This window comes from Rutilus rutilus, assembly GCF_951802725.1.
Source record: "Rutilus rutilus genome assembly, chromosome: 11".
Lineage (NCBI taxonomy): Eukaryota > Metazoa > Chordata > Actinopteri > Cypriniformes > Leuciscidae > Rutilus > Rutilus rutilus.
Genome location: NC_140216.1, coordinates 29,348,675 through 29,411,178, shown reverse-complemented (window position 1 = coordinate 29,411,178; position 62,504 = coordinate 29,348,675). Strand labels below are relative to the sequence as shown.

General features: G+C 37.2%; 1 long non-coding RNA gene and 2 gene segments (V, D, J or C); all 3 read right to left on the bottom strand.

Moving 5' to 3' along the window:
• Nucleotides 1-10,861: 10,861 nt before the first annotated feature.
• On the bottom strand, nucleotides 10,862-12,351 carry LOC311299151. The gene is made up of 2 exons (XR_014629076.1): nucleotides 12,226-12,351; nucleotides 10,862-12,148 (listed from the first exon to the last, which is right to left on the bottom strand). It is a non-coding gene; the product is annotated as an uncharacterized lncRNA (long non-coding RNA).
• Nucleotides 12,352-29,039: 16,688 nt separating this feature from the next.
• LOC311299409 (Ig kappa-b4 chain C region-like) lies at nucleotides 29,040-36,771 on the bottom strand. The segment is given in 3 exons: nucleotides 36,631-36,771; nucleotides 36,184-36,279; nucleotides 29,040-29,585 (listed from the first exon to the last, which is right to left on the bottom strand).
• Nucleotides 36,772-47,073: 10,302 nt separating this feature from the next.
• Nucleotides 47,074-57,874, bottom strand: LOC311299410 (Ig kappa-b4 chain C region-like). The segment is given in 3 exons: nucleotides 57,856-57,874; nucleotides 48,954-49,049; nucleotides 47,074-47,609 (listed from the first exon to the last, which is right to left on the bottom strand).
• Between the last annotated feature and the right edge of the window lie 4,630 nt (nucleotides 57,875-62,504).

Below are 62,504 nucleotides of genomic sequence, written 5' to 3'. Positions count from 1 at the left end.
TACAGTGACCTGAATAGTGTTGCTTTCGTCAACGAAAATTATGACGAAATATTGTCGTCAACGAACCGTTATCACCTGACGAAAACGAGACGAGACTAGACGTAAATGCATGGTCATGTGACGATGACTAAAATACATGCATAATGCAATATCGTTGACGAATAAAAACGAGACTAAATGTGGTTTAAAAAATAAAAACTATGCTAAAATGTCTCTTCATTTTCGTTGACCAAAACGAGACGAGACGAAATGTTATAACGTCACGACGAATGAGAGAGTTGTGCGTGAACCCATAGCTTTGTCGGCTTTAAATTCTGGATTGCGATCTGGTCACCCGATTATCAGCGAATTTAACAATATATTACTCCATTAGTTATTCTATTAAAATGTCTCATTGATATATTTGACACATTCATAATCATTACTTTTGCCGGTTCTTTGTGAAAGCTGTAGGCCTATGTTATTGGCAGCGTCTCTGGTTACATGAACACGTCGCATCAGCGCCAGAACATGGAGATTTTATTTTAGAGAATATCGCACAACCTATTCAATATTATATAATTAAATAAACTAATCGAATATCCAAAAATCGTGACTGATCCCTGCATGGAATATCTTGTTTCTTTTCCCAAATCTTCACTCACGTCTCACTCACCCATTTTCTAAAGGGATTATAAACGTTTCTTGGTTCGCTTTTAATTAGGCCTATTATATTCGTATTCTTTGTGGTAAAGTAGAAAAACGCTGTAGGACAGATAGCCTACATTTGTACTTGCATGTCAAATTCTTTTTAACACAGTGCTTGTTATATTAGACATAGGGCGCGAGTTTAGCTGTAAAGCGCGTTTCACACGCGCGGGTGATTTTTAGTTTCACTTTCTCTGGCAGCGCAATCTCAAACATAGCCTAAATATCTCGCCCTTGTGGAGGATAAAATGCGCTCTTCAAACCAATTTACATCAAGTAGAAAACACGAAGATAAGAGATCGATATCTTCGTGTTTTCCTGCTCGTGTCCCACATTCCTCTCAAAGCGCAGAGTGTAGTCTATATCACGCGTCTTTGTGTGGAAATATAAAACAAGTTTTTTTTTTTTTTTTTTTTAAATAGCCCTAAATATAGGCCTACTAAATAGCCTAATAAGCCTTGTTTGAAATTCTATATTGACTGGGTTAAATGGAATCGCATTACTAAAAAGAGACTAAAATACAATTTTCATTGACTAAAACTAGACTAAAATGTCATCAGTTTTCGTCGACTAAAACTAGACTAAATGTCATCAGTTTTCGTCGACTAAAACTAGACTAAAATGTCATCAGTTTTCGTCGACTAAAACTTGACTAGACTAAAAAGAGTATGAATGTGACTAAAACTAATAAAAACTAAAATGACAGCCTGACACAAAGACTAGACTAAAACTAAAATTAAAACAGGCCGCCAAAAACAACACTAGACCTGAAGCAGTTTACTGGCAGGACGTAACTGAATCTTTTTCTTCTCTTTTTCAGCAGACCTCAAGAGGGTCGAATGAGACAGGGTTTTTGATAGTGCCGTACATTCGTTAGAAATGGGTGTAACCAGAGTCTGGTTACATCGATTTCCTGAGGGCTCCGTGGAGCGAAGTTTTAAAAATGTCACACGGAGGGGGACACCCTCTGAGGCCTGCGGATCCCGTCATGGCCTCTTGGCCGAAGCCTTCCTGCCCTGAATGACGGTCCTCAGATCCGTCTTCTGAGCCGGGGCTTTCGACGAGCGAGTTTCCTCCAGAGGCAGGCCTTTTGCGGGGGCGTCCGGGAGGCAACACTCTCCTTTTGCTGCTGGACATGTGAGGAGCTAGAGGCGGCACCCTCACGAGACTGCCCCCTGGCGGCAGGCTCGTGAGTCTTGGGATGATGGCGGGGAATCAGCTGTTTGAATGCGGCTGACTGCCTCCTCGTCTCCTGAAACCTCTCGACAACATTATTAACACCGTCGCCGAAGAGGCCGCGAGGAGAGAGGGGGGCATCGAGCAGACAAGCCCTGTCCTTGTCGCCGATACCCGCTAGCGTCAGCCACAGGTGCCTCTCCGTAGCCACCAGTGCTGCCATAGAGCGGCAGATAGCACGAGCCGTCTCCTTGGTGGCACGGAGAGACACGTCTACCGCACGACGAAGTTCTCGAACATCGTCGTAGGAGACTTCCCCACTGTCATCCATTTCTTTTAGCAGGTCAGCCTGGTATGCCTGAAGCAGCCCCATAGTGTGCAGGCAGCTACCAGCCTGACCCGCCGCCATATATGCCTTCCCCACCAAAGCTGATGTTGTACGGCAGGGCTTGGTGGGGAGCGCCGGAGCCTGCAGAGATGACGCCGCATCGGGAGAGAGATGAGAGGCGAAAGTCTCTTCCACCCGCGGCATCCTCCCATAACCCATCTCCCTCGCTCCCATTATCTCAGAATATATGTGTGTATTGGGACCGGAAACACGGGAGGAGAAGGATTTATTCCATGTCCTCGACACCTCGGTGTGGAGGTCATGAAAAAATGGCAGACTACGGCGTGGAGGTTGTGACTGGGTTTGCAGGAAACGTTCATCCAGCTTACTTTTAACAGCCGTTTCCTGCACCTGCGGTGGCCACTCAATATTTAATTTTGCCACCGCTCTGGTCACAACGTCCAGCAGCTCCTCAAAAGCAGGGGAATGGGATGGCGGTGTCACACATTCCTCTGCCTCGACACCCACAATATCTAACTCCTCGGAGCTAGATAAGTGAAGCATCGGGTCCGTTTCGGGGCCGGGAGAAGCCGCAGTGCGGGCTCCCGAACCCTGAGCGGGACGAACGGATTCAGCATTGGAATGTTGAGAAAGATGTCTCAACATCCATTGCTAAATCCTTTTGTGATCCCCATGAATGCAGTCGCCGCGCTGCCTCAGCAGACGCGGGTCCTGATCCACGGGAGCACGTGGTTGACCTGACTCTTTATCGAATAGAGCCAGGCGGGAACGGAGCTTTCTCAGGGGCATTTTCTCACAGTGCTCACAGGCAGCACCCTCAAGTGCTGTCTGAGCATGCTCCATTCCCAAACAAACCACACAAAGAGCATGAGTATCTCCTTCAGATAAAAAACGTGGACAAGGAGATACACATTTTTGAAAGCTCTTTTCCGCCATAATAACTCTTTCCAAAAGACAGACAACACCAAATAGAACAAACAGTAACACAGAGCGCTGCTGAAGAACAGAAGCTGTCATTTCCTTGTTCCTGTGACCCTTATATAGCGTCCGGGTCACCGTCACATGTGACGTCATGACGCACGATGGCGCGCACCAATCCAGATTGGAATAGTTGTATAGTGACTTCAGATAGCGCCTGCCGAAGGCATTCCCCGTAGCGTTTATATTAGACGCAGCGGGAGTTCCCCGTAACGAAGGGGAACACTATTCCTATGGTAAAACATGGTGCAGCCTCAGCTGGGACTGGGGCTTTACTGAAGGTGGAAGGAATCATGAATAGATCCAACTACAGTTCCAGTTGATTTTGGCACCAATTTTTAAAGTGCCCCTATTGTGACATTTTTAAGGTTCCTTTTAGAATAAAAGTCAGTGGGGTCCAAAACAACATTTTTGACATTACTGACTTCCATTTTATTGAGAGAAAAAAACAACAACATGAGACATAAAAAACTAAAAAAAAAAAAAAAGTATAATATATTAATTTATACATAAAAAATTTATTATATTAATATTTTTATATTCTAATATTTTCTTTTGTGTTTCACTGAAAAGTCTTTAGAACTACTTGAAGGTGAGAGAATTATAGATTTTTTTTTTGAGTAAACTAATTTAGGCTAACTCAAAACGTAGTTGTATTTAGGGTGCAAGGGATGACGATCAGCAACCACGATGTGTTCATTAAAATATTTTGAGAATTATCCATATCATGTTAGCTAATCTGTTTAGGAAGATACATGGCCTGTTTGATTATATGGAATTTGCTTTTTTTCTGTCAGATTTCACTCCTGGCTATGAAAATAGTTTGTAAATCATATTTGGAGCCATCAAAAACTTGACTCGGGCCTAGAGTGCCACTGAAACTTGACCCAGGCCTCGTATCCCACCCTGAGCACAATTCAAGAGGATAATTATTAGTTTCCTACACTGACTCCAGGTCGTCTTACTTCGTGAACGTACCTAGCTGTTAGTATAGCCTGAAGCTTAACAACTGCCTTTTCAAATCACTGTGCTGTTCTTGAGCCAATGTTAAACCCCTAAAAGTGACAGGCCAGGCCCGGACTGAGCGCCTGCAGGGATCGGACTTTGCGATCACGTCTCACAGGCGTGTCTGTAATCCTCCGGGGCTGTCACACTCTTTTAAGTATGTGAAGCCTATGGAGAGGTAGTAGATCTAACACTGTATTAAAACACCATCTATTACTATATAAATGTGGTGCGCTCCAAAACAGAATGAAGATGTTGTGCATAAAGTGCAAATTATGCATATTCCCTCTCGACATGTACCAGTGTGAAATATTTGTAGCTTGTATCGTGTTTTCATTTTTGTCACAAATGTCTTTTTATAAAGAGTATATATTACAGTATTAAATTAAGATTGTCTTCTGTTGTCATCTTTTCACTATTGAGAATGTCCAGAATTGTCCAGACTGCACAAATAGCTCTAGATTACATTCGATGATTCGCACATGCAAAAATTCAAGTAGGCTATAGCTACATCATTTGATAGATATGTACTCTATAATGATAGAAACATAACAGTTTTAAAAGTTTGAACACATAAAAGTATATTATTGTTTTTTTATTTTATTTATAACAGTAAGTTCAAGAGAAACCCGTTTTAGGCCTATATGCCTAATTTAACACTATAGCCTACGTCATTGCTTACAGGCTGAATGATTCTGATTGGCTAAGAAATTCATAAACATAGTAATTTTCCACACGTATACAGATAGACAGAAGCATATCTCCATAGATTATGCCGCTGACACTCGGACCCTGAAGTTAGACACGTCGTGACCTTCCAGGTCGCAAATTTGGGTTGCTGGGTGCCAGCATGTCTCGAACAACAACTCAGTCAATCTCCAACAATGCCAGTGGTTCCTTAACCTGTAAGCAAGAATACTAACACACACACACACCCGGCACACATCTTTTCCAAGGTTGGATTTGGCCAGGCTCTAACTATAAACAGGAGTCCCGTCTCAAAACATCAAGTTCTTTCTCTCAGGATAGGACACTTTATCCTAAATGGAAACTATAGGCTTTAACTGACCCCTATGTGTTTTAACATGTTGAAGACCTTTCTCAAACACAAAACCAGTCCCTATTTAATTTCTGGAAGCTGGGATAAATAGGCAAGCAATGTTACTGCATTCAAATATCAAATACTGACATTAATGAATACATGAAAAGAACATTTCAGTAATCACACTGGTAACTTCTATAACAAAGTAAAATCTCCAGAGAAGTCATTCAACTCATTTGATATTTAGAAGGGAAAATATTGATTAATACCTTATTATAATCACTCATTACATATACATTGAAGCAGCAGTGGATTCCAATCCACTCCCTTCACTATGGAAGTTTAATGTTTTGAATGGAATTATGGAAATAAATAAACTTTTCCATGATATACATTTTTTTTGGAAAGGGTCTGTATATACTGTATAATTAATCATCCAATCCAACAGTATATGTAGCCTATTTAAATTTCTATTCCATCCTCCTTCTCCTGTTACATAGTAGGCTATTTCCATAATCCAGACAGATAATTTATTATTATTTTATTTTAAATATGTTACGGAAATATCTGTTTGTTTGTTTGTTATTGTGCTCTGTACAAGCTGAAAACTAACATATCTCAGGGTTCATTATAAAATTCACAAATTCACAGACCTTCCAATAACTTGTCGATCTATATTTGTATATTAAAAAAAAAATATATATATATATATATATATACACTCACCTAAAGGATTATTAGGAACACCATATACTGTGTTTGACCCCCTTTCGCCTTCAGAACTGCCTTAATTCTACGTGGCATTGATTCAACAAGGTGCTGAAAGCATTCTTTAGAAATGTTGGCCCATATTGATAGGATAGCATCTTGCAGTTGATGGAGATTTGTGGGATGCACATCCAGGGCACGAAGCTCCCGTTCCACCACATCCCAAAGATGCTCTATTGGGTTGAGATCTGGTGACTGTGGGGGCCATTTTAGTACAGTGAACTCATTGTCATGTTCAAGAAACCAATTTGAAATGATTCGAGCTTTGTGACATGGTGCATTATCCTGCTGGAAGTAGCCATCAGAGGATGGGTACATGGTGGTCATAAAGGGATGGACATGGTCAGAAACAATGCTCAGGTAGGCCGTGGCATTTAAACGATGCCCAATTGGCACTAAGGGGCCTAAAGTGTGCCAAGAAAACATCCCCCACACCATTACACCACCACCACCAGCCTGCACAGTGGTAACAAGGCATGATGGATCCATGTTCTCATTCTGTTTACGCCAAATTCTGACTCTACCATCTGAATGTCTCAACAGAAATCGAGACTCATCGGACCAGGCAACATTTTTCCAGTCTTCAACTGTCCAATTTTGGTGAGCTCGTGCAAATTGTAGCCTCTTTTTCCTATTTGTAGTGGAGATGAGTGGTACCCGGTGGGGTCTTCTGCTGTTGTAGCCCATCCGCCTCAAGGTTGTGCGTGTTGTGGCTTCACAAATGCTTTGCTGCATACCTCGGTTGTAACGAGTGGTTATTTCAGTCAAAGTTGCTCTTCCATCAGCTTGAATCAGTCGGCCCATTCTCCTCTGACCTCTAGCATCAACAAGGCATTTTCGCCCACAGGACTGCCGCATACTGGATGTTTTTCCCTTTTCACACCATTCTTTGTAAACCCTAGAAATGGTTGTGCATGAAAATCCCAGTAACTGAGCAGATTGTGAAATACTCAGACCGGCCCGTCTGGCACCAACAACCATGCCACGCTCAAAATGGCTTAAATCACCTTTCTATCCCATTCTGACATTCAGTTTGGAGTTCAGGAGATTGTCTTGACCAGGACCACACCCCTAAATGCATTGAAGCAACTGCCATGTGATTGGTTGATTAGATAATTGCATTAAAGAGAAATTGAACAGGTGTTCCTAATAATCCTTTAGGTGAGTGTATATATATATATATATATATATATATATATACAGTATATATATATATATATATATATATATATATATATATATATATTCTGATAAAATTATTCAATTTAAAACAGAATATATCTAATGGGAATTTTAATTGTGTTTTAAATTAAATGTAAAATGTATAGAAAGTAAGGGAAAATATTTGTCTTCAAAATGGAGCTGACACAGCATCAGTTGACTCTTTGTCTCCTATAATAAACATTTCTGTAAGATACAGCAGCAAAATTTCCCAAATGTCCATCCTACTAAAAATTACTTTTGCATTGTGTATAATCAGAATACGAAATATAAAATATAAAAATACAAGAAATATACTATTACTAATGATATTGATAAATACATCATTCAGTTCCTGTAGATTTATGTTTGAATCCATCTCCATCATTTAGTTTTCTTGAATGAAATATTAAGGTCATTTTATCATTTACAGTCTTTTACAGGACATAATGAAAATATTATTTTCAAAAAAAAAAAAAAAAAAAAAAACTGCCTGATTCTTTTCAGGTTGACATTTATAATTTGATTAACTGAGTATTTATTCTATTTCTAATTTCATTCTGCACTTACTTCCAGCACTCAGTTTAGTTCCTCCACTGAAAGTCCACAGTGATTCTCATTCATTCAAAGAACAAAAACCTCCAGAACATTTAAAGAGCAATAGAAGTCAGCAATATCCTGCAAAAATGCATGTTTGATCGTTTTATCACATTATGTAAATCCAGGAGGAAACTGAATGTGTGTTTGACAGGAGTCTGTTGAGTGGAGAGTGTTTTGCATGTTTACACTCACAAAACTCCTCATGATCAGTGTGTGTTCAGTCCCGCCAGAGTCACTCACACACCAATAATGGCTCTTCTAATTCTGGCTACACTGACTCTGCTTGCTCACTGACACTGACGAAGGCAAAGAGCCGAAACTTATGTCAACTTTATCTCCTGTCTTTAATAAAAGATTTTTAGAGTGCAGACCTTTCTTGCATTTTTGATTTGATACATAGCTCAGCACCAACAATTTTTACATTATAAACAGTTTATTACATTAGTAATGTCATTCCATAATACATTATGCTTTTTTATTACATTATGCTTTGTCATTAAATTATGCTTTGTTATTACATTATGAGTTGCTACACGTCTTTTATTCAAAATAGACGTGGTCAGAGCCGGTGTCATGATTCCTGTCTTGTGTTCCCTTTGTCTTGTTTGGACTTTTGTCATTTCCTGTCCTGTGCCATGTTTTGTAGTCCCTTGTAGTTGTTCTTGTTTATTAGGCTCTCCAGGTGTTTCTGATTAGCCACGCCCCCTTGTTATCTTGTTTAGCTTCTTAGTCTCTGTATTTAAACCCTGTGTCTTGTTTCAGTGTTTGTGGGTTCTTGACTTTGTAATGTTCCTGAGTCCTGTTCCTGAGTCCATTCTGCGAGAGTGAGGGCGGAGCGTTGATTTCGCGGCTTTACTTCCTGCTCACTACTGCGCAGGTCTGATCCCGAGATCGCTACTGCGCAGACTCAAGTTCCAATATGTCAGCGCCATATCGGGACACTGGCGGCTTCACTTCTCACCAATGGAAGAGAGCGAAGGGGCGTCGTCCATCTTTTTTTACAGTCTATGGTCTTGACAGTAAGAGGTTCTTGTTCTCAGAAAGGACATTTACATTGAAGACACTTTGCATATGAGCTGCACGCTTCAGTGCACTGGAGGTCTTTATAGATATGTGAGTTTATGGTTTTATGACTGACAGCTCTTCTTCATGATAACAGATCCAAAAGCAAACATGACTTTAATAGCCGTCATTATTTGGACACTCACAACCTGCATATGGAGTAAGTATGTAGAAATGAATATAATTAGATTCAGGCCTAAAGCCAGAAATTAAGAAATCAACAAGTCCTCAGATCGAGATTTAGACTTCATTTTATGCATTTTATTCTCTCTCTTCAGGTTCTGTGGGACAAACTCTGACTCAGTCTGAAGCTCAAACAGTGCAGCCTGATCAGACTGTCTCTATTCTCTGTAATCATAAACCAGCAGTATATTGTGTTAAACCAAACACCACCCTGTATTGTGTCCTGGTACCATCAGATTCCTGGAGAAGTTCCTAAACTCCTGATCTATTACACATCAGAGAGAGCTTCAGGTGTTTCTTCTAGATTCAGCGGCAGTGGAAGTGGAAACCACATGGATTTTACTCTGACTATCAGTGGAGTCCAGCCTGAAGATTCAGGAGTTTATTACTGTCAGAGTAAACATAACAAGGGGGTCTCTGGTACCACAGACTTGGTGTTCACACAGTGTAAAAGCATCATACAAAAACCTCCTTGGCTGAGACTTCTGCAGATCGTTGAAGTTGAAGATCATTATTCACCTCACTGACTTTACACACAAACACTCAGATACACAGAAGACTGGTGAACTGTTGATGTTCATAGTCACACACTCATCAACACATCAGAATGTCTTAAACATGAATTACAAATTATAATAACAATAAAATACATCCAAGATGAATATTAAAGAAAGCTCACCGTGATCAACACTTAATGAAAATGAAGATTTCACGTCCCTCATGAAATACCACTAAACTAAACTAACTAAATAAACAAATAAAGAACAAGCGGTCTGCAATTCACCTGAATCTCTATTGCTTTATTCCATAATAGAAAACAATATTCATCCAGCCATGCTTTAACTAGCTCTATGATGAGTCCACTTTAGTCAGAATTAGATCCTGAATCCTTTTTTTTTTTTTTTTTTTTTTCTCATTGCTTCCTCTGTTAACAATCAAAGTAAGTTCCCTTTCGTTCGGGAACTCCTACGTCTCGTCGTGTTGCCGCGTTGGGTCCCTCAGTGTACTTCAGCACAATAAAGAGAGTACCCAGCAAACACAGAACGTTGGCACAACGTAGCCAACCTTCTAACAACGTTTTAACAACATGGCCAAAAGGTTGCTATAACTACGTTGTGTGGTGAAGTTGTTACAGCGTTGTCACAATGTTGACATTAAACCATCGTTCAGGGCCATTGCTTAAGGTTGTGCCTAGGGTGTCTTGACAACCACTGGACTACATATGTACTCGTCACTGCCCTGAAGCGGGAAAATCAGCCTTTTAAATTCCAACCACCTGTTGTTGGGCTCATTGTGTTCTCATTCATCATCGAGCAAGGTTACGTGAGTATTGCGTTTAGCCTAACAGTTACCTCAGCTATCAAACACAACCTACAGCTTTAATTTCTAATGTGATTAATGAAGCATCGCTCGCACTGTTTAGTTTTTCGTTTGATTTTTCCGCTATTTAGTCTCATTCGTTTCTTTGCTCCTCTAGATTTGTGGATATGTTTCCCCGGTGACACCTGCTCGGCTACTGTCTGCCATACAGACCCGGTTTTGTTCATTAAATGTTCTGATCTGCCTTTGCTTTTCATGTTTTATTTATTATACTTAAAATAAATGTGTATTCGTTTATTTCTTTTTTTTTTCACAAATGTGACTTTTGGAAGTGCAATTTGATTATATGTGTGGCAGGTGGAATATATATAGCTGGGCTTAGACCCAGACAAATAGCAGACTACGCCACGATGGGACTTACACCCAAAGACTTAATGGTTTTTCGCTAACAAGGCACTCAGGTTCGTGAAGGGATCAGCCAGAGACAGTGGTCAAATACAAAAATATAATTTTATTATTATTAATTTCTCTTCTTTTACTTTTTATAAAAATGTACAACCAATGGAGCCATACACACCAGAGTCACTCCAAAAATTCAAGATTTCACAACAAACATATAATACGAATTTCACAGCAAATAGAATGTAATTGACACCAAATCAAATCACAAACACACAATATACTCTAATCACAATATACACACACACACACACACACACACACACACACACACACACACACACACGAAGTGAAACTAGGGCTGAAACTTACCAGTGGGAGGCTAGTGGCCCGAGCAATGAACATCCATAACACAACACCCCACTCACACGTGATAAATTTCACACACACGCACCACAAGGGAAATGATCACATTTGGTGAACGCACCGCCACTGCACACACCAAGGGACCCACCACCACAAGGGGCACCGCTCCCACTGGCGGTCTTCAGCACCTAGACAAAAGACAAACACGTGAAAATCAACCAAAACTACACACAACAATTGCAAAACACTGTTAAACCCAAGATGGTACTAGAGTTAAAGATATAGGTAGCAATTAAATCACAAATCAAAATACAAATTAAACAAACAAAATATCATAGCCCATCCAGCACAATGGGGCAAAAATGCCCTCTGGCTTAACGATCTTTGGTCGGGGTAGACAAAGCAAAACAAATAAATAATCAACCCAAATAAATCAGAATAATGCTCTTGTATATCAGCAGCAGACAAAAGCCTCCATACAAGAGTTTAAATAAACAAACAAAACAACACTGAGCCTATAAAATATAGACCAAAATAATTACAGTTAGTGGTGTCAGTCCATCCAACACTCCACACTTAAACCATGAAACTGGCCATATGATGCTGAATGAAACCAATTCACGGTATAACAGGAGGAACGAGATCACCAGGAAGCTGCCGATTAACGTGAGCCAACCACGGTTCCACTTATTCTAGGTCCCGGGTGAAAAGGCAGCCGCAGTTGTTGACATGAGCATATTATATCCGCAAACAAATCGTGACATTAAAACGTAAGCAAAGCAGCAGGCGTTCGGCGCTGATGTCGCCCACTGGCCGCTACACCCCGGCTATAAAGCCTTCCCTGAAATACAAAAAATGTCTACTTATAAACGCATCTCACCGTAACATTCATCTATTAATTATCGTAGTCACATACCTTTGCTAAACAGCATCCAGTCACGGCCCCAGGCTCTGATCACCAATAACCGGGCACAACTTTAGCTGCTAACAGGGCTACTACAGCAACGGGGATTCTAAAATTAAAACATTCCCTATAAGCCCCAGTCTTAAAGTTAAAAGAGTGGAAACAAAGAACCAGAGCTTTTCCTACCTGTAACGCTAGGATAGAATAGATGACCAAGGCAGACCAAGACAGACATCAGACGGATAGGCCGGCAGGTAGACAGGACAACAGTCGCATGTCAATGACGTAGCTTGTCAAACGAAAGGTCCCGATTTATATAGGGACTCGACCATCGCGGTTGGCTTACTGTTCACTGCCCAGCGCCACTCACAGCACTGCAAATGAATTGCCATTTGGCCAGACAGCTGTAGCCTGCTACATATGCAATTTTAATAAAGTTGAATTAACGAAACCTTCTGTCATTTTTACTCTTTAAAGTGTAGGCTACACTTGCAGGTGTTGATAGCCCCATTAAATAATATAGATAAACAATAAATGATAAAAAGTATATAATTATCTAACAAAATACACCATATAAAAATATTGTCAGAACGTCATCTCTCAGTTGCTGAATGTCGCGCAACAACGTTGCTACAGCCCTGTCACGTCTTACAATTCTACGTTGTTACAATGTTGCGAGCACGTATACAGCGACGTTGCCATAGCAGAAATGCAACGTGCCAGAGACGTTGCCACAACGTAAATGTGTTTGCTGGGTACTTTCTTCCTGAAAGAGCAACACGAGTGAAGATCGCGTCTTTTTCAGGATGACGTTTCACTCGTGTGTTTCTGGATGCGATCGTTTCCTGTCCTCATTTGACGGCCACGTTCGTTGTTTCACATGCCGAATCAGTGTGTGAGACTACGTTCGTGGGTGGTTCATGTTCTCTCAGGAGTGCATGACCACGTCGGCACGTTGTTCGTCTCCCCTTTTTAAAGGCTCGAGCCGCTCAGCGTGCTGTGTGCGGTCGAGTGCCGGTTGACAGCGCGGGTTGTCACGGCATCCCAGCGCGCGTCATTCGGCGCTCAAGATGCGCGCTCAAGATCAAGACTCGCGTGCCTCTATGAGGCGAGTCCCTTTGCTTATTTCCCGATCTAGTTTCTCTTCTGGTGCACCAGAAGAGGGCTACTTTGGCGAATAACACTGGTGATCTGAGGGTTACAGTGAGCACGAACCACTCCTCTAGCGCATCGCAAACATGAGAGCACGACCACGTCGGCACGTTGTTTGTCCTGCCTGAGGGCTTGAACGCTCAGCGTGCCATGTGTCATCGAGGCGATGGCCACGTTCACTGTCTTGCATGCCTGGTTGATGGCCATGATCGCTGTTTCACATGCCTAATCAGTGTGTCGAGACTGCGTTCATGAGTGCACCACGTCGGCACGTTGTTCGTATCCCCTTTCTCGTAAAGGCTTGAGCCGCTCAGCGTGCCATGTGCCGTTGAGGCTTTGAATGGGATTTCGGTCCTTCTCATGAGGGACCAAGCATTTCATTCGGGGCCCCATGGGAGGACAGATGTCGATCGCTACATCGGAGAGAGGGCTGTTATACTCTGAAAATGATGCTGAGTTCCTACTGTAATGGTGTGTTCTCGTGCTGAAGATTCAGACTTGACAGCCACACTTCCTGGGTTTAAAGTGCCTGGATGCGGGTGAAAAATGTTGGCAGTATGGAAGCATTTTGGTGCCAATATGGCAAGCCAAACATGCCTAAATCTGCAGAAGTTTTTCCTCTCTCACTACCCCTGCACATTCAGTGCACGTGGGTAGTTCTGATTTGGGGTGGAGCTGCGCTTAGTGACTGACCGTGATTAGTCACAGCGCTGGCCCTCGGTCAGAAGATGTCCACACTGGTGTTCCAGAAGCGCCTCAAAACCAGCCCGCTCGGAGTTTGTTTCCCCCCAGCAAAGGGAAGGGAAACGACCCTGAGAGGAGCGACCCGAAGTATGTGATGTCTGCTCTTCGGGAGTGCGTGTCATCACCACTCCTTCCCCTGGAGGAGGGCCGGGTGGAGAATTTCGTTTCTGTTCCACCGCTGGTTCTTCAGTCAGCGGTACCCAAAGTTTGAGCAGTCCACTTCCTCTGTGTCACTCACGGGCCCCAGTGCTCAGATGACAGTGAGGGCTACGGCCTTGTCACTCTCGTCTCTCGCTGGGCAAGGAGGCGGAAACCAGGACTTGTTGCCCCCGGGCCTCGCTCCTCGTTTCCCCTCACGGTCGAACGGTCGAGACTGGTAGTGCAGCACGACGCTCAGTTGCCTCGTCGCTCCCAGTCTTCCCTGTCCAAGAGGGCCAGAATGTCAGTGTGTGCCGCCACGTTGCCTCGCCACTCTCATTCCCCTCGCCCCAGCGTTCAGATGATAGTGACGCCGCCCCGGCCTTGTCACTCTCGTCTCCCGCTGGGAAAGAAGGGTCAGAAACCTGGATTCGATCCCCCCCCGGGCGTCGTTCCTTGTTTCCCCTCCTTCCTTCGCCTCCGGGCGACGAGCAGTTGAACGCTTCCGTGCCTTCTCTGCCGTCTGCCCCTGTGTGGAAACAGGTTGGTGTTGCACTACACACCCAGACTCCACTTCCAGCCGCTTCAGTGCCTCCGGAGTCGAGTCCCTGTCTTCCACCTCGCTGCCCCACCCCGGGTACGCCGGTGGTCCGGGTCGGTTCACTGGTACGGTTCTTTGAAGCCTGGCTAGCGCTTCCTAGGCCGTCCCGGTGGCTCATCCGTACCATCCGGCTCGGCTAGGCAATTCAGTTTGCTCGCCGGCCTCCCAGGTTCAGGGGCGTCCGCTTCACCCATGTGCGGTCAGTGGATGCCCCTGTCTTGCGGAAAGAGATCAACGTCCTGCTGGCGAAGGACGCGATCGAGCCAGTCCCTCCAGCCGAGATGAGGTCTGGGTTCTACAGCCCTTACTTCATTGTACCCAAGAAAGGCGGTGGGTTACGGCCAATCCTGGACCTGCGAGTTTTGAACCGGGCCCTGCACAAGCTCCCGTTCAAAATGCTCACACAGAAACGCATTTTCAAATGCATCCGTCCCCAGGATTGGTTTGCAGCGATCGACCTGAAGGACGCGTACTTTCATGTCTCGATTCTTCCTCGTCTCAGACCGTTTCTTCGGTTTGCGTTCTAGGGTGGAGCGTATCAGTACAAAGTCCTACCCTTCGGGCTGGCCCTGTCGCCCCGTGTCTTCACGAAAGTCGCGGAGGCGGCCATTGTTCCTATGAGAGAACATGGCATTCGCATTCTGAACTATCTCGAAGACTGGCTTATAATAGCTCACTCGCGAGACCTGTTGTGCGAACACAGGGACATGGTGCTTCAGCATCTCAGCCGGTTGGGGCTTCAGGTCAAATGGGACAAGAGCAAACTCTGGCCCGCGCAGAGGATCTCTTATCTCGGTATGGAGCTGGACTCGGTCAGTCAGACTGTGCGCCTCACGGAGGAGCGCGTCCAGTCAGTGCTCAACTGCCTCAAGTCCTTTCAAGGCAGGTCAGTGGTCCCACTGAAACAGTTTCAGAGGCTCCTGGGGCTTATGGCAGCCGCAGCCGCAGTAACGCCGCTCGTTCTGCTCCATATGAGACCGCTTCAGCGTTGGCTTCACGATCGAGTCCCGAGATGGGCGTGGCAGAGCGGCACATTCCGGGTGAACATCACCCCGCACTGTTGCCAAACCTTCAGTCCTTGGTCGGACCCTGCGTTTCTACGGGCCGGAGTGCCCTTAGTCCAGGTGTCCAGGCATGCTGTGGTGTTCACAGATGCTTCTGCCAACAGCTGGGGGGCCACGTACAGCGGGCATGCAGTTTCGGGTCTGTGGACGGGGCCCCAACTGCATTGGCACATCAACTGCCTAGAGTTGCAAGCAGTACGCCTAGCCTTGTGCCGCCTCAGAGGCTTACTTCGTCACTGGCATGTACTGGTCCGTACGGAAAGCACTGCGACCGTTGCGTACATCAACCGCCAAGGTGGTCTATGCTCCCGTCGTATGTCGCGACTCGCCCGCCATCTCCTCCTTTGGAGTCAGAAGCATCTGAGGTCGCTTCGAGCCATTCATGTCCCGGGTACGCTCAACCGTGCAGCCGACGAGCTCTCACGGCAGCCCCCTCTTCCGGGAGAATGGCGACTCCATCCCCAGGTGGTCCAGCTGATATGGGGAATCTTCGGAGCCGCTCAGATAGATCTGTTTGCCTCTCCGGACACGACCCATTGCCAGTTGTTTTATTCCCTGACCGAAGGAACTCTCGGCACGGACGCACTGGCGCACAGCTGGCCCCAGGGCCTTCGCAAATATGCGTTTCCCCCAGTGAGCCTTCTCGCACAGACTTTGTGCAAGATCAGGGAGGACGAGGAGCAAGTCCTGTTTGTTGCGCCGTATTGGCCCAACCGGACTTGGTTTGCAGAACTCATGCTCCTCGCGAGGGAAGACCCCCGAACTTGCCCGATCAGTGTCGTGCTTTACTTCCTGCAAGATGGGTTGGAGCCGAAGGCTGTCTTCCTCCACCCTCAAAGTGTATGTTGCCGCAATAGCCGCACATCACGATGCAGTAGAAGGTAAGTCCTTGGGAAAGCATGACCTGGTCCTCAGGTTCCTCAGGGGTGCTATGAGATTGAATCCTCCTCAGCACCCCGTACCCTCTTGGGATCTGACTTTAGTGCTCAGAGCACTCCAGAATCCACCTTTTGAGCCTTTGCATGCAGTCGATTTAAATATTTTGTCAAAGAAGCAGCTCTCCTGCTTGCTTTGGCATCCATCAAGAGGGTAGGGGACCTGCAGGCATTTTCGGTCGACGAATTGTGTCTAGAGTTCGCGCCGGATTTCTCTCACGTTGTTCTGAGACCCTGGCCCGGATATGTGCCCAAGGTTCCTACCACTCCGTTTAGAAATCAGGTTGTGAACCTGCAAGCGCTGCCCCCGGAGGAGGCAGACCCAGCCCTGGCTTTGCTCTGTCCTGTTCGCGCTCTGCGCTGTTACATTGACAGGACTCAAAGCTTTAGGACCTCAGACCAGCTCTTGTCTGTTACGGAGGCCAGCAGAAGGGGAAGGCTGTCTCCAAGCAGAGGTTAGCCCACTGGCTAGTGGATGCTATCGTCCGGGCTTATGAGTCCCAGGACGTGCCTTGTCCACCTAGGTTGAGGGCACACTCTACTAGGAGTGTTGCCTCCTCCTGGGCTTTAAGCTCAAGGCGCCTCGTTGACAGATATCTGTAGAGCTGCGGGCTGGGCGACACCCAATACGTTCGCTAGGTTTTATAGCCTTTGTGTGGAACCTGTTTCCTCCCGTGTGCTCGCTTCGGCCAGTAGCGCGAGGAATTAGGGTAGTGTCGGCTTGCTACACCATTCTCGCCCCTGGGGCCAGATACATGCGTTATTCTGCTCCGTTGGTTACCCAACAAACGGTTAACCTCGTGAGTTCCTCCGTCACCCCCCGGCGTCAGGCGAGGCGGATCGCCGGTCGCCAGGCTTGCTACCTCTCTCTTGAGCTGAGTACAAGCTGGGGTCCTATGTTGTGGTCCCTATGGCGACCCCATAGGTGTTTTCCACGTTCGGTTACCCTCCGGGTTAGCCAGTGTCTTCCCCTTGACAGACTCTGTCTGTCGTCTCTGCTGTGTACGCTCCCACCCTACGGGCTGGGACTACCTCAGAGACTGCCATGTGTCACTACCCTACGGGCTAGTGCACATGTGTATTCCTAGTGCCTCCCTTCGGGCAGGTTATGGGCTCCGCAGCGTTCCCTTCTACATCTTGGGCACGCTTTCCCAGTATTATCCAATGTCCACTGAGCGGGTCTTGCGGAACAGCAGTGTGACTCTTCCCAGCTAAGCTTCCGCGCATAAGAGATAAGTTTCAAGAAACTGCTGCTGAAGCTAACCCCCAATTTCCACCAGATGCGGAACGGCTGCGGAACGGCTCCACTGCGTGACAGCTCCGTGTTCCGTCGTCCGTCAATACCCACCAGGTCCGTATTTGTTGCGGAACGGCTGCGTCCATGACTGACTGCTGAAGTCACGAGGACCCACGAGATCTCGCTAATTCACGTATGATCGCGCGATATATAGTTTCTATAAACAGAACGTTATGAGGAATGGCATATTATGACGTTTTCAAGGTGTAGTGTAGGGAAATATGATCCGCCATGATCACGGTGTATTTTATTTAGAAAATTAACCGGATCTTTTATTTTGTTTTGGTTTGTTCTGTTTTTTTGCTCGACTTCCTGTCCTGCGCATTCTGCCCTGTAGTGCTGCGTAGCTCTCCGGCATCCGGCAAAAATAGAAGCTCTGCGTATCTGCTCCGGAGGGCTGCGGATCGCCGGAGTCGGAACGCAGCTGTACCGCATTCAGTGGAAATACACTCATTGACTTTAATGGAAACCTATTGACTCCGCTGCCGTGCCGGAGCCGTAACGCAGCCGTAACGCAGCCGGTGGAAATTGGGGGTTAGGCAGGGCGCTGGAAGGGGCCAGCATCATGGCGTTTTATTAGGGATCCCAATTCCTTGGAAACTCCTCCGAGACGTAGGAGTTCCCAAACGAAAGGAAACGTCTCGGTTACGTATGGTAACCCTCGTTCCATGAGTAGGGAACGGAGACGTCTCGTCCCGTCGCTATGCTGCTGTACCTTCGCGGAGGACTGGACACCGTTCGGCTCCTCAGCAAAAAGCGTTTGTGTATGCGCTTGCTTTTATACCCGCTCTCGTAGGCGGGCTGCGGAATGCAAATGTTGCATGCCAATGTTCATTGGCTCGTTTTAATTCACTCGAAGGCAATTGGTCTCCCTAGCGTGATCCCAACGAATAATAACATGTAAACTAAAAGAATCAATAGAACTTCATCTATTTGTGTGTTTAGATTATACATATCTGTAAAGGCCAAATATATTTTTTCTCATGCTGAGCCAGAGGAACTCCACTTCAGTAAAGCACACACTTTACAGATTTATTACAGAGGGGTTTGTTCACATATGCCTGATTTTATGGGCTACATAATTTTATGCCTAAAAATATGGTGATTTTTTTTTCTTTTTTTTTCTGGCTGTTGATTGGATATTTTCAGATTTTTTAAATGATCAAAATAGATTTCCAAAATCCCCTCCATACAAACTCTTGACTCTAAAATGTCAACAAAATCTGACACACCAACTTTTGAAGCTGCTTTATCCAATGTTCAGATTTCTGTTCTGGAAATAAATGCAAATTAGTGCAATTAGAAAATCCCTTGTTTATTAAACATAAATATTCAGAAAACTAGTTTTTTTTTTTTTTTTTAATTCTTCATGTAATCAGTCAACTGGGGAAGTATGATGAAATCTATTAGTTCTTTATTAATTTATTACCCTATTCATCTCTCGTGCATTATTGCCTTACTATTTTCATTCACCCTGTTTAAATGCATAAATCTTGAGAGTCAGAATTCAGACCCTTTTTCCTACATTTCATGTAAAATTAGTATAAAAGATTTCTTAAATACCTTATTTTAGAGTTTTTGTTATATATAAATTTTTATAAATTAAATGTAGCTAAAATGTTTTATTTCATTAAATATATTATTAAGATGCAATGTTAACATACATATTTTATTTACTGTAATCAATATTAAAATATGATTTTAATATTCATGCTGTTCATCACAATAATCGCAATGGACACAAGTCCCCAAAAAATCCATAAAAAGTGGGATTTCATATTGTTGTTTTATAATACAGCAAGAAAGTCAACACCATATTTGAGTCAAAATGCTTTTATTTGGCAGCAATAAAACAAAAAAGCATTGCTGTTACAACAGCTAAGAATATTTGAACATTATACTAACAGAACAAAAGAGTAATTGTTGAGCATTGACTGATTTAGGACAGTCCTATGTAAGTTTGTGAGTGTGTGTATGTGTGTGAATGAATGATTATGCATGCTATCTACGTCTTCGTGTGATGTGTGTGTGTGTTTCACTGGTCATCATCACACTGCTGTGTGTTCAGGCTCTCGGTCACTGCTTTCTGGGATGTGTGTGTGGCGTCACAGCTGATGGTTGTTGCTCTGCTCCACTCACTCTCAGTGAGACTCAGGCTGCTGCTCCAGCTGTACAGTCCATCCTTCTGCAGAACACTGGGACTCAGATTCACAGCAGAGCTCCTGCTAATGCCATCCACCTCCCAGCTCAGCTTCCAGTCAGAGGGGAATCCCTTACTGCCCAAACACAGCACTGTAGCCTTACCCTGCTGCAGCTCGCCTCTGGAGGGGGGCAGGACCGTGAGAGTGGGACGAGTGGCAGCTAGAGAGAGAGAGAGAGAGAGAGAGAGAGAGAGAGAGAGAGAGAGAGAGAGAGAGAGAGAGAGAGAGAGAGAGAGAGAGAGAGAGAGAGAGAGAGAGAGAGAGAGACGGAGAGAGAGTTTCATTCTTCTTAAAAACAGCTCTATCAGTCTTTCACTTCCCTTTAAGAGATTCAGAGTTAATCAAGCAGATCTGAAGAGCAACAGCCTGCAAAAAGACATTTTACATGAATCATATTATTCTGATTTTCTAATCTAATCTGGAGAAATAACATTAATATATTCAGTACTTATAAATATTTAAAACAACAACATAACATATCAGACTAAAATGTATTACATTTGTATCTATTCTGATTTTAAAATATATTCAGAGTTTATTAAAAAAATGATTTTGTATTTTATGCAGCACGAAAATGAAGATGATTTACTTTGTTTTAACATCAAAACATATCAAGAGTAAAATAATACATTTGTGAAAAACACCAATAATGTATTTAAAATACATTTAATTCATATTAAGAATACTACAAATCTATTAACATATATACTGACATATTGCATGAGACTTATTGATATAAATACTATAATTAAACTTTATTTGGAGTACTTCTTTATTGCACAATGCACATTTCTTAATATTAAGCCTAAAATGTGTTTCACAATTATTAAGGATAGTATGATCTCTGTATGATTATTTAAATGCAATATATTTAAAGTATACCTAAAGTACATTTGCTCTAGTTCCACTTTAGCACAATCAATATAATATATGGATAAATAAAGTGCATTAAGTACAAAACTAGTTGTTCCGATTTAGCAGACTTTTCCAATTTAGTATAGTAGTGCAATTGCAGGATATTTATATTATAAATATAAATGTATTTGTAGTGTAATTATCATAAAATAAATGTATTTCAAATACAAATGTATTTTCAAATCAGAATTATAATCAAGTCTAAAATATAGAGTTATACAGTTATACAGCATATAATTACCGTACAGTAATAATTAACACCTGAAACAGAAGTTAAATATATTTCTGTATTATCTTAAACATAAATATAGTCAAGAATATTTATTAACAATTATAATTTATTTGTATAAATATATACATATTTCTTTTTTGAAACAGAAAGAGATTTACTTATTTCCAACTGAGAGTCGTGTTCCTCCACCGAACGTGTACCACAGTGATACAAACCCAATGAGCGGCTGTACAAAAACCTCCTGCACTAAAACTGACACTGACAGAGTTACACTAACATCAACACTAACACTGACACTGACACTAAAACTGTATCTTAGTTTAGTTTCGCTCAGTCAGCTGAAAAAAGAAATACATTTTTAATAAATAAAGTCTTGCAAAATGTATTTTGATTGTTTTTTGAGGTTTATTTCATGATGCATCTGAAAGTGTTTTGCATATTAACTGAACACTGCGCTTAAAACTCCACTGATGATTATTAGTGTGTGACACCGACACCGACACACACACCGACACATACAACAATGATTTCTCTTGTTCTAATGCTGGGGACACTCGGTCTGCTTGCTCAAGGTTCAAAAATATGTTTTCTACATTATAATGATACAATTTTTTCATTTTTTTTTTTTTTGTACTTTGTTTTATATTTTTATGCATTAATTTGAACTGTTGTATAGCAAATGCAAGCTTCATTTGATTTGTTTTTGATCTCTCTCTCAGTGTCTCATCAAGAGGTCCAGACTCCTGAGTCTCTGTGTGTTACAGCAGGAGATTCAGTCTCTATAAGCTGCACTGGGACCAGTGGAGTTGATGATGACATGAGCTGGTATCTGCTGAAATCTGGAGAAGCTCCTAAACTCCTGATCTATAAAGCAAGTGAACTTCAATCTGGAGTCCCAGATCGGTTCAGTGGAAGTCAAGCTGGACTTCATTTCACACTAAATCTACGTGGAGTTCAGCCTGAGGATGAAGGAGATTATTACTGTATGGGGGCTTACACTGACTGGTGCACACAGTGAAACAACATCGTACAAATCCCTCTCTCAGTCAGACGCTACAGAGAACATGAGAATCAGGCTAGTTGCCCTGTTAACAGTTAAAGCAGCAATGAAGATTTTATTTTCAGTTATTTCATCATTTGTTTAATTTTCACTTTAATTTTCATTATTGATTTCAGCAGAAATTAATACGTGAAATTTTGAGCTTAGCATCATTGTGGACAGAAGCTTCTATTTATCTTTAAAGACTGGAATTATAAGCTTTATTAAATGCAGAATACATCACATTCTGACATCACACTATACTGTATATGAACATGTGAACTCATGCCATCTTAACATACTGAAACTATTCTCTTTAAGAGATATTTTCAGTATTAAAATATATGATGTTAGTATCATGATACTCATATCTACAAGGTAGAGTATGCTTTGTTTAAAAATGTATACTATAAAAGTAATTATTAAACATAAAAATATATATATTTTACATGTATTTAAAAATGTATTTAAAGTTGCTGGTACATGACAATATGAGAATGTCTTTAAATGCAAAGACTTGTTCTTGTATCAGCTGGTCGAAAAAAATGAGTGTCAAAGAAATATCCTAATTTCCTCAATCCAACACTTACCACATAAAACAAATCGGAGGGACATTATATGTTGATAAAAATGTCAATAACCTAAATATAATACTTTTTCTATACTCCAAAGTCCAATTAACTGACAACAAGGACAAACAAGATGTTGATATAGGAAGAACTAAATGGCAAAATCATGTTTCCACAGTCCATCCTTCTTCTGCACATTACAATCCAGAATCACTTTTACAGTGTCTTCATGGGAAATAAAATAAACTGTACTGTAATGTTAACATTGTAAGTTACAAGTAGAAAAATGGCATGCCATTTAAAATTCTGCTTTCAAAAAAATATACAGTACAATACTTGCATAAATGTTATTAATTATTTTCATTCTTTTCACATTCTGCACTTCATTCCGCTTGGCTCTTTAATGATAAATAAGGGGCATAAAATGCTAAATGTGTCCAGCCTTCAATTGCATAATTGTAAAATAAGGAACAGATTTCAGGAAACTGCCAGTATGGTGGAAACTTCTGGTCATATTTGATGCTTTGCATAGACAGCGTCAGTGATCTGAGATGTTCATAAGTCTGTTTAACTCTTCATTGAGCTTCTCTTCATGATAACAGATCTAACAGCCAAAATGACTCTGATCTCCTTTATCATTTGGACACTCTACAGCATGCAAGGTACAGACAGTTACATGTGACTTTTTAAATATATTTCAGTATTAATATAAGATAATATATTATATAATAATCTGTGCTGTTATCTCTTGCTCTACACAGGTTGTTTAGGACAAATAGTTGTGACTCAGTCTGAGGTTAAATCAGTCCAGCGCGGTCAAACCGTCTCTATTGACTGTAAAGTTGATACTGTGGTTTACAAATATGAGCAAGGCCAGTACTCTAAAGGGCGTTATTATGTCTCTTGGTACAGCCAAAAAACTGAAGAGGCTCCAAAACTCTTGGTTTATTATACAAATGAAAAAAAGTCAGGAATTCCTTCAAGATTCAGTGGCAGTGACAAGGAAACGGTCTTGATTTCAGTCTGACCATCAGTGATGCCCAGCTTGAAGATGCTGGAGATTATTACTGTCTGAGTCAACATAAGATCAGTGATAGTTATGTGTTCACACAGTGAAAAGACCCCTTACAGAAACCCTGCCTTCTTCAGAATCAGATTACTAACATTATTAACATCTTCTGATGAAGCTGCAAGTGGAATAAATACACACATGCACTAATCTTATATATATAATTAATCATCCAAACCATGTCCATGTCCTTGTTGTCCTTGTTGTCAGTTAATTGGACTTTGGAGTATAGAAAAAAGTATTATATTTAGGTTATTGACATTTTATCAACATATAATGTCCCTCCGATTTGTTTTATGTGGTCAGTGTTGGATTGAGGAAATTAGGATATTTCTTTGACACTCATTTTGTATTTAAATTTCTATTCCATCCTCCTTCTCCTGTAACATATAGTCGGCTATTTCCATAATCTAGACAGATAATTTATTTTTTATTTTATTTTAAATATGTTATGCAAATATCTGTTTGCATGTTAATTGTGTTTTAAATTAAATGTGAAATGTATAGAAAGTAAAGGAAAATATTTGTCTTCAAAATGGAGCTGACACACCATCAGTTGACTCTTTGTCTGCTATCTAATAATTAACATTTATGTAAGATACAGCAGAAAAATTTCCCAAATGCCCATCCTACTAAAAATTACTTTTTCATTGTGTATAATCAGAATACTAAATATAAAATAAAAAAATACAAGCAATACAATATTACTAATGATATTGATAAATTCATGTACATCATTCAGTTCCTGTAGATTTATGTTTGAATGCATCTCCATCATTTAGTTTTCTTTAATGAAATATTAAGGTAATTTTATCATTTACAGTCTTTTACAGGACATAATGAAAAGATTACTTTCTAAAAATTATTCTTTTCAGGTTGACATTTATAATTTGATTAACTGAGTATTTATTCTATTTCTTATTTCATTCTGCACTTACTTCCAGCACTCAACAAAAACAAAAACCTCCAGAATATTTAAAGAGCAATAGAAGTCAGCAATATCCTGCAGAAATGCATGTTTGATTGTTTTATCACATTATGTAAATCCAGGAGGAAACTGAATGTGTGTTTGACAGGAGTCTGTTGAGTGGAGAGTGTTTTGCATGTTTACACTCACAAAACTCCTCATGATCAGTGTGTGTTCAGTCCCGCCAGAGTCACTCACACACCAAACAATAATGGCTCTTCTAATTCTGGCTACACTGACTCTGCTTGCTCACTGACACTGACGAAGGCAAAGAGCCGAAACTTATGTCAACTTTATCTCCTGTCTTTAATAAAAGATTTTTAGAGTGCAGACCTTTCTTGCATTTTTGATTTGATACATAGCTCAGCACCTACAATTTTTACATTATAAACAGTTTATTAATAATGTCATACCATAATACATTATGCTTTTTTATTACACTATGCTTTGTTATTACATTATGAGTTGCTACACGTCTTTTATTCAGAATAGACAGTCAGAGCCGGATTTACTTCAAATTGTGAATTTGTGACAGGCAAAATACATTTTTGACTACACTCTTCATCGTACCTCAAAAATACATAAAACATAAGCATTTATATAGTGTTTTTTAGCAAAGAAAACACTGCTGTACTTATTCAAAGAACCAGTTCTTTATTTACCCTTGAAAACAAGCAGAGACGGACCAAAATCATTGAGGTTTAGGCAAACTCATGGTCAATACTTTTAATTTGTTAAATATTTGCAAAGCACAGACAACCGTAAAGGGTGACAAATAATGATGTATGACAAAAATGACAAAATGACAAAATATGGAGCTTCTGCCAGAACAATATTATACATTTTATTATTTTAAGTGTTAATTAGCATTTGAGTGAAATAATAATGAAAAATCGAATTATTGCTCCTTATTGTAATTAAAACCATTTAACACTTGTATGGTGTTCGGGTCTGTAGGACCCGTTTTCATTTTTTATCAAAAGAAACCTGATACGATTCATTCTTTTTTCAAACTCAGACTCATTGGCCGTGGCTCATTTTCTGTGAAGAATATATATCAGAACACATTTTCAATGACCACACACTGTACACCCCCCTGTGTCCTCATAAACCAAACGGTTTAAAAAACATACTAAAAGGTGATTTTTGAAATTCAAAAAATGCCAAAAGTTTTCTTTGACTGGTAGGTTTATGGGTAGGGTTAGTGTAGGGGGATAGATTATACAGTTCGTACATTAGAAAAACCATTACGCCTATGGAGAGTCCCCGTAAACAAAGGTAAAAATATTAACCATATATGCTTTATATTTGTTTATATTGCTTGTAATTGTGATGAAGTAAACATCTGTTGAGTATTTTAACATAAAATTTTGATTGTGTTGAATTAAAAACCCCAAAATGCCCCAGACCCACGAACACTGGCTGAATAACAAAAATATGAACACAACACAAGGGTTAAAAGTTTAACTCAGCTGCACAATAACTCTACACTGCTTAAGCCCGCAGTGTAACAGCAGAACAAGAGTGAAATCAGTTAAATTGATTATTACTTTTATTTGTCAGCAACTGAGATCATTAGACTTTTTAAGATGTTCAAGAAAAAAGAAAAAGAAAAAAAGATCTGTCTCTGTTTACCTCCTGAAATATGTTTCTTGACAGTAAGAGCTTCTTGTTCTCAGAAAGGACATTTACATTGAAGACACTTTGCATATGAGCTGCACGCTTCAGTGCACTGGAGGTCTTTATAGATATGTGAGTTTATGGTTTTATGACTGACAGCTCTTCTTCATGATAACAGATCCAAAAGGAAACATGACTTTAATAGCCGTCATTATTTGGACACTCACAACCTGCATATGGAGTAAGTATGTAGAAATTAATATAATTAGATTCAGACCTAAAGCCAGAAATTAAGAAATCAACAAGTCCTCAGATCAAGATTTCATTTTATGCATTTTATTCTCTCTCTTCAGGTTCTGTGGGACAAACTCTGACTCAATCTGAAGCTCAAACAGTGGAGCCTGATCAGACTGTCTCTATTCTCTGTAATCATAAACCAGCAGTAAACCGGGTTAAAACAAACACCACCCTGTATTTGATGTCCTGGTATCATCAGATTCCTGGAGAAGTTCCTAAACTCCTGATCTCTTCCACATCAGAGAGAGCTTCAGGTGTTTCTTCTAGATTCAGCGGCAGTGAAAGTGGAAACCACATGGATTTTACTCTGACTATCAGTGGAGTCCAGCCTGAAGATTCAGGAGTTTATTACTGTCAGAGTGTATATGGTACCACAGACTTGGTGTTCACACAGTGTAAAAGCATCATACAAAAACCTCCTTGGCTGAGACTTCTGCAGATGTTGAAGTTGAAGATCATTATTCACCTCACTGACTTTACACACAAACACTCAAATACACAGACGGTTTATGAACTGTTGATGTTCATAGTCACACACTCATCAACATATTCTATTTTATATAAAAAAAAACATCAGAATGTCTCAAACATGACTTACACATGAATTACAAATTATAATAACAATAAAATACACCCACAATTAATATGAAAGAAAGCTCACCGTGATCAATGCTTATGTAATGAAAATGAAGATTTCACATCAGTCCCTCATGAAATACCATATATTTCACTATAATAACATTATTAGTGGATTGATTGGGAAATTGTTCATATATCATTAATGTATCTTATATATCCAAGCCTCTTAGTTAAAACTCATATTTTCATAATCATTTTATAGACCTGTTTAGAGGATCAGTGATCTTTTGCACCTAAATAAATAAATAAATAAATAAATAAATAAATAAATAAATAAATAAATAAATAAATAAATAAATAAATAAATAAATAAATAAATAAATAAATAAATAAATAAATAAATATCAAGCTGTCTACAGTTCAACTGAATCTCTATTTGCTTTGTTCCATAATAGAAAACCATGTATTCATCCAGACATGCTTTAACTAGCTCTAAGACGAGTCCACTTTAGTCTGAATTAGATCCTGAATCAATTTTTGTCCATTGCTTCCTCTGTTAACAACCACAGTGAGTTTTCCTGTATGATTATTAAGATCAAATATTGAAAAAGTTTATTTTCATGGCATTGAAGTTTAACATTAATACGAATAATAACATGTATTGTAAACTAAAAGAATCAATAGAACTTCATCTATTTGTGTGTTCAGATTATACATATCTGTAAAGGCCAAATATATTTTTTCTCATGCTGAGCCAGAGGAACTCCACTTCAGTAAAGCAGATTTATTCCCTATATTACAGAGGGGTTTGTTCACATATGCCTGATTATATGGACTACGTCATTTTATTCCTAAAAATATGGTGATTTTTTTTTTTTCTGGCTGTTGATGATATTTTCAGATTTTTGAAATGATAAAAATAGATTTCCAAAATCCCCTCCATACAAACTCTTGACTCTAATATGTCAACAAAATCTGACACACAAACTTTTGAAGCTGCTTTATCCAGTGTTCAGATTTCTGTTCTGGAAATAAATGCAAATTAGTGCAATTAGAAAATGCCTTGTTTGTATATTTAAACATAAAATTTCAGAAAACTAGTTAATTTTTTTTGTGTGATTCTTCATGTAATCAATCAACTGGGGAACTATGATGAAATCTATTAGTTCTTTATTTATTTTTTTACCCTATTCATCTTGTGCATTGCCTTCATTTTTTGATTCATCCTGTTTAAATGCATAAATCTTGAGAGTCAGAATTCAGACACTTTTTCCTACATTTCATGTAAGATTAGTATAAAAGATTTCTCAAATACCTTATTTTAGAGTTTTTTTTAACATATACATTTTTATAAATTAAATGTAGCTAAAAAAAAATGTCATTAAATATATTAGTAAGATGCCATGCTAACATACATATCTTTTTTACTGTAATCATTATTTTCAATATTAAAATATGATTTTAATATTCATGCTGTTCATCACAATAATCGCAATGGACACAAGTCCCAGAAAAATCTATAAAAAGTGGGATTTCATATTGTAGGTTGTTTCATAATACAGCAAGAAAGTCAACACCATATTTGAGTCAAAATGCTTTTATTTGGCAGCAATAAAACAACAAAGCATTGCTGTTACAACAGCTGAGAATATTTGAACATTATACTAACAGAACGAAAGATTAATTGTTGAGCATTGACTGATTTAGGACAGTCCTATAAGTTTGTGAGTGTGTATGTGTGTGTGTGTGTGTGTGAATGATTATGCATGCTATCTATGTCTTTGTGTGATGTGTGTGTGTTTCACTGGTCAGCATCACACTGCTGTGTGTTCAGGCTCTCGGTCACTGCTTTCTGGGATGTGTGTGTGGCGTCACAGCTGATGGTTGTTGCTCTGCTCCACTCACTCTCAGTGAGACTCAGGCTGCTGCTCCAGCTGTACAGTCCATCCTTCTGCAGAACACTGGGACTCAGATTCACAGCAGAGCTCCTGCTAATGCCATCCACCTCCCAGCTCAGCTTCCAGTCAGAGGGGAATCCCTTACTGCCCAAACACAGCACTGTAGCCTTACCCTGCTGCAGCTCGCCTCTGGAGGGGGGCAGGACCGTGAGGGTGGGACGAGTGGCAGCTAGAGAGAGAGAGAGAGAGAGAGGGAGAGAGAGAGAGAGAGAGAGAGAGAGAGAGAGAGATTTTTGATTTTTACAATCAATTTATTAAAATATGTTAACATTTATACAAATTTACACACAAAAAATAAATAAATAAAAAAATAATAATAAAAAAAAAAAAAAAAAAAAAAAAAAAAAAAATAATAATAATAATAATAATAATAATAATAATAAAAAAATAATAATAATTACTTTAAACCTCTTACAAAAACAATTTCTTCATCATCAACTGAACACAGAGCATTATTGCAACACCACTGCATTTCAAAAGCTTTTTCCGTGTTCATCAATTTATGAAAATTAAAATCAATAAGAATTCTTGATTTTACCATATTACGAAAAACTAATACAACATCTTGTCCTGGCTTATCCTCTATCTTATTTCTCCTAGTGATATAAACAGCATATTTTGCTTGTCCAACAATAAAATTAATGACATGACATTTGTACTTTTGTTTTGAACTGTAAAAGAAACCCAAAATATAGTTTTGCTTTGAAAAACAAATATTAAAAGAATCCAAAAAAACACTTAATAAATCAAAAAGTGGGTTAAGTCGATTACATTCCATAAAACAATGAAAAATGGTTTCTCGTTCTAGACAAAAAGGACATTTATCACTTACAGTGGGGTTTAAAATAGACACAAAGGCATTTACAGCAATAGCTCCATGTAAAATCCTCCATTGCAAATCACCAAGTTTTTTTTTTAATGGTGGTTTGTAAAGTGCTCGCCAAACAGGTTTAGTTTCAGAGTTGATTCCTAATTTCTCTCTCCATACTGTATCTGTTTTAATACTTAAATTATGCTGATTAATAGCTTTCACAATCCATTTATATAACACTTTCCCTTCAACTGTACAAAAATCAATATACTCATTAATTCCACTTTTTAACAAGGGGCTATTAAGACAAGACTCCTCCATTACAGGGCAAATTTCAAGATCTGGAAAAAGATCGTTACTATCAGGGATTAAAGTCCCTGCACCAAACTCTTCTAAAAGCAACTTCTCTTCAACAGTTAAAATTTTAGTTAGTTTGTCAAGAAACTTCTTTGCATAACGTATTGATCTGACTCCTAGAAGGATAGCAACTTTTTCAGCTCTCAATAAATTATATCCTGATTCATTAATAATGTTTTTTAACTTAAAAAGCTTTTTATTACATAGTATATCAGTTAGACCAGGAACATCTTCTCCTGAAGCATCAAATCTAGCTCCAAATACAACTGGTTCTTCCAGCAACCAATAAAGAGAAGTTGCTGGTTCCATCCACCGCTGCTTAAAGAGACCCCACACTTTAAACAAGTTTTGATAAAAAAGGGGGATTCCAGTAAAATTCAGTCTTTTATGATCCATTAAACATAAAGTTAAATCCACTTCCATATTGTCCACTCTTCTCAAGATGCTTAAAGCCAATGGTCTCCACACAAGAGAATAAGGTCCCATTAAAAGTTTCTGTACATATTGGAGACGGAAGGTGGCTCTTCTGCTTGCGAGATTAACCAGACCTTGACCTCCTTCCTCTTTGGGCAAAAACAGAATGCTTTGAGGAGTCCAATGATACTTGTCCCAGAAAAAGTTCACCAGTTCTCTTTGAATATTTACAAGAAGTCCATTTGGAGGGTCCACACAAGCAAGTTTATGCCATAATGAAGATGCCACAAGATTATTAATTATAAGAATACGTCCTCTATAAGATATCTGAGGGAGCAACCATTTCCATTTTTTCAGTCGACCTTTTATTTTCTCAAATAGACCTTCCCAATTTTTCCTAATGAAATTTTCATTCCCTAGATAGACACCAAGGTATTTTAAACCTCCTCTTTTCCAAATCAATCCTCCAGGTAAATCAGGAAGATCTCCACTCCAATTTCCCACTAGTAGAGCTTCACTTTTTCTCCAATTGACTTTGGCAGAGGAAGCACATTTAAAATCATTAACTATTTTTTCTAACTTAATAATATCCTCTTTTCCATTTACAAAAACAATAACATCATCAGCATAGGCGGAAAGATGTAAAGAATTATTACAACCAGGGAAATTCAGACCTGTTAAATGATCTCGTAACTTTCGAAGTAAAGGTTCGATGGCAAGGGAATACAACATACCAGACATAGCACATCCCTGCCTAACTCCCCTCTCAACTTTAAATGGAGCACACAAACCACCATTAATCTTAAGGACACTCTCAATGTTAGAGTACACAGCCTTAATCATAGATATAAAAGAATGGCTAAAACCAAAAGCCTCCAAAGTGTTCCATAAAAACAAATGTTCAACTCTGTCAAAGGCTTTCTCCTGATCAAGAGAAATTAGACCAGAGTTAATTCCCAGGAGTTTAGAAGCATCCAAAACATCTCTAATTAAAGCAACATTATCAAAAATAGACCTGTTGGGAATACAATAAGACTGGTCTAAATGTATCAATTTACTTAGAACTTTACTAAGTCTTGTAGCCAAACTTTTAGATAAAATTTTGTATTCTGAACATAAGAGCGAAACAGGGCGCCAGTTTCCGATACACTGAAGATCACCTTTTTTAGGTAACAGTGTGATGACTGCTCTTCTGCAGCTTAGAGGCAATAGCCCTCTTTCCAGACTGTCATTAAGAACTGTCAGCAGATCTTCTCCTATGACGGGCCATAGAGCCTTGTAAAACTCAACAGGTAACCCGTCAATCCCTGGAGATTTACCATTTTCCATGCTCATCATGGCAGCATAAAGCTCTTGTACTGACAAAGTCTGTCGTAGTTCATTGTTGGACTCTTCGTCCACCTTTGGCAGTCCTTCAAGGAAACTCTCAGCATCTGCACCCCATTCCCTCAGTTCAGATTTATAAAGGTCTGAGAAAAACTCTACAGCACAGCTACGTATGTCAGCAGGCTCCGTTAGCTCTTGTCCTGTAGCTGAGCGTAAAGTATGCATCATTTTACTTTGACCTTTTTTCATTTCCAAATTAAAAAAGAATTTTGAGGGAATGTCCATTTGTGTCACAGTTTGAAACCGTGAACGGACTAAAGCTCCCTGTGCCTTAACTCCCAACAGGTCTACCAGAATTGCTTTTTTTTCCTTTAAATTATCAATATGTTTTTTATTTTTCTTAGATGCTAATAAATCCTGCAAAACAATAATTTCTGTTTCCAAAGTCTTCATTGATTGGGCTATGTCTCGAGTAACATTCACAGTGTACTTTTGACAAAAATCCTTAATAAGAACTTTTCCGCAGTCCCACCATTGCAGTAAAGAAGCATACAAATGTTTTTGCTGCATGAAAGTTTCCCAAAAAAAATTAAAACTGTCCATAAAATTTTTATCATTTAACAATGAAGTATTAAATACCCAGTATGCACTCTTATACTTCACACACTTCATTGAAACACAGCACAGAACTAAACTGTGATCAGAAAACCCCACTGGAATAATTTTACAAAATTTAAAAAGATTACTTTGATGCTGAACACTATAAATTCTATCAAGTCGTGCCAAGGAGATAGTATGTTCAGTACTATGAGCCCAAGTGTACTGTCTAACATCTTGATTCATGTTTCTCCATATGTCACATAAATCATGAGTTTCAATTAATTGTATAAGTGTTTTCTGAGAAGCAGCATGTGGCTCTATATGATTCCTATCTAGCTTATCATTAGCAGTACAATTAAAATCTCCACCTAAAAATAACATATCTTCTGGATTTAAATCTTTCAAGACAGCATCCACCTTATCAAAGAAAATAACTCTTTCTAATCCCTTTGTAGGAGCATATAAATTCAAAAGCACCATAGTGACTTTCTCAAATTTCACTTTAACCTTTAAAAAACGACCACTTATTACTTCCTCAACTTCACAAGACAGAGGTAAAAAATGTTTTGAAAACAAAACAGCAACACCTCCACTAATAGAGGATTTATGACTCAGGACAATCTGTCCGTCCCATTCTCTTCTCCAATCGGTCTCATTTGTAAAATCACTGTGTGTCTCTTGTAAAAACAGAATATCTGTTTGTTTTTGCCTAACAAACTCAAATAACATCATTCTTTTAAGACCATCTCTGGCACCATTTAAGTTTAAAGATCCGATTTTAAAATTTGTCATTTTTGTTTTAGAGACCAGAACAAAAAAAATGAGAAGAGCAGCCAAAAAAACAATTTTTGGCAGACTTTTAGAAGTTGACAGCCTCATCATCTTTAGAATTTTTTTTTTTTTTAAGTTTGTTCACAAGTTTCCTGAGACGGTAAATCTCCACATCCTGAAATGCTCCCTCCTTCATTAAATACCTTACATCATTGATGAATTGTTTACAATCAGGGAAAAAGTTTTCAACTTGCACTCCTTTCAATCCCTTTGTTTCTTGCAGAAATTTACTAATGTCATCAGCTTTATACAAACAAACCAAGTTTTCACTTTGAGACAGATTTGAACCCTGAGACACATTTGAATCAGAGGAATCCCTATCACTGTCTGACCCCACATTCTCATTACCAACCTCATCTTTCTTTACTTGTTTAAAAGCTTTTCCACAGCTTTTTTTCTTTCTTTTAACTGGGATCTTAAAAACAGAAACAGAAGCTTCCTTTTCAAAATCAACATCGTCTTCCACATCAATTTCGTCAACCTCTGTTACACAACTGTTTTCAAAATGTTCAGCCTGCTCATCGGACATCGAGGGAACATCACTTTTACTAGGCTCGTTAACAGTCACAAGTGTATCAGGGTTATTCTCGACAGCCACAACTGTGATCGGCTCGGGCTCAATCTCACCGGCTTCGACTACAACCATACCAGCAGTGTCGGTGTCACTCGCGATCTCAACCGGAGGAGCAACAGAAAGCCCCAATCCCGTGCTTGTGCTCGCACCTGCACTGTCCTTTTTGTTAGGACAATCACGAACTAGATGTCCGATCCTACCACAACTAAAACATTTGATTGTAGTGTCAGATGTTGCAAACACTGTGTAATCGAACCCATCAATTTTGAACTTATAAACCAGATCGATCTCATCAACTCCATTTTTCAGAACCATGAAAACTTGTCTTCTGAATGAGACTAGATGCTTCACTAAAGGTGACTTGCAACCAAGAGGAATTTTCTTTATAGGGGAAACCAGTTTTCCATATCGAGATAACTCTTGCGCCAGTATTTCATCTTTAATAAACGGAGGTACGTTGGACAATATGATCTTTTTTGACGGGGTACTCAAAGGTAAAACAGTCACGAGTGCACCATTCAACACAACGCCACTTTGAACAACGTCATTTGCCTTTTCAACTGTCTTAAAAAAAATAACAATTGCACTGTTCATTCGCGATGCCGAGACAATTTGATCATGTCCCACAAGCTCTCCCACCGCTAAACAACACTGCTCCACATTAATTCTAGACTCAACCTTCACTCCATGGCGGCGGGTTAAGTCTTTAAAACTCATTGTGTTTTGACTCGTCATGCCTCCCAGCACAACGCTGGTTGCAGACGTAAACACCTTCAAATTTTAATTTGCACGAACAAGTTCAACACATAAAAACAAACATACAAAAAAAAAAGATAGAAGATAGAAAAGTTTTTAGCACACGGCCACAACACGCACTCACCCTCACCACGCTCCGTTCACTCCCAGCATGCACTCCGAGAGAGAGAGAGAGAGAGAGAGAGAGAGAGAGAGAGAGAGAGAGAGAGAGAGAGAGAGAGAGAGAGAGAGAGTTTCATTCTTCTTAAAAACAGCTCTATCAGTCTTTCACTTCTCTTTAAGAGATTCAGAGTTAATCAAGCAGATCTGAAGAGCAACAGCCCATAAAAAAAACACATTTTACTGAATCATATTATTCTGATTTTAGTCTAAACTGGAGTAAAAACAAGTTTCTTAGTAAAAACAATATTCTAAATAAATACTAAGAATACTACAAATCTATTAACATATATACTGACAAATTGCATGAGACTTATTATGCAGAACTATTATAATTAAACTTTATTTGGAGCACTTCTTTATTGCACAATGCACATTTCTTAATATTAAGCCTAAAATGTGTTTCACTAGTATTAAGGATAGTGATCTCTGTATAATATGATTATTTAAATGCAAGATATTTAAAGTGTACATAAAGTATACTTGCAATAGTTCCACTTTAGCACAATCAAATATACTTAAGTAGCTTTAGCTGGAACTCAGCACTGGATAACTAAAGTGCAAAATTACTTTTTCTAATTTAGTACTAAAAGTACAATTGCAGGATATTTATATTAAATACATAAATATAAATGTATTTGTAGCAGGCCCTATACTTAGCATAAAATAAATGTATTTCAAATACATTTTAGTATATTTATTTTTCACTAGGGAATACACATTCAGAAGTATAATCAAGTTTAATATATAACTATATATATATTTTTTTTTTTTTTTTTAAGTGCCCAGTTATACAGCATATAATAACAGTGCAGTAATAATTAACAGCTGAAACAGAAGTTAGATATATTTCTGTATTATCTTAAACTGAAATATAGTCACAAATATTTATTAACAACTATAATTTATATATATGTATATAGAAAGAGATTTACTTACTTCCAACTGAGAGTCGTGTTCCTCCACCGAACGTCCACCACAGTGATACAAACCCAATGAGCGGCTGTACAAAAACCTCCTGCACTAAAACTGACACTGACAATAACCAGTTTGCTCTTTTATAAAATAGCTAAATAAATAAAAATTAAATAAAACAAACAGATAAAGCTGCTAAATTAATTTGGATAATTTTCCAAAGTTACTAAGAAAAATAATCATTATTAATACTAATACAAACTGTATCTCTTAAGCATTTAGTTCACTTAAAAAAATATATATTTCAAATTTGTATACAGATTTTTATTTTAAATGGCTTTCATTCTAATTTACAATCCAAAGCAGTATCAATGCAGTATGTAATAAAACAACAATAGTAATATCTAAATATGCTACCTCTTCAGATCTACATTTCATTGTATACATCTTTTTATTTTATTCTGCACTTACTTTCAACATTCAGTTTGTTTCCTCCACCAAAAATCCTCTACAATAGTTTATTCTCATTCACTGGAAAACACTCCATAATATTGAGTTTTAATTTAACCATGATGTTAAACTCCATAATTAAATATATTACAATGCCTATAGTCATATGAGAGAGAAGATGTTTCAGTTCAGAAAAGGGTTTTTCCACTGTAATGTAATTTTGCATTGGCAGCTCATGCTTCAGTGCTCTGAAGGGTTTACAGTCCTGTGAACGATTTTAACATACAAGATTCTCTTCATCTGGGCATTTTACTTCACACACACATATACATATACATATACATATATATTATTATTTATTTATTTTTCTCATGCATTATGTGATTTGAATTTGAGTTTTCTTTATCTCACAGGCTCTTCGGGACAGGTCGTTGTGACTCAACCTGAGTTTAACTCAAACAGTCTCTATTGATTGTAAGGTCAACACTGTAGTTTAAAGGCATCCAACTGGATCAATATCCAAAGATTACAACATCTTGTATACATTCAGAAGCCAGAGGAACCCCCTAAACTCATTACACAACAATGAAACCCTCAAGTGCTCCATCTAGACGAGTGGTGGAGGCAGTTTTCACTCTGGAGGAAACGGTCTTGATTTCACTCTGACCATCAGTGATGCCCAGCTTGAAGATGCTGGTAAGTATCCGTAAGATAAGTGACGAATGGGTGTTCATGCTCATGTGTAATATACACGCCTGTATTCACCTGAAGTGACTCTGATTAACTCCAAATAAATCTCAGCTGTTCTTGTAAGATTTTTCTGACATCATCTTAGTTTCACACTACTATAAGAGCCATGGGCCACAAAGAGCTCATGAAGCATCAACAGGAGCTTATTTTTGAAAGGTATCACTATAAGGTGAGGGGCTTCAAAAACATCCCAAGGCATTCAATATACCACAGAAGACAGTGACACAGTCATCAACAAGTCGAAAAAGCATGACACAACAATGACAATGTCAAGAAAAAAAAAGAGAAGAGACTGTCAAGAGGCCTACAGCAACATTAAAAGAGTTGCAGCACTTTCAACTATCTATAAACTATCTGTCTGGGCTTTGAGACACACATCTTTTCTGACTAAAAAATATCCAAGTTCGACTAAACTTTGCAAAAACATATAAAGCATGCTCCCAAAAGCATGTGGAAATATGTGTCTAACAAGTCCAAGATTGAACTGACGTCAACAAAAAAACACTATTCCTATGGTAAAACATGGTGCAGCCTCACGCTCTGGGATGCTTTCTTCAGCTGGGACTGGGGCTTTACTGAAGGTGGAAGGAAGCATGAATAGCTCCAACTACAGTTCCAGTTGATATTGGCACCGATTTTTAATTATGACATTTTTAAGGTTCCTAATATTCTTTTAGAATAAAAGTCAGTGGGGTCCAAAGCAACATGTTTGACACTACTGACTTCCATTTTATTGAGAGAGGAAAAAAAAAAAGACATTTTTAAAAATAAATTAATAACTTATAATAATATATTCATTTATACATTAAAAATGTATTATATTAATATTTTAATATTCTAATATTTTCTTTTGTGTTTCACTGAAAAGTCTTTAGAACTGCTTGAAGGTGAGAGAATTATAGATTTTTTTTGAGTAAAGAATTTTTTTTGAGGGTAACTCAAAACGTAGTTGTATTTAGGGTGCAAGGGTTAACGATCAGTAACCACGATGTGTTCATTAAAATATTTTGAGAATAATCCATATCATGTTAGCTAATCTGTTTAGGAAGATACATGGCCTGTTTGATTATATGGAATTTGCTTTTTTTCTGTCAGATTTCACTCCTGGCAATGAAAATTGTTTGTAAATTATATTTGGAGCCATCAAAAACTTGACTCGGGCCTAGAGTGCCACTGAAACTTGACCCAGGCCTCGCATCCCACCCTGAGCACAATTCAAGAGGGTAATTAGTTCCCGACACTGACTCCAGGTCGTCTTACTTCGTGAACATACCTGTTAGTATAGCCTGAAGCTTAACAACTGCCTTTTCAAATCACTGTGCTGTTCTTGAGCCAATGTTAAACCCCTAAAAGTGACAGGCCAGGCCCGGACTGAGCGCCTGCAGGGATCGGACTTTGCGATCACGTCTCACAGGCATGTCTGTAATCCTCCGGGGCTGTCACACTCTTTTAAGTATGTGAAGCCTATGGAGAGGTAGTAGATCTAACACTGTATTAAAACACCATCTATTACTATATAAATGTGGTGCGCTCCAAAACAGAATGAAGATGTTGTGCATAAAGTGCAAATTATGCATATTCCCTCTCGACATGTACCAGTGTGAAATATTTGTAGCTTGTATCGTGTTTTCATTTTTGTCACAAATGTCTTTTTATAAAGAGTATGTATTACAGTATTAAATTAAGATTGTCTTCTGTTGTCATTTTCCACTACTGAGAATGTCCAGAATTTTCCAGACTGCACAAATAGCTCTAGATTACATTCAATGATTCACATATGCAGCAATTCAAGTAGGCTATAGCTACATCATTTGATAGATATGTATGATAGAAACATAACAGTTTTAAAAGTTTGAACACACATAAAAGTATATTATTGTTTTTTTTATTTATAACAGTAGGCTAAGTTCAAGAGAAACCTATATTTTAGGCCTATATGCCTACTTTGACACTATAGCCTATACACTCCAATACTGATTATGAATAATTGGAGTATTTCTCTGTAGGCTATGTGGTTAATAGAAGGGCAGATCCCAAAAAAATCTATATATCAAAAAAAAAAAAAAAAATCTATGCAAAAATGGGCTCGTCCGGGATTTGAACCCGGGACCTCTCGCACCCAAAGCGAGAATCATACCCCTAGACCAACGAGCCATTCAAATTTTGGGGTATATGGTGTGCCACGTTGCATAGGGAGAAGCTCCAGGACCATGGGACATTCGATGGAGTGAGTTTAGGATGTTTATTTTGGTTTTGACGAATGGCGCCATCTGGTGGCATCAACATGCAGTTACAGAGGTCGTTCAGTGGCCAGTTACATGCGACACCGAGGCTGGATTAATTTAGCACTGCTTGAAAGCCTTCAGATAATTGAAAAGGTTAATGTCCATGTGTTCTGAAAACAGAATGATCTTAAATAACCCTTAAGACTTATCATTTACAAAGGAATTAAGACATTAAACTAAACAATGTTCGTTTGGCTAGGTGTGATTTGAAAATCCCTCAATAAAACTTCTCAGCGGAAATCAGCTGTATAGAACACCGACTACCTTAAAAAGTGAGGACATTATTAGGACTTTATCCTGACTTTATTTGCTTTCTCCTTTTTTTTTTTTTTTTTTTTTTTTTTTGCTACTGGCTCATTGGTCTAGGCCGGGGTATGATTTTCGCTTTAGGAGAAAACAGTCAGAATAAAGATTGGCCTTAAAACATCGAAGATTCGAGCATTCGACTTACTGTCTCCGTTGCAGTAACTTAAAGCCACATCTAATCTGAATAGTATCTAAAATTACATTCTCATGTGAGTGAGCTGTCCCGCCCTCGCGCCAGTAAACACGTCATCAGAGAAGAGAGGAGATGTCACTGCAAGAGGGAGGGAAGTTATTTTGATTAAACATGATTTTTTTTTTTTTTTTTATAATGATGTTAATTACCGCAATAGTCCATACATTTTTATTTCATGTTGACTTTAAGAGAGGTTCATGTCCTCAGAAAAAAAAAAATATATATATATATATATATATATATATATATATATATATATATATATATATATTATCATTATTGTAAGATAATTGTGAGATAATTAATTCGCTGTTGGAAAACACTGGACCTATTGTACACCATGTAGAACTCAGTAGACAACCTTTGCATATAAATAGTTAATGTAAAGTTTTGTCAGTTCCAAGATTCTAAAGCCTTTAAAAAGATTGGGCTCGTCCGGGATTTGAACCCGGGACCTCTCGCACCCTAAGCGAGAATCATACCCCTAGACCAACGAGCCTTGAAGAGGTGGAAGTATGACACGTTTCATACAGGAGATCCAGGCCCATTTTTGCCAACGTGGATGTGGGATGCTTGTTCTGTTGGATTTCTGGTGACATCAAGTGTCTAATGGCGACATCTAGTGGTGGAAGAGCGTGGACGCGTCTTTTATTTAAAATAGATGCTGTAGTCATATTACATTTTTTCATTTTGATTCGTTTTTAAAAGAGGCTGTTCGGTATAGAAGTAAAAAGTACCTTTCGTGCCTACAACACAACTGAAAACAATTAATTGTACTTCATTTTAATTGAGTGTTTGATAGATAAATATAGGCCAATAGGCAGTTGCCAAGTGTGAATTTGAAATGTTTTCTTGTAAGATGTGTTTCAATTTTTTTTACAATTCACCCCACAGTCCGGGTCAGTTGTAACATACCCTGGGGTGAGATAAAAATTATGATATCCACCGGGGTGTAATGTAACTTTATGAAATCAGGTGTCAAACCTATGGAAGATGTAACTTTATGAACCCGAAGCCCTAAAATTATACCAGACATGTGTGTTGAGGCAAGTTAGAGCTATAACTCAGGACAGTGGCCTTCCAGGATCGAGTTTGGACAGCCCTGACCTAAACATACTGACATTTTAAAACAACAACAACAACAACATATAAATTCAATTAAAATTGTACTTAATTAATGAGAAACATGCTTCATTAATCTTACAACTAACCCAGAGTCTTGCTGTTACAACTAACCCAGAGTTATTCTTTTATGTTTTTTCTTTTCTTTTCTTTTTTTTTTTGGTATTTAATTTTGATTATACGAATGCAATTCTTTTATTTTTTTATTTTTTTATTTACCTTTAAATTACTAGATTTGATCAATAAATAATAAATGAATAGTAATTCAAGCACATTCCTCACATTCTTTCAAGTTAAATTCAAAATAACTCACAATTTCACACATAACCCTTTGAATTCAGTTCAAAATATCTTTGCCGACCTTTTGAATTATATAACATGATATTTCATAACTCTTGCCACTAGATGGTCTTATAGCTCTATATATGAACAGCAAATGAGCTGTTTCGCTGGATCCTAAAGTCAGTTTCTCTTCAGAGTGTATTATACACATGTAGACATTATAAAATAATCTTTGGTTATGTTTTAGCATTTTTAGTTTGAATTTTGAGCATTTTTAGGTTTTTCTAGTGAAGCATTCCTCACATTCCATTAATTCCTAAGGGGGTCAAATTGATCCGCGAGGGAAGGCTTTGTTACTTTTGTAAATTTCAACCACAAAACTCCTCGAATTCATTACATTTGTGTGTGTGTGTGTGTGTGTGTGTGTGTGTGTGTAGGCTATTCGTGGTTCAAGTGCGTCAATCTTAGACCCCTCTGAGCAGTGTTCGAACTATACCGTGTCTTTTGGGGGAGCCCACTTTTGTTTTGTTTTGTTTTTTCAACGGGGGGGTGGGGGGTATTGGTTATGCGCGTGCCATACGAGGATGGGAAGTTCGAATCATTTTACTGACTCTCTTGTTTGATCTCGTCCCTCAAAATGAAAGAATCTTTTCTCGAGCCATTTCGTTCATCTAAGGGGCTTTAAATGTTATACTTTTAACAGGCAAATCCCCCGAACACATCCACCTACGCAATCTTGATTATATTCTGAATTAAGAAATCATTATAATGCAGTCAAAAATAATTTACAAGGAACATAAATAATTATTTTACCTTCAGAGTCTTTCGTTCATCTGTCACGTGACAGACGCAATGAATGGATTGTTCACGTCAGATATATAACAGCTACAAGTCACAAGTGTATGCACTACTTGCTTTATGCAAGCACTATAGGATAAATCACTATACAGGATTTACCCTATTACACTTTATCGACCCGATAGGTCAAACAGCAAACATCCACCAACAAATAGTCTATAAATAGGCTGTCTTTGAGTTCACATGAACAACGGTTAAATTATTCGTCGTAAATGTTTTTTAAAAATGAGTTTCGAGTCAAGTCTTTCACTTCTCTTTAAGAGACTCAGAGTTAATCAAGCAGATCTGAAGAGCAACAGCCCGTAAAAACACATTTTACTGAATCATATTCTGATTTGAGTCTAAACTGGAGTAAAAACATTAACATAGTCAGTAATAACATTAATTTATTCAGTACTTATAAATATTACAAAAAAAATTATATATCTAAAATTTGTATTTATTCTTATTTAAAAATATATTCAGTTTAATAAGACAATTATTTTTTATTTTATAAAGCACGAAAATGAAGATGATTTACTTTGTTTTAACATAAAAAAATATCAAGATTAAAAGAATACATTTCTTTTTAGTGTATAAAAACGCATTCAGAATTATAATCAAGTCTAAATATGTATGTATATTTATATTTATAAAATATATAAATATACAGCATATGTGCAGCATATGATTAAAGTACAGTAATACTTAATACCTGAAACAGAAGTTAGATATATTTCTGTATTATCTTAAACATATAAATATAGTCAAGATTAACAATATTATATAAATTAAATATATATAGCCTACTGTATATAAATTGAAACAAAAAGAGATTACAAAAACCTCCTGCACTAAAACTGACACTGACAGAGTTACACTAACATCAACACTGACACTGACACTGACACTAAAACTCTATCTTAGTTTAGTTTCGCTCAGTCAGCTGAAAAAATAAATACATTTTTAATGAATAAAATCTTGCTAAATGTATTTTGATTGTTTTTTGAGGTTTATTCCGTGATGCATCTGAAAGTGTTTTGCATATTAACTGAACACTGCGCTTAAAACTGATGATTATTAGTGTGTGACACCGACACCAACACACACACCGACACACACACAACAATGATGTCTCTTATTCTAATGCTGGGGACACTCAGTCTGCTCGCTCAAGGTTCAAAAATAGGTTTTCTACTTTATAATGACAATATTTTATTTATTTGTTAACATTTTTTGATTGAAAATTGAAAATAGAATTTGTACTTTGTGTTATTTTCTATGCATTCATTTGAACTGTTGTATAGCGAATGCAAGCTTCTTTTGATTTGTTTTTGAACTCTCTCTCAGTGTCTCATCAAGAGGTCCAGACTCCTGAGTCTCTGTGTGTTACAGCAGGAGATTCAGTCTCTATAAGCTGCACTGGGACCAGTGGAGTTGATGATGACATGAGCTGGTATCTGCAGAAACCTGGAGAAGCTCCTAAACTCCTGATCTATAAAGCAAGTCGACTTCAATCTGGAGTCCCAGACCGGTTCAGTGAAAGTCAAGCTGGACTTCATTTCACACTAAATCTACGTGGAGTCCAGCCTGAGGATGCAGGAGATTATTACTGTATGGGGGTTTATTCTGATACAGTACTCACACAGTGAAACAACATCGTACAAAAACCTCTCTCAGTCAGTAGAGAACATGAGACTCAGGCTAGTTGCCCTGTTAACAGTTAAAGCAACAATGAAGATTTTATTTTCAGTTATTTCATTATTTGTTCACTTTAATTATCATTATAGATTTCAGCAGAAATGAGTATGTGAAATTTTGAGCTTAGCATCATTGAGGACAGAAGCTTGTATGGAATTATTGTATTTATGGAATTATAAGCTTTATTATATGCAGAATACATCACATTCTGACATCACATTATACTGTAAATGAACATATGTATATATATGTATATATAATTTTACAATATTTATGCACATATATGTTTTTCTGTATTGTTTGTTTGTTATTGTGCTCTGTACAAGCTGAAAACTAACATATCTCAGGCTTCACTAAACAAAATTCACAAATGTTGTCTATTGGACCTTCCAATAACTGTCTATTTGTTTTTTTAATTATTAAATTATTCATTGTAAAAATATATATATATATCTAATGGGATTTAACTTTGTTTTAAATTAAATGTGAAATGTATAGAAAGTAAAGGAAAATATTTGTCTTCAAAATGGAGCTGACACATCATCAGTTGACTCTTTGTCTCCTATAATAAACATTTATGTAAGATACAGCAGAAAAATTAGAAATTTCCCAAATGTCCATCCTACTATACATAGAAATTACTTTTGCATTGTGTTTAATCAGAATACTTATAAACTACAATACTTATAAAATACAAGCAATACAATATTTCTAATGATATTGATAAATTCATGTACATCATTTAGTTCCTGTAGATTTATGTTTGAATGCATCTCCATCATTTAGTTTTCTTTAATGAAATATTAAGGTAATTTGATCATTTACAGTCTTTTACAGGACATAATGAAATATTACTTTCTAAAAATGCTGTCTGATTCTTTTCAGGTTGACATTTATAATTTGATTAACTGAGTATAATATTTAATTTCTTATTTCATTCTGCACTTACTTCCAGCACTCAGTTTAGTTCCTCCACTGAAAGTCCACAGTGATTCTCATTCATTCAGTGTACAAAAACCTCCAGAATATTTAAAGAGCAATAGAAGAATATCCTGCAAAAATGCATGTTTGATTGTTTTATCACATTATGTAAATCCAGGAGGAAACTGAATGTTTGACAGGAGTCTGTTGAGTGGAGAGTGTTTTGCATGTTTACACTCACAAAACTCCTCATGATCAGTGTGTGTTCAGTCCCGCCAGAGTCACTCACACACCAAACAATAATGGCTCTTCTAATTCTGGCTACACTGACTCTGCTTGCTCAAGGTTAAAATACATTATCCAAGTTTGGTATTAATTTTGTAAAGCTTTGGTTCTCTTGTGCTTTGTTTTAATTTTTTAAATACAAATGTTTTCATAAAGGACGTAAATGTCTCATTTGTATTTAACACTATAACACATCTTCCTTTTATCTCTCTCTCAGTGTCTCATCAAGAGGTCCAGACTCCTGAGTCTCTGTGTGTTACAGCAGGAGATTCAGTCTCTATAAGCTGTACTGGGACCAGTGGAGTTAGTGATGACATGAGCTGGTATCTGCTGAAATCTGGAGAAGCTCCTAAACTCCTGATCTATGACGCAGATGATCTTGCATCTGGAGTTTCAAACCGGTTCAGTGGAACTTATTCTGGATATGAATTTACACTGAACATACGTGGAGTCCAGCCTGAGGATGCAGGAGATTATTACTGTATGGGGGCTTACACTGGTCCAGTACTCACACAGTGAAACAACATCGTACAAAAACCTCTCTCAGTCAGACGCTACAGAGAACATGAGACTCATTTCAGACTAGTTGCCTTGTACAACAGCTGAGCAACAGTTAAAGAAGATTTTTAAAGAAGATACATTTTTTTTTTCACTTCATTTTGTTCCTTTATTATGGTGTTTTATTCTGGATCAGTATCCATACAGCGAAACGGCATTGTACAAAAACTTTCCTCAGTCAGACGCACAGTGAATTTACTCACGCAGTAAATAAAGTCATTTACATTAAATTATCATTTTTCAGTGTGAACAGAATAGGTTATCAGTCTACACATTCTGTCTATAACTGTGATAAAGTTAAGGCAAGACACATGCAAAAACATTTATTGCACATTTATTTGTGTCTGTAGATTATACATATCTTTAAAAGCCAAAATGATTTTATCTCATGCTGAGCCAGAAAATCTTCCCTTCAGTAAAGAACTTACTTTACAGATTTATTCCCTATATTACAGAGAGGTTTGTTCACATATGCCTGATTTTCATTTTATTACTAAAAATATGGTCTGTGTTTTTTTCTGGCTGTTGATTTTTTCAGATTTGTTTTTTAAATGATAAAATAGATTTCCAAAATCCCCTCCATACAAACTCTTGACTCTAATATGTCAACTAAATCTGACACACAAACTTTTGAAGCTGCTTTATCCAGTGTTCAGATTTCTGTTCTGGAAATAAATGCAAATTAGTGCATATTTAATTAGAAAATGCCTTGTTTGTATATTTAAACATAAAATTTCAGAAAACTAGATAAAAGATGTTTGTGATTCTTCATGTAATCAATCAACTGGGGAAGTATGATGAAATCTATTAGTTCTTTATAATTTTTTTACCCTATTCATCTCTTGTGCATTGCCTTCATTTTTTCATTCACCCTGTTTAAATGCATAAATCTTGAGAGTCAGAATTCAGACCCTTTTCCTACATTTCATGTAAGATTAGTATAAAAGATTTCTCAAATACCTTATTTTAGAGTTTTATTTAAACATTTTTATAAATTAAATGTAGCTAAAATGTTTTATTTCATTAAATATATTATTAAGATGCCATGCTAACATACATATCTTTTTTTACTGTAATCAATATTTTCAATATTAAAATATGATTTTAATATTCATGCTGTTCATCACAATAATCGCAATGGACACAAGTCCCAAAAAAATCAATAAAAAGTGGGATTTCATATTGTAGGTTGTTTTATAATACAGCAAGAAAGTCAACACCATATTTGAGTCAAAATGCTTTTATTTGGCAGCAATAAAACAACAAAGCATTGCTGTTACAACAGCTGAGAATATCTGAACATTATACTAACAGAACGAAAGATTAATTGTTGAGCATTGACTGATTTAGGACAGTCCTATGTAAGTTTGTGTGTGTGTATGTGTGTGAATGAATGATTATGCATGCTATCTATGTCTTTGTGTGATGTGTGTTTCACTGGTCAGCATCACACTGCTGTGTGTTCAGGCTCTCGGTCACTGCTTTCTGGGATGTGTGTGTGGCGTCACAGCTGATGGTTGTTGCTCTGCTCCACTCACTCTCAGTGAGACTCAGGCTGCTGCTCCAGCTGTACAGTCCATCCTTCTGCAGAACACTGGGACTCAGATTCACAGCAGAGCTCCTGCTAATGCCATCCACCTCCCAGCTCAGCTTCCAGTCAGAGGGGAATCCCTTACTGCCCAAACACAGCACTGTAGCCTTACCCTGCTGCAGCTCGCCTCTGGAGGGGGGCAGGACCGTGAGGGTGGGACGAGTGGCAGCTAGAGAGAGAGGGAGAGAGAGAGAGAGAGAGAGAGAGAGAAAGAGAGAGAGAGAGAGAGAGAGAGAGAGAGAGAGAGAGAGAGAGAGGGAGAGAGAGAGAGAGAGGGAGAGAGAGAGAGAGAGGGGGAGAGAGAGAGAGAGAGGAGAGAGAGAGAGAGAGAGAGAGAGGGAGAGAGAGAGAGAGAGGGAGAGAGAGAGAGAAAGAGAGGGAGAGAGAGAGAGAGAGAGAGAGAGAGAGAGAGAGAGAGAGAGAGAGAGGGGGAGAGAGGGAGAGAGAGAAACATTCTTCTTAAAAACAGCTCTATCAGTCTTTCACTTCTCTTTAAGAGATTCAGAGTTAATCAAGCAGATCTGAAGAGCAACAGCCTGTAAAAACACATTTTACATGAATCATATTATTCTGATTTTAGTCTAAACTGGAGTAAAAACATTAATATATTCAGAACTTATAAATATTTAAAACAACAACATAACATATCAGACTAAAATGTATTACATTTGTATCTATTCTGATTTTAAAATATATTCAGAGTTTATTAAGAAAATGATTTTGTATTTCATGCAACACGAAAATGAAGATGATTTACTTTGTTTTAACATCAAAACATATCAAGAGTAAAATAATACATTTGTGAAAAACACCAATAATGTATTTAAAATACATTTAATTCATATTAAGAATACTACAAATCTATTAACATATATACCAGCCACTGACATATTGCATGAGACTTATTGATATAAATATTATAATTAAACTTTATCTGTACTTCTTTATTGCACAATGCACATTTCTTAATATTAAGCCTAAAATGTGTTTCAGTTATTAAGGATAGTATGGTCTCTTTATGATTATTTAAATGCAAGATATTTAAAGTATACCTAAAGTATATTTGCTCTAGTTCCACTTTAGCACAATCAATATAATATATGGATAAATAAAGTGCATTAAGTACAAAACTAGTTGTTCCGATTTAGCAGACTTTTCCAATTTAGTATAGTAGTGCAATTGCAGGATATTTATATTATAAATATAAATGTATTTAATTATCATAAAATAAATGTATTTCAAATACATTTTATTATATTTATTTTTCACTAGGGAATACACATTCAGAATTATAATCAAGTCTAAAATATAACAATATATTTATATTTTTTAAGTGGCCAGTTATACAGCATATAATTACCGTACAGTAATAATTAACACCTGAAACAGAAGTTAAATATATTTCTGTATTATCTTAAACATAAATATAGTCAAGAATATTTATTAACAATTATAATGTATTTTTATAAATATACACATATTTATTTTTTGAAACAGAAAGAGATTTACTTACTTCCAACTGAGAGTCGTGTTCCTCCACCGAACGTGCGCCACAGTGATACAAACCCAATGAGCGGCTGTACAAAAACCTCCTGCACTAAACCTGACACTGACAGAGTTACACTAACATCAACACTAACACTGACACTGACACTAAAACTGTATCTTAGTTTAAAACATTTTTAATAAATAAAGTCTTGCTAAATGTATTTTGATTGTTTTTTGAGGTTTATTCCATGATGCATCTGAAAGTGTTTTGCATATTAACTGAACACTGCGCTTAAAACTCCACTGATGATTATTAGTGTGTGACACCGACACCGACACACACACCGACACACACAACAATGATTTCTCTTGTTCTAATGTTGGGGACACTCAGTCTGCTCGCTCAAGGTTCAAAAATATGTTTTCTACATTATAATGATACAAATTTTTTTTTTTAATTTGTACTTTGTTTTATATTTTTATACATTAATTTGAACTATTGTATAGCAAATGCAAGCTTCTTTTGATTTCTTTTTGATCTCTCTCTCAGTGTCTCATCAAGAGGTCCAGACTCCTGAGTCTCTGTGTGTTACAGCAGGAGATTCAGTCTCTATAAGCTGTACTGGGACCAGTGGAGTTGGTGAGGACATGAGCTGGTATCTGCAGAAACCTGGAGAAGCTCCTAAACTCCTGATCTATACAGCAAGTGAACTAGAATCTGGAGTCCCAGATCGGTTCAGTGGAAGTGGACATGAACCTGATTTTACACTGAACATACGTGGAGTCCAGCCTGAGGATGCAGGAGATTATTACTGTATGGGGGTTTACACTGGTCCAGTATTCACACAGTGAAACAACATCGTACAAAAACCTCTCTCAGTCAGACGCTACAGAGAACATGAGACTCAGGCTAGTTGCCCTGTTAACAGTTAAAGCAGCAATGAAGATTTTATTTTCAGTTATTTTATTTTATTTTCAGTTTAATTTTCATTATTGATTTCAGAAGAAATAAATATGTGGCATTTTGAGATTAGCATAATTGTGGACAGAAGCTTGTTTTTATCTTTAAAGACTGGAATTATAAGCTTTATTATATGCAGCATGAAATACATCACGTTCTGACATCACACTATACTGTATATGAACATGTGTGAACTCATGCCATCTTAACATACTGAAACTATTCTCTTTTAAGTGATACTTTCAATATTAAAATATGATGTTAGTATTTATGTTACTTATATCCACAAGTTACAGTATGCTTTATTTAAAAATGTATACTATAAAAGTAATTAACAAACATGAAAAAATATATTTTGCCATGTATACCAGAACCTTTGAATACATTTTTAAATACATAAAATGTATTCAAAGTTGCTGGTATACATGGCAAAATGAGAATGTATTTAAATGCCAATACATGTTCTTGAATCAGTTGGTCCTGGAACCTGAGTGTCAAAGAAATATCCTATAATTTCCTCAATCCAACACTTACCACAATATATAACAAATCAGAGGGACATTATAGGTTGATAAAACTGCTGTGAAATTATAGATTACTAACATTATTAACATCTTCTGATGGAGCTGCAAGTGGAATACACACAAGCACTAAGATAGCTTAAATATTTAATATAATTAATCATTCAACCCAATAATATATTTATTTAAATGTCCATTCCATTGTCCTGTAACATACAGCATTTCCATAATCCAGACTGATAAAAACAAAATATATATAATTTGTAATTTTACAATATATGTGAACATATGTAGATTTTTTTTTTGTATTGTTTGTTTATTATTGTGCTCCGTACAAGCTGAAAACTAACATATCTCAGGCTTCACTAAACAAAATTCACAAATGTTGTCTATTGGACCTTCCAATAACTGTCTATTTGTTTTTTTAATGATTAAATTATTCATTGTAAAAAAATATATATATATCTAATGGGATTTGCTTTTTAAATTAAATGTGAAATGTATAGAAAGTAAAGGAACATATTTGTCTTCAAAATGGAGGCGACACACCATCAGTTGACTCTTTGTCTCCTATAATAAACATTTCTGTAAGATACAGCAGCAAAATTAGAAATTTCCCAATGTCCATCCTACTATACATAGATATTACTTTTTTATAGTGTTTAATCAGAATACTTATACTACATATAAAATATAAAAATACAAGCAATACAATATTACTAATGATATTGATAAATACATGTAGCCTACATCATTCAGTTCCTGTAGATTTGTGTTTGAATGCATCTCCATCATTTAGTTTTCTTTAATGAAATATTTAGGTTGTTAGGGGTTAACAGTTTAGGACCCAAGGACCAGATGTTTGAAAGAAGACCCGGAGTCAGAATTATAAAAAAAATTGAAGAGAAGTTTTACTGAAGATAGTTTGCAGTTTCATCAGGCAGAAGTCAGCTTCAAGAGTCACACAGGAGTTCGTAGGCCGCCCCGCTTACAGTTACAAAGATCACAGCAGTTATACCCTTCACCAAGGTCTAAGCTACATCCTTGCTTCAGGTTGAATGATTCTGATTGGCTACAGATAGTCTGAAGCATATCTCCATAGATTATGCAGCTGACACTCGGACCCTGAAGTTAGGCACGTCGTCGTGACCTTCCAGGTCGCAGATTTGGGTTGCTGGGTGCCAGCATATCCCGAACAACAACTTCGTCAATCTCCAATAATGCCAGTGGTTCCTTAACCTGTAAGCAAGAAGACTAACACACACACCGACACACATCTTTTCCAAGGTTGGATTTGGCCAGGCTCTAACAGGAGTCTCGTCTCAAAACATCAAGATAACAAGTTCTTTCTCTCAGGATAGGACACTTTAATCTAAATGGAAATTATAGGCTTTAACTGAGAAATGGTCCCTTAAACTATAGACTTCAATGACCCCTATATGTTTTAACACGTTGAAGACCTTTCTCAAACACAAAACATGTCCCTATTTCATTTCTGGAAGCCGGATTAAATGAGAAAGCACTGTTACTGCATTCAAATATCAAATACAGACTCCAGAGAAGTCATTCAACTCATTTGATATTTAGAAGGAAAAATATTGATTAATACCTTGATTATAATCACTCATTACATATACATTGAAGCAGCAGTGGATTCCAATCCACCCCCTTCAAGGTAATTTGACCATTTACAGTCTTTTACAGGACATAATGAAATGATTATTTTCTAAAAATGATGACTGATTCTTTTCAGGTTGACATTTATAATTTGATTAACTGAGTATTTATTCTATTTCTAATTTCATTCTGCACTTACTTCCAGCACTCAGTTTAGTTCCTCCACTGAAAGTCCACAGTGATTCTCATTCATTCAATGTACAAAAACCTCCAGAATATTTAAAGAGCAATAGAAGTCAGCAATATCCTGCAAAAATGCATGTTTGATTGTTTAATCACATTATGTAAATCCAGGAGGAAACTGAATGTGTGTTTGACAGGAGTCTGTTGAGTGGAGAGTGTTTTGCATGTTTACACTCACAAAACTCCTCATGATCAGTGTGTGTTCAGTCCCGCCAGAGTCACTCACACACCAAACAATAATGGCTCTTCTAATTCTGGCTACACTGACTCTGACGAAGGCAAAGAGCCGAAACTTATGTCAACTTTATTATTTTTAGAGTGCAGATCTTTCTTGCATTTTTGATTTGATACATAGCTCAGCACCCACCTAAATTGTTTACATTATAAACAGTTTATTACATTAATAATGTCATACCATAATGCATTATGCTTTGTTATTACATTATGAGTTGCTACACGTCTTTTATTCAGAATAGACAGTCAGAGCCGGATTTACTTCAAATTGTGAATTTGTGACAGTCAAAATACATTTTGGACTACACTCTTCACCGCACCACAAAAATACATAAAACATCAGCATTTATATAGTGTTTTTTAGTAAAGAAAACACTGCTGTACTTATTCAAAGAGCCAGTTCTTTATTTACCCTTGAAAACAAGCAGAGACGGACCTAAATCATTGAGGTTTAGGCACAAACTCTTGACAATACTTTTCATTTGTTGAATATTTGCAAAGCACAGACAACCGTAAAGGGTGACAAATAATGATGTATGACGAAAATGACAAATGACGAAATATGGAGTTTCTGCCCGACAGCAACAATATTATACATTTTAATATTTTATAAAGTAATTGTCGTACAGAGTTAATTAGCATTAGAGTGAAATAATAATGAAAAATCGAATTATTGCTCCTTATTGTTATTTAAAATAGTTTAACTCAACTGCACAATAACTCTACACTGCTTAAGTCCGCAGTGTAACAGCAGAACAAGAGTGAAATCAGTTAAATTGATTATTACTTTTATTTGTCAGCAACTGAGATCATTAGACTTTTTAAGATGTTCAAGAAAAAAAGAAAAAGATCTGTCTCTGTTTACCACCTGAAATATGTTTCTTGACAGTATGGTTCTTGTTCTCAGAAAGGACATTTACATTGAAGACACTTTGCATATGAGCTGCACGCTTCAGTGCACTGGAGGTCTTTATAGATATGTGAGTTTATGGTTTTATGACTGACAGCTCTTCTTCATGATAACAGATCCAAAAGCAAACATGACTTTAATAGCCGTCATTATTTGGACACTCACAACCTGCATATGGAGTAAGTATATAGAAATTAATATAATTAGATTCAGGCCTAAAGCCAGAAATGAAGAAATCAACAAGTCCACAGATGCTCAGATCAAGATTTAGACTTCATTTTATGCATTTTATTCTCTCTCTTCAGGTTCTGTGGGACAAACTCTGACTCAATCTGAAGCTCAAACAGTGCAGCCTGATCAGACTGTCTCTATTCTCTGTAATCATAAACCAGAAATAAACTGTGGTAAACCAAGTGATACCTCTAAGAGATGTATGTCCTGGTACCATCAGATTCCTGGAGAAGTTCCTAAACTCCTGATCTATTACACATCAGAGAGAGCTTCAAGTGTTTCTTCTAGATTCAGTGGCAGTGAAAGTGGAAACCACATGGATTTTACTCTGACTATCAGTGGAGTCCAGCCTGAAGATTCAGGAGTTTATTACTGTCAGAGTGTATATGACAAGGGGGTCTCTGGTACCACAGACTGGGTGTTCACACAGTGTAAAAGCATCATACAAAAACCTCCTTGGCTGAGACTTCTGCAGATGTTGAAGATCATTATTCACCTCACTGACTTTACACACAAACACTCACATACACAGACGGTTGATGAACTGTTGATGTTCATAGTCACACACTCATCAACACATTATATTTTATATAAAAAAAAAACATCAGAATGTTCAAACATGAATTACACATGAATTACAAATTATAATAACAATAAAATACACCCAAAATTAATATAAAAGAAAGCTCACCGTGATCAATGCCTATGTAATGAAAATGAAGATTTCACATCAGTCCCTCATGAAATACCACATATTTCACTATAATAACATTATTAATGTATTGACTGGGAAATTGTTCATATATCATTAATGTATCTTATATATCCAAGCATCTTAGTTAAAACTCATATTCTCATAATCATTTTATAGACCTGTTTAGAGGGTCAGTGATCTTCTGCACCTTAAATAAATAAATAAATAAATAAATAAATAAATAAATAAATAAATAAATAAATAAATAAATAAATAAAAAGCGGTCTGTAGTTCAACTGAATCTCTATTTGCTTTGTTCCATAAAAGAAAACAATGTATTCATCCAGACATGCTTTAACTAGCTCTAAGACGAGTCTACTTTAGTCTGAATTAGATCCTGAATCCTTTTTTGTCCATTGCTTCCTCTGTTAACAACCACAGTGAGTTTTCCTGTATGATTAAGATCAAATATTGAAAAAGTTTATTTTCATGGCATTGCAGTTTAACATTCATACGAATAATAACATGTAAACTAAAATAATCAATAGAACTTCATCTATTTGTGTCTGTAGATTATACATATCTGTAAAGGCCAAATATATTTTTCTCATGCTGAACCAGAGGAACACTTCAGTAAAGCACACACTTTACAGATTTATTCCCTATATTACAGAGGGGTTTGTTCACATATGCCTGATTTTATGGGCTACGTCATTTTATTCCTAAAAATATGGTGATTTTTTTTTCTGGCTGTTGATGATATTTTCAGATTTTTTAAATGATAAAAATTGATTTCCAAAATCCCCTCCATACAAACTCTTGACTCTAATATGTCAACTAAATCTGACACACAAACTTTTGAAGCTGCTTTATCCAGTGTTCAGATTTCTGTTCTCGAAATAAATGCAAATTAGTGCAATTAGAAAATGCCTTGTTTGTATATTTAAACATAAAATTTCAGAAAACTAGTTAAAAAATGTTTGTGATTCTTCATGTAATCAGTCAACTGGGGAAGTATGATGAAATCTATTAGTTCTTTATCATTTTTTTACCCTATTCATCTCTTGTGCATTGCCTTCATTTTTTCATTCATCCTGTTTAAATGCATAAATCTTGAGAGTCAGAATTCAGACCCTTTTCCTACATTTCATGTAAAATTAGTATAAAAGATTTCTCAAATACCTTATTTTAGAGTTTTTTTAACATATACATTTTTATAAATTAAATGTAGCTAAAAAAAAATATTTCATTAAATATATTATTAAGATGCCATGCTAACATACATATCTTTTTTACTGTAATCATTATTTTCAATATTAAAATTTGATTTTAATATTCATGCTGTTCATCACAATAATCGCAATGGACACAAGTCCCAAAAAAATCAATAAAAAGTGGGATTTCATATTGTAGGTTGTTTTATAATACAGCAAGAAAGTCAACACCATATTTGAGTCAAAATGCTTTTATTTGGCAGCAATAAAACAACAAAGCATTGCTGTTACAACAGCTGAGAATATCTGAACATTATACTAACAGAACGAAAGATTAATTGTTGAGCATTGACTGATTTAGGACAGTCCTATGTAAGTTTGTGAGTGTGTGTATGTGTGTGAATGAATGATTATGCATGCTATCTATGTCTTTGTGTGATGTGTGTGTGTGTGTTTCACTGGTCAGCATCACACTGCTGTGTGTTCAGGCTCTCGGTCACTGCTTTCTGGGATGTGTGTGTGGCGTCACAGCTGATGGTTGTTGCTCTGCTCCACTCACTCTCAGTGAGACTCAGGCTGCTGCTCCAGCTGTACAGTCCATCCTTCTGCAGAACACTGGGACTCAGATTCACAGCAGAGCTCCTGCTAATGCCATCCACCTCCCAGCTCAGCTTCCAGTCAGAGGGGAATCCCTTACTGCCCAAACACAGCACTGTAGCCTTACCCTGCTGCAGCTCGCCTCTGGAGGGGGGCAGGACCGTGAGGGTGGGACGAGTGGCAGCTAGAGAGAGAGAGAGAGAGAGAGAGAGAGAGAGAGAGAGACAGAGAGAGAGGGAGAGAGAGAGAGAGAGAGAGAGAGAGAGAGAGAGAGAGAGAGAGAGAGAGAGAGAGAGAGAGAGAGAGAGAGAGTGAGTTTCATTCTTCTTAAAAACAGCTCTATCAGTCTTTCACTTCTCTTTAAGAGATTCAGAGTTAATCAAGCAGATCTGAAGAGCAACAGCCCGTAAAAAACACATTTTACTGAATCATATTATTCTGATTTTAGTCTAAACTGGAGTAAAAACAAGTTTCTTAGTAAAAACTAAATTTTTAGTAAATACCAAGAATACTACAAACCATTAACATATATACTGACAAATAGCATGAGACTTATTATGCAGAACTATTATAATTAAACTTTATTTGGAGCACTTCTTTATTGCACAATGCACATTTCTTAATATTAAGCCTAAAATGTTTCACTATAGTATTAAGGATAGTGATCTCTGTATAATATGATTATTTAAATGCAAGATGTTTAAAGTATACATAAAGTATACTTGCAATAGTTCCACTTTAGCACAATCAAATATACTTAAGTAGCTTTAGCTGGAACTCAGCACTGGATAACTAAAGTGCAAAATTACTTGTTCCAATTTAGTACTAAAAGTACAATTGCAGGATATTTATATTAAATACATAAATATAAATGTATTTGTAGCAGGCCCTACACTTAGCATAAAATAAATGTATTTCAAATACATTTTAGTATATTTATTTTTCACTAGGGAATACGGGAATACACATTCAGAAGTATAATCAAGTTTAATATATAACAATATGTTATTTATTTATTTTTGAAGTGCCCAGCCCAGTTATACAGCATATAATAACAGTGCAGTAATAATTAACAGCTGAAACAGAAGTTAAATATATTTCTGTATTATCTTAAACTGAAATATAGTCACAAATATTTATTAACAACTAATTTATATATATATATATATATATATATATATATATATATATATATATATATATATATATATATATATATATATATATATATATATATATATAAAACAGAAAGAGATTTACTTACTTCCAACTGAGAGTCGTGTTCCTCCACTGAACGTCCACCACAGTGATACAAACCCAATGAGCGGCTGTACAAAAACCTCCTGCACTAAAACTGACACTGACAATAACCAGTTTGCTCTTTTATAAAATAGCAAAATAAATAAATAAAAATTAAATAAAACAAACAGATAATGCTGCTAAATTAATTTGGATAATTTTTCAAAGTTACTAAGAAAAATAATCATTATTAATACTAATACAAACAGTATCTCTTAAGCATTTAGTTCACTTAAAAATATATATATTTCAAATTTGTATACAGATTTTTATTTTAAATGGCTTTCATTCTAATTTACAATCCAAAGCAGTATCAATGCAGTATGTAATAAAACAACAATAGTAATATCTAAATATGCTACCTGTTCAGATCCACATAAATCTTTTTATTTTATTCTGCACTTACTTTCAACATTCAGTTTGGTTCCTCCAACAAAAATCCTCTACAATAGTTTATTCTCATTCACTGGAAAAACCTCCATAATATTGAGTTTTAATTTAACCATGATGTTAAACTCCATAATTAAATATATTACAATGCCTATAGTCATATGAGAGAGAAGATGTTTCAGTTCAGAAAAGGGTTTTTCCACTGTAATGTAATTTTGCATTGGCAGCTCATGCTTCAGTGCTCTGAAGGGTTTACAGTCCTGTGAACGATTTTAACATACAAGATTCTCTTCATCTGGGCATTTTACTTCACACACACATATACATATATATTATTATTTATTTATTTTTCTCATGCATTATGTGATTTGAATTTGAGTTTTCTTTGTCTCACAGGCTCTTCGGGACAGGTCGTTGTGACTCAACCTGAGTTTAACTCAGTTCAGCTTGCTCAAACAGTCTCTATTGATTGTAAGGTCAACACTGTAGTTTATAGACTTCCAACTGGATCAATATCCAAAGATTACAACATCTCCTGGTACATTCAGAAGCCAGAGGAACCCCCTAAACTCATTACACAACAATGAAACCCTCAAGTGCTCCATCTAGACGAGCGGTGGAGGCAGTGTTCACTCTGGAGGAAACGTCTTGATTTCACTCTGACCATCAGTGATGCCCAGCTTGAAGATGCTGGTAAGTATCCGTAAGATAAGTGACGAATGGGTGTTCATGCTCATGTGTAATATACACGTCTGTATTCACCTGAAGTGACTCTGATTAACTCCAAATCAATCTCAGCTGTTCTTGTAAGATTATTCTGACATCATCTTAGTTTCACACTACTATAAGAGCCATGGGCCACAAAGAGCTCATGAAGCATCAACAGGAGCTTATTTTTGAAAGGTATCACTATAAGGTGAGGGGCTACAAAAACATTTCAAGGCATTCAATATACCACAGAAGACAGTGACAACAGTCATCAACAAGTGGAAAAAGTATGACACAACAATGACAATGTCAAGAAAAAAAAGAGAAGAGACTGTCAAGAGGCCTACAGTAACATTAAAAGAGTTGCAGCACTTTCAACTATCTATAAACTATCTGTCTGGGCTTTGAGACACACATCTTTTCTGACTAAAAAATATCCAAGTTCGACTAAACTTTGCAAAAACATATAAAGCATGCTCCCAAAAGCATGTGGAAATATGTGTCTAACAAGTCCAAGATTGAACTGACATCAACAAAAAAAACACTATTCCTATGGTAAAACATGGAGGTGCAGCCTCACGCTCTGGGATGCTTTCTTCAGCTGGGACTGGGGCTTTTACTGGAGGTGGAAGGAATCATGAATAGATCCAACTACAGTTCCAGTTGATTTTGGCACTGATTTTTAATTATGACATTTTTAAGGTTCCTAATATTCTTTTAGAATAAAAGTCAGTGGGGTCCAAAGCAACATTTTCTGACTTCCATTTAATGAGAGAGAGAAAAAAAAAGACATTTTTAAAAATAATTAATAACTTATAATAATATATTCATTTATACATTAAAAATGTATTATATTAATATTTTAATATTCTAATATTTTCTTTTGTGTTTCACTGAAAAGTCTTTAGAACTGCTTGGAAGGTGAGAGAATTATAGATTTTTTTGAGTAAACTAATTTAGGCTAACTCAAAACGTAGTTGTATTTAGGGTGCAAGGGTTAACGATCAGTAACCACGATGTGTTCATTAAAATATTTTGAGAATAATCCATATCATGTTAGCTAATCTGTTTAGGAAGATACATGGCCTGTTTGATTATATGGAATTTGCTTTTTTTCTGTCAGATTTCACTCCTGGCAATGAAAATTGTTTGTAAATTATATTTGGAGCCATCAAAAAACTTGACTCGGGTCTAGAGTGCCACTGAAACTTTGACCCAGGCCTCGCATCCCACCCTGAGCACAATTCAAGAGGGTAATTATTAGTTCCCGACACTGACTCCAGGTCGTCTTACTTCGTGAACATACCTGTTAGTATAGCCTGAAGCTTAACAACTGCCTTTTCAAATCACTGTGCTGTTCTTGAGCCAATGTTAAACCCCTAAAAGTGACAGGCCAGGCCCGGACTGAGCGCCTGCAGGGATCGGACTTTGCGATCACGTCTCACAGGCGTGTCTGTAATCCTCCGGGGCTGTCACACTCTTTTAAGTATGTGAAGCCTATGGAGAGGTAGTAGATCTAACACTGTATTAAAACACCATCTATTACTATATAAATGTGGTGCGCTCCAAAACAGAATGAAGATGTTGTGCATAAAGTGCAAATTATGCATATTCCCTCTCGACATGTACCAGTGTGAAATATTTTTAGCTTGTATCGTGTTTTCATTTTTGTCACACGTCTTTTTATAAAGAGTAGCCTACAGTATTAAATTAAGATTGTCTTCTGTTGTTATTTTCCACTACTGAGAATGTCCAGAATTTTCCACACTGCACAAATAGCTCTAGATTTACATTCGATGATTCGCACATGCAACAATTCAAGTAGGCTACACTGTAAAAAAAAAAATTACATCCCCAAGTCAAAAATTTCAAGTGACCGATAACATCTAAATTTTTCAATTAGTCTGACGTATTATTTCTCATTGAGCCAATGTTAACAGACTATCGCAACTAGAATTTCACTTGGGCCAATTGAAAAATGTAGATGTTATCGGTCACTTGAATTTTTTGATTTGGGAGGGTTAGAATTTTTTTTCAGTGTATAGCTACATCATTTGATAGATATGTATGATAGAAACATAACAGTTTTAAAAGTTTGAACACACATAAAAGTATATTATTGTTTTTTTTATTTATTTATAACAGTATAGGCTAAGTTCAAGAGAAACCCGTTTTAGGCCTATATTCCTAATGTGTTTAATAGAAGGGCAGATCCCAAAAAAATGTATAAAAAAAAAAAAAAAAAAAAAATCTATGCAAAAATGGGCTCGTCCGGGATTTGAACCCGGGACCTCTCGCACCCAAAGCGAGAATCATACCCCTAGACCAACGAGCCGTTCAAATTTTGTGGTATATGGTGTGCCACGTTGCATAGGGAGAAGCTACAGGACAATGGGACATTCGATGGATTGAGTTTAGGATGTTTATTTTGGTTTTGACGAATGGCGCCATCTGGTGGCATCAACATGCAGTTACAGAGGTCGTTCAGTGGCCAGTTACATGCGACACCGAGGCTGGATTAATTTAGCACTGCTTGAAAGCCTTCAGATAATTGAAAAGGTTAATGTCCATGTGTTCTGAAAACAGAATGATCTTAAATAACCCTTAAGACTTACCATTTACAAAGGAATTAAGACATTAAACTAAACAATGTTCGTTTGGCTAGGTGTGATTTGAAAATCCCTCAATAAAACTTCTCAGCAGGAATCAGCTGTAGGCCTATATAACACCGACTACCTTAAAAAGTGAGGACATTATTAGGACTTTATCCTGACTTTATTCTGACTCTTCTTTTTTGCTACTGGCTCATTGGTCTAGGCCGGTGTGATTTTCGCTTTCGGAGAAAACAGTCAGAATAAAGATTGGCCTTAAAACATTGAAGATTCGAGCATTCGATTTACTGTCTCTGTTGCAGTAACTTAAAGCCACATCTAATCTGACTAGTCCACAGACAAAATTACATTCTCATGTGAGTGAGTTTTCCCGCCCTCGCGCCAGTAAACACGTCATCAGAGAAGAGAGATGTCATTGCAAGAGGGAGGGAAGTTATTTTGATTAAACATGATTTTTTTTTTTAAATAATGATGTTAATTACCGCAATAGTCCATACATTTTTTATTTCATGTTGACTTTAAGAGAGGTTCATGTCCTCAAAAAAAAAAAAAAAAAAGATATATATAGCCTATAGGGGAGCGCGGGGCACAACCTAACGCGGGGTTAGTTGTAACGCGCTTGTTTTAAATACTTCCGCACATGCTTGGATGACGAAACTTTGTGTATTTACTAGTTGCCATATCAACACTATATAGAAAAAAAAAAATCCGCTAAAATATTTTTTTTTTTGGAAGATATCCATAGACATTTATTAAACCATAGCAAAAGTAAATTTCTTACTTAAGTTAAATTTTCATCTCTATTTTTTGTGTTTATTTAAAATAAGACAAATCTGATATTATTTTAATCTCCAAGATGTTATTTAACAGTTGAGATAGTTATTTAATGCTTCGCTAACTAGCAGAAGACACTAGCAGGGTTTAAATCCCAGTTGTGCAGGCGGAGGCATGTTGTAACACTGCGTTACAATGTGCCCCTATTAGAAATATGCTATTCTATTCTATACTTGTATTAATTTTATTGAGAAAACGTGAGAAAAAAAGGTGAATAAAGACTGAGAGTCAATGTTCAGAAATGACTAATTATTTATTTGTTTTGAACTATGTTGTATAGCTGTGTTTTCATGTGTTCGTAGTCAAAACTCAAAAATGAGTTTACATTTAATTATTAAAAATTGCCATTATTTTATATGAAAAAGGTTTTTAATTGTATTTTATTTAGAAAATATTTTAGTTTGTTTTGTATATTTTTTTTATTAGATCAGATAACATTTTAAGCTGTCATATGGTCATGTTACAATGTGCCCCTCGACATGTTACAATGTACCCCACCTATGGGGCATGT